The sequence below is a fragment of the Sylvia atricapilla genome, chromosome 4 (genome assembly GCF_009819655.1).
Source record: "Sylvia atricapilla isolate bSylAtr1 chromosome 4, bSylAtr1.pri, whole genome shotgun sequence".
NCBI classification, from domain to species: Eukaryota; Metazoa; Chordata; class Aves; order Passeriformes; family Sylviidae; genus Sylvia; species Sylvia atricapilla.
In genome coordinates, this window is record NC_089143.1 from 48,464,818 (window position 1) to 48,536,906 (window position 72,089).

Here is a 72,089-nt window from a genome sequence, read left to right on the forward strand (position 1 = left end):
TTTCTTTGCTTTTGTCTTCTGTTAGATTCTGCCCTTTGCAAATGTTTTGTCTTTTAAAACTTTCAGAGTCAAAGGAGGGGGAAGCAAGAATGCAAAAGGTTGCTTTTCTTTCCCAGGTTTCCCCCACCAAATCTTATTCTCCTCCCAAGAAAAAGATGAAAAAAGGCCTACAATTAACTTAATGGAACTTCCTGGTGAAGAAAAACAAAGAGACGGTAGAAAAGGAATTAAATATTGATATTTTTTGAATGAAAATACCCCAAATTTAAATAAATTTTATGCCTTTTTTTGTCAAGAATAAGTGGTATAACTGGAAAAATTCTAAAAAACTTTTGTTTGCTTAAGGCCACTCAATTCTCTCATTAAATTTATAAACAAGTTTAATTAAAAGAAACACCAAAGCATTTGTGAAATAGAAGTATGTGTTTGAACCATTTAATATTCAAACATTTTTTTCAGGGTATGAATACCTGGTTTAGAAATTAAGAGAATCTCTGTGGTGTGTCTCCTCTCCATGGGTGGAAATGAGACAAATGAAAACCCCTCCGTTTCTTACAGAAATCATGCTAGTTTAGCTCCAAAGAGATACAAATGCACATTTCTGTATTGAAGTAAATATGGTTTTTGTCATGAAAGGAGAGCTGACCACTTGTGGCCTGCTGATGCAGTTCTCAGTGTTTGCACTGGAGGTCTCACTGGCGTTTAATGAGCCTGGCCCTCTTGGCTGTCAAGCTGCTGTGCTGGGCTGTAACCAGCTCAGCCTCTCTCTCCTACTGCCTACTGGAATTCTTCAGGAAGAAACAGCAGTTAATGTGGAACATACCCTGAGGTGAGGGATAAGTCCCAAGTTTGGAGGATCCCAGGAAAATTTGTGGTTATGTATGCAATGGTGAGGAGCAGACAGTACTCAGAGAGAGATTTCTTGAGAGCTTCCCACATGTGATGTAGGATTTGCCATTGACTCTGTTTTTTTGGGGTAGTGCTGCTTCCATTATTCTATATGGTTACTTGTGAAGTGTCCTTTTGGGGACAAAATACTGAATTGCTCTGGGTGGTTGACTAACCACATACAAGGTAGGTGGGCCTTAGCTTCTCTGGAATAGGCGTCCAAATTTAGCAGAGAACTCAAAGGTGAACTGTGTTTCTGATGATCTGTAGTGTGACTACCTCGGATTAATGCACTCTGTGCACTTCGCCACAGTTTTGTGTGGCTGGTTCTCTGGTAGAGGAGCTCCATGGGGAAACACAATGTGCCCCGTGGCATTTTCATGTTTCAGAAGTTCTTGATGTTTCTCAAAACCTAAGTTGCGGTGGCACAGGCATATATCTGAAAAGCAGAGCTGCTTCTTGATATTTTTGCCTCTATGCTGTTTTATTTAAGTGGATATTGTGAAATAAGTCTGTGTACAGACTCTGAGGTACATCAGTACTGCTACAATGAGGAGCACAGGAAATTTACACATCAGTTTGGAAGCCTGTATGTGTCCGATTTGAGGTAGAAAAGGCATGGGTTGAATGCCAGTTACAAGTGGGGGGGGAAAAAAAACAAACCTCCCCATCAAACTGCCAAATAGCTTGGTTTCTTACAAGTATGCCCATGCATCACGCTTTTGTTAAGGGGAGAAAAATAAAAGCTCCTCCCCAACACAGATTTAGTGTCCTGCCCATCTACTTCTGCTTTCTGTGGTCTTGAGCATACTGTTGGTCTGGCAGCAGCTGCCCTGCAATGAAGTCGGTTGTTGCTTCCTCTGGAGAGAAATGGCTGTCACAGTAATAAAGCAAAACCTGTTCCCATTTCCTCAGAGATGCTGCAAAATATCTTCCCTTCAGAGCAGTGAGTCACAAGATAGGTCTTGCCCTGTTGGAAAGTTACCCCTTTCTATTCTCACTAAATTTAAATTAATGCCTGGAAACTTAGTTGAATACAACTGACTGATGAACTTCATATTTCACTGTATCTAGACTGATTAACAAAATGAGTTTGGGGCACCTGTTCTGAGATAGCTGAAAAGCTTTGATCATTCCTTCCCAGTTTGCTTCAAATTTCTAAATGTTATGGATATAAAAGGACTTTATTATTTACATCTAAAGACTTGCAATGTGGCTTGCATTTTCCATTTATTAATGTAAGTAAAAATTTTAATAAGACATTAACAGACATATATTTAAATAATTTAGACAGAGTCTACCTACTGTCTGATCCTTTAGGTGCTGTGTGCCTCATTTAATACCACCCACGTCCATTTATTTCAAGAAGAGCTGTATGATATTTGCATGTGGTCATTGTATTGTGTTTTTATTGTCATGAATTCTCTTTGCATGTCTCATCAAATTATTTTGCTCTCTTTGTAGTCTTCCCTTATTCCAAGAAACTCTGGTGGATAATACTCTACCACTGACTGAAAAATTTGTAAGAGAAACACAGGTGAGATGAGAATTTTCCATGACATTACCTATTAGAGCTTTTCCTGTGGGCATGGGTAGCTGTTTGCTTTTGGGTTTGGGAGGGCTGAAGCACCATGAGGGCTGGGTGTCAAAAGCCAAATCAAAAACAATTAAAAGAGACTGGCTTATATCTCTTTCCTGTGAAATTGCAAATTATTTTCTGATTTTTCAGAAATATTTCCTTTAAAATGTCTTTGAGCATTACTGAGGATGAAGTCAGAAAGGTAATTTTAGTTTATTTGAAGCTGCACAAAGATAGAAAAAAAAAGGAAATGCTGTGAAGAAATTTTTTTCATCCTTTGCTTTTTGCCAAGCTGAGTACAAAAAAAGAATCAATTCCGAACCTAAGTTTTTGAAATCAAGTCCAATAAAATTTCTTCCAGTTTCAAACCCAGTAAACACAAAATCATCCGAAGCCTGAGTCAGAGCAAGTGCCATACCCCGTAGAAGAGTTTAAAACTCAGTCTTGGCACAGACATGTCATTTCAGTTGTTACTTAAAGAAAATAGTAGTATTCCCCTAAAGTAAGAGACCATTTGATAAGGTAGATAAAAAAAAAACAAAAAAAAAAACAAAAAAAACCCAACAAAAACTGCCCCCAGGAGATGGATTTAAATCCTCTCAAAAAATTCTCAGGTTTGAGCTGTGGACAAAGACACAAATGACTCCATTCTTCACATGATGCTCTGTTTAATATAATACAATGCATGAGGTTATTCACATTGCTAGCAGCCACATGATGCTAGCTACACAACATTTGAAAAACCTTATCCAAGGTGGTGTGGTTCCTGGGGCATTCCTGCAGAGAGCTCCCAAATCCCCAGGAGGGCTTCTGCTCACTGCAAGAGAGCAGCAGCACTGGAGGCCCCAATGGTGCCTGGTTCCTTTCTGGTTTTTCTTGCCTTGGCAATTGCCATTTGCACAGCAGTTTATTTAGAATAAATGGAATTTCAAAGTGCACATTTCTTGTCGTCCCCCCCGCCCTCCTGGTATGTAAAGGGGTAGGGTAAGGGGAAGTGATTGACAGATTAGAGGGAAGACCCTCCAGAAGAGGGGAAAAGTATGAAAATTCTCTCCACTGTTCCCAGACAAGGTGATGTTCATACAAGAACACGTGGGACAGCAAGAATGCTGTTCCCCTCACCATCTTTTGTTCCCTCCACCCCGCTTTCACATGTCCAGGGGAAGGGCAAGGGCTTGTAGCTGCTCCATGGCAGTAACCGAGTGCCTCACGGTGATGTTCTCTGCTTTGTTCTAGATCGTTTGCAGGGGAAAAAGCTGTACTGTTCTGCTAATTTTATCCTCTGTGTCCCTGTATACCTTCCTGTTTCTGAAACGCACTGTTTTGGTGCTGCAGCGAGATGATGCACTGGATGGTGTGCATGTGGTTCGTAGCACTGGGGTTTTATTACAATTGGATGTGTGCTCATGCCAAGGAATTAGAGAAGGTGGATGCGAACGCGAAGAAAGTGTCTTGGGTTGATGGTGGCACTGTGGCAGTGAGAAGGGTCAGTTGTGGGAGAGGGCAGCGCAGCCTTCTCGGCTGGACGTGCCCTTAGCTCGGGCGGTGGACATCGCTGGCTCGGGCAGCAGGTTCGGCAGGATTTGCTTGCCGGCCGCACGCCCTCCCCGCTCTGCGGGAATGACGGGCTTTGCGCGTCCGAGCGTTTCGGGGCGCTGGAGCACCTCGACACGCATCCCAGAGCGGCAGCCCGGTGTCGGGGAGGGGGCACGGCCGGCCCGGGCTGACCCCGCCGGAGAGAGGGGGATCCCGGCAGGCTGGCGGGAAGGGGGAGCAGAGGGGACGGACGTCTCTGCGCGGCGTGTCACTCGCGAGGATGGGGATTGCAGGCTGCGGAGGGGTCAGCCAGAGACTTGAAGACCACCGAGTGCGAGGGGCAGCAGCGCAGGAAGCCCGACGGGGGCTCTGCCGCCCCTCCCGGGTGCCGGCGCTCCCGCCGCCAGATGCCCAGAACCCCTGGCCCCGCACCGGCCGGGCTGCAGGAGGAGGAGAAGAGAGGAGGAGGAGGAGGAGGAGGAAGAGGAGGAGGAGACCGGGCGCTTTCACTCCTGCTGACTGCAGAGGCTAAGGCAAAAGACAGAAAAAGGAGGAGGAGAATAATAAGTAAAGAGGGGGGAGAGAGAGTGAAAGAAAACTAAGCCCAGCTTTTGCCGGTGCTGCTTGGATTGGATCTGGTTTGAGTTTCCTCTCTGCTGGCTTGAGCAGCAAGAGAAGGAGGAGTGGGGGAAGTAACTCGCTCACTCTTCCTCTGAAACTTCAGCAAACGTGCCGGTGCCTGCCCTGGCGGGGAGCTGCCCGGGTGCAGTTTCCTCGCAGCTTATTGCTCTCAGTTTTTAGAGAACTGCCTGGACTTCTCGAGGACTTGGAGGAAAAAGACATCACAGACCTGACAGTTATTCACTGCCTATAGACTTGACACATTTTTTTGGTTTTGTTTTTCTTTTTTCCTAGGGGATTCTTTTTTAAAAATATTTTTCTCCCGTGTCTCAGAACAGCAGTTCCTTGAGTGGCTTTGAAATCCAATGCTTCCTTAACAACTTCGGGAGATATTTTAAAAAACTTTTCCCTCCCTCTCTTCTGTTATCATTGCCAAAAAAAAAAAAAAAAAAAAAAAAAAAAAAAAAAAAAAAAAAAAAAAAAAAAAGGAAAAAGGAGAAAAAAGATAATCCTTTTGGGGGAGGGGAAATGATCGTGCTGATGTGGAATAAGTGCTCCTACTGTCTCCTCTTACTAGCCGCGGTCCTGATCGTGGAGAGCTCCCAGCTAGACAGCTCCAGCTCCAAGGTGAACTCCATCAAGTCCACCCTGATGGGGGAGGCTCCAACTCAGGCAACCAACAGATCTGCAGGCATCCACCAGGGACTGATGCTTGCTAGCAGTAAGAAGGGCAAAATGCTAGAGCAGATGGGAAAACCTCCCAAGCACTATCACCGGCAAGGAGAGGTAGGACATCGCTTCATTGCTCCAGTGTCTGTCCATCTGTGTGCTGTATGTAAATAATTGCTTGTCCTCCCCCTCACATTGTTTTCAGAGCTTTAATGTGCCAAATTAATTTATTTACTTCATCGAGCTTGCCTGGGACAATATCATCTCATTGTGTTAAGAGCTGTGCAAGTGGGAGGTGTAAACCATTCGTTTTTCTCTGTAGAGTTAACAATGATGGAAGAAAGAGCAATCTAAAAAACTATCATCTTCAGCATTTCTTTGTTTGACTCCTTCAAAAGGCTGTCAGAAGCAAATGAAGAAATTTCTTGTTAACTCTCAAGACAGTAAATGATTTTAATTTGAATAGGTGAGGAAAATTTGAACATGGAATAAAAATTCACAGCAGTGTAACAAACTTGGGTTTAGAAATCACACTTCGCAAGCTGATCTCTGGTATCTTGATCCTTGGTAAGAAGAAAAAAGCATGCTATCCCTGTGATATAGTTTAAGGTACAGTCATTTGTTTAATAAGACAAAAAACAAATTCTAGTTTCCTTGTCCAGAATATGCTCCAGTGCTTGTGGAAGTTTTGTTTGGTTATGCGAGTTTGAATGTAAAGAAGATAGTAAAGGTTACAGAAAAAAAGACAAGGTTAAGGAAAGAAAGAAAGAAAAAAAAAAAAAGACCCTGACTTGCTTGTGCAGCCTCTCTATCCTGCCTGGAAACTTGGAAGTCTGATAGAAAATAATCTTCATTTGACTATCTTTTTCCTAAACTCTAAAGAAGCATTTAAAGCCATCAGTCCTGTTCTGCCCTCTCAAGCTTTTACTTGGATGGTATGAATGTTGCGTGTTGTGATGTTGAAAGAGGTAGACTTCTTCAGAAAATATAGATTTTATTGGGTATTTTTTGTATCTCTAAATATAGTTGCTTTTAGTAAGCACCAGTATAGCATCAAGAGAGCTGCCAACATTCACTACTAAAAAGGCAAAATACTCAATGCCTGAAGGGTCTCTATTTGCTTAAATTTTCTTTATAGCAGCAGAGAAGCTGAAAATTCAAGTAATTCACTAAATTTTCTAAAGTGTTTCACATCAGCTTCCTAATAATTGAATGTTATAATTTGGTTTTGCGTGCTGACATAGTAAACAGTAGTGGTAGTTTTGTTTTTTGTGTGTGAGAAATTTGTTTTTAAACTGCTCCAAGCTTTCTTTCCTTAGCCACTCAACTGCTTTATAATTTACCCAGAATTTAGTTGCCTCTCCTTACCTCTAAGCAAAGTTTAGCAAGAGATGCCATGGTGAAGTTTCATATTAATAAAGTGCTGTGCTCTTCTCTAGTTACTGATTACTGTTACATTACTATGTTGAATCCCCTTGAGGAGATAGAGGTGCCCATTGCACCTTCTTTTGCTTTCTCCTTGGATTTTCTTTTGTTTTCAACATATTCGCCAAATGTCAAAGTACATGTCCTATTTTCCCACTGAGTGTTATCCATCTCGTGAGTTCTGTGAGTCTGTGCTGCCCAGCCTTTGCCTTTTGGGGAAGTCTTGCCACCTTCCCCCGTGTACAACATCCTCAGCACTTCACTGTGTATTCAGCGCAATGTTCAGAATTATCGATTATAATTCACCCAGTTCCTGAAAAACAATTTGTACTGTCCACCAGTTGTGTTTGCAAGATTTGCCCCTAACTTGCCAGCCTGGACTGGGATCTCTAGGCACTTCCAGTTACTGGCATGAACTCACCTGGCACACTTCAAGCAAGAGACAGCACTGTAAGTATCTGTAGTGGTAGAAGATACGTCATGCATGTTAAAATTTCATGTTTGTAGCATAAGGAAAGATCCCCGGAGAACTGATGGATGTGACTCTCAGAGAGCGAAGCCTGACCTCCCATCAAGGGCTGTCAGCGCTGAATTTATCCTCTCTCCCTGAGATTCTGTCCCTAGATCCTTCATGGCCCCACACAGATGTATGTGAAAATGACACAGATTTGCTCCCAATAATTCTAGATGCTACTTTTGGCCATCTGCCTGAAGCAACACAGTTAATGAAGAATTTCTATAAAAAGAAAAAAAGAAGGGAAAAGACAAGGAAAAAGAAAATGAAAGAGTGGAAAAGTAAGAAGAAAAAAGAGGAAAGAAAAAAAAGGAAAATAAAAGAAAAAAAAAAGAAAAAAAACCACAAGGGAAGAAAAGATAAAAAGGAGTATCTTCTGTGAAAATGTTTTTTCTCTGGTTATACTTCCAAGCTGTAGGGCTGGTAAACTGCTCTTTTTTTTAACAGCAGTGTCAGCATATCAACCAATTAAGATACGACATTCTCATAATCTTTTTTAAAGTACTCTCTTATTAGGTTAGTGCTTAATTTGTTTTGATTATGGGACTTTGCACTTTACCATGCCACTTGCAAAAGAGCAGGCCTATGCTTTTCTTTCTAAAACAATCTGTTGAATTAGTGGAATTTGTAATGTCTCAAAAATAAGAGTATCATTTATATCTTGGCAACATTAGATGGTGAGTTGAGTGTCTTGTTTACAACTAGGAAATAGTTTTAATAAGGACCAAGGATTTGCAAGTTAAAGAAAAATTAATACAATTTTGCTGTTGTGAGGGCTCTGAGCTGTGCTTTTGGCTGTGCACATACACATGGTGGAAATCACCAAAACTGGATGAAAGGACCATCAGCCTCCAACCTATTTGCTTTTCAATTATGTTAATTCTCAGGACTAGGAGCAACTTGGGAGTGTTTAATCAGCAATAAATCAACCGATACAATAGTTCATGGCTTATCTGGAGTGTTGATGTTTTTCAGCTGGTAGTTACAGTGCTTCTGCCCAAAAAGGGAAGATCCAGCACTCTTTTGTCAGGCAAAGTTCCAGTTTAAATTAATGAAAATACTCACATGAGCAAAGCAAGCTGATCCAGCTTGAAGAGGGACTGGCGGGGCAAATGTGGATTTTAGTAAGACTTAACATTTTTATGTCTTTCTGAGGAATATTATTTATTTTCTGTTCTTATTCCCTTTACTGCCTTGGATCAGCAGAGAATGAGAAGCACTGATGTGCTAAATCAGTGAGATTTCATTCTCTTCACTGTTCTTTATTGTCACGACAGCTTTTCCTTTTCTGCGAACTGTTAATGTTTCCCCCATTTTACAGAGAATCAGAAAGTATCTACAGCATTTGCACAAGGGAAAAATATGCTCAAAATAGTGCCGTACAGTGCATGCTAATCTCGGTTACTTTAGGGGGATCAGGATTATATACTGTCAGCTATTTATTTCTTTTCAAAGCTTGATTTAGAGAAATGCTTCTAGGGACATCCAACACCTCAGTTCCCTGACCTGTCTGTGAAAGTGTTCTGGATATATCCCCTCTCCAGGTAAAATGATACAGTGAACAGGGTCATAACTGACAGTGAACACAGATTAATTTTTTCTCTGTGTTAGCTATAGCTTCCACTGTGTTTGGGCAAGGTCTCCAATGTGAGTGGGAGTGCTCTAGCTCAACTATAGAGATGCAACCTGAAAGGAAAAATAGAACATACTGTACAGTGCTTGAAAAGTATAGCCATTCCATAGATTCCTGGTTGATGACTTTGTAGCGTCTTTAAATCACTTCACCATCTTTTAGACTTCTTGCCTCTGGGTTTTAGTCCCCTCTCTCCTCTGAGGTGTGTCCCCTCCATCAATGCTAGGGTTTGCACACTTTCACACTTGACCACCTTTAACGGTCTGGTAGGCTGTGACCTACCAAGCTTTATTTCCAGCTGTTTTCCTTCTTTAGTCTATGGGTACTATTATCGTCTCCCCTTCTCACCTCTTGGCCACAAGCTGTTGCTTCAGCTCATTCCCCAGCAAGATTTATCTCTCATTCCCTTTGTCCCTTCACTGCTGCATAGCTGATTTGGTTTGTGCTTCCCATCGAAGACTGTCCCTTTCCCATGAATGTGATGGGAGCAGTAGCAATGGAGTGAAGAACTGGGGCATCGAATAGAGGGAACTGGCACATCTGTGGGGCTGACTAAGAGGTAGTGAGCTCTGGAAAAGGGAGAGAGGAGTGAAAAGCTGGGACAAGTTATAGCGCTGCAGAGGCACAACAGACAGCTATCAGATAAGCCTTAGTATTCTAAATACACTTGGTTTAATGGTAAAGATGTGGGTTTTTTTTAAATTCTATTGCAGCTTGAGCTAAGAGGTTTGAGACCACAGAAGCCAAACCAAAGAGGAATTTATTCAAATGACTAATTTGATACTGATCTCATACCTCTTAACGCATGGACATACATGTGTTTCTTGGACAGGACATAGTTACCCACAAGGACTTGCTAGAAAATGTTTGGATGATGCTTTATAGCAAGTAAAACAGCATGAGATGTAGTAATTGAATGCAGCGCCCTGACAATGTTACAATAAAATGTGCCAAAGACACCAAAAATATAACCACAATATCTTAAATAGCTAGCAATCAAGAGAATAAAAATTATTTCTTCATGGGATTAAAAATAAATTAATTAAAATAACTAAAAACTACATCCAGCAATAGCTGCCTTTTATTTTTTTAAATTTTAAAAAATACAGAATTGCTAAATCTGCAGAGGCCACCAGAGAATTAATTCTATGTTCTTGCTGTTTGGTGTTAGAAATCTGGGTGACATACTGGTTTACTGGCAGCAGTCTTACTACATAACCTACTGGCTTCTCTCTAAATTGCAAAAAATGGGGTGCAGAATATTATCTCCTTCCTGGGTCATGCTTGGTGTCTCCTTCAAATTGTTATTATTAACTGATGTCATAATATAGAGCAAAAGCTCCTGTAAAGTAACTTTACTACAAGTATTTCCTATTGGCTTTGCAACAATGTCTAGAAAAATTCTAGAACTCTGATGTGCTTCTGGGTGTGCAAGTACTTAGGAAGAGTCAGTTTCTGTATGGAAAGTCTGTCAGAGCTTAATGACAACACAGAAGATGATGAAGCATGATTACATTTTCCCTTCAGAAAAGTGAGTCTGATTAACTCATTATGTTTGATTAACTGATGCTTTGCAGATGCAAATATAGTGTGAGTTTAGTTTTGATCTTAATTATCTCAACGCCGGATGTATCTTGCAAGCACTTCATATCTCATGGCTTGTCAATAGAGCCTTTGGTCCTTTTACACTTGTACTTACAAATGCCTCACCCTGGAAATGTCGTTCAGGAGGAATTCAGCTCTGCAGAGGAGGAGCCCCATTAAGCTTCTGCTTCTGTTTGGTTTTTCAGCATGGCTTTCCTCTTCAGGTTTTGTATATCTGCTAATTTTTTAAAGTTTTATATCTATGTAAAAATGTTAATTTGGAGAACACCTTCAAAGCAGAGAGCTTCCCCTCCTGCACGTGCTTGCCAAGGTCCCTACCAAGTTCATGCTACTGCCTGCATGCACACACTGGTTGTGGCTGGCAGGAATCAGGATGTGGTGAGACACACCTGGAACCAGCAGCCCCTGCTTGGCCCATCATTGCCATGGGGCTTGTCACCATGTCCTGTCCTGATGCTGCAGATCTTTGTTCTGGTTTTGGCACTGCAGTCATGAAATGTTTATGATGGATTTAAGGAGCTGAAGTTTGTATGACACTATGGACATGATAGAGAAAGCTAGAAGTCACCCTTCTGCTTTTCCTGCACTGGTAAAATTCTGTGTTTATTAAGAATTTTATATTTATTCTTTTTTTTTAGTGAACTGAAGATAATTCTTTTGAAATCTTTGTCTTATTGCTGTGTTCTAGGCAGTGTTTTTGGTACTTTTAGGTTGAAACCTATAGGAAGCTACTATGAGCTTCATATCCATGGATGTGGAAGGCAAATACGAAAACCAAGAAGATGAGAAGATTTGCTTTGCTAATCTTTTAAAATGAATTTTGCCTGAAAAAGCTTGCATTAGAGACCATGAACTTTATCTCGTCCTTTTTTTTGCCAAGTATAAGATGTGCATTGGCAGTGTGTGTCCCCAAACCATCACTTTTCTTCAGTGTGACTTTTTTCCTTTTTGGTTGAAGGTCAGATTTATTCTAATGGAAATTGTAATGAACATCAAGGAATTTTCAAATTGTAATGAAATGTGAAAATAGATGATTTATGGTACTTCCAAGCTAATTGAAGAATCCTTTGCTCTGGAATAGGCTACAGAAAGTAGTGTTAGAGAGAGAGTGAGATGGCTTAAAAGGATACATATGTTCATACTAAAGAATAGCATAATACTAAATCACAATAATCTTCAAATAAAATAATGGGTTTTGTTCATCTTGGTTACAGTTTTTTTGGGATCGGCCTTAAATCCATCTATGATTTATACATTTGTGTTCACACAAACAGAACTTGAGTTATGAAAATAAATGGATATAAACACACTGTGGGAACATGGAGTTCACTCATTGAGCATCTATTTTGTTCTTACTAACGGAAAGAGCAGAGCAATGCTACAAAAAAGAAAAAAAAGCTTAAATGTTGTTGGATTTTCCCTGCTCAAAGCACATAAGCACACAGTTCAGCCCCTTGGGACTTTCTTAAAGCTAAGCTTTGATATGATTGAATTTTCATATGCATAGTAATGAATCTTTGAGACATGCATGTTGCACATGTGTAGTGCAAATGGTATTGGTTTAGCATTTTTAGCAGTAAGCAAAGGCAGACTGCTCTGCACATGCTTGGAAATGAGGTGTTGCTTCACTCTGCAAGCCCTCTGCCTCATTCTCTGTGCATCATGTAAGTGTGAACCAGGCTGTGCATGCTTTTAAAAGCATATTTATCGGTCCAGTGAATGAGAGGACAGGGTTCAGTTCTACGTGTTTTGGCAGCTTGCCTTGAGTAAAGCAGTGACTTGCTGTCAGCATGATCTCCTCTCTGCAATCTGAAATGACTGCAGTGGAGATCTCTTAAAGGAACTGCGAACACAATACGTTGATGTTGCAGCAGGAAACTTTTATTGTTGGAATCTCAGTCTTAACTGGAGCAGCATGAGGGAAAGTAGTGCATGTGATGGGGGAAGATCTCCTTTACTTTTCTTTTTGCATAGAGCAATGTAGCTTCTTGAATTGGGTTCATTTGTTGTTTGTTTGTTTTTTTTTTGCTATATGTTCTTACAGAAAATGGTGCACCTCTTCTTGACAGTCTGAAAGATACTAACATTCTGCTGTGGCCTGAACTGTCAGCATTAGTACATGCTGCAGTGTACTTGCCATATTTCTTTGTTTCTTTTTTTTTTTTGATTGGAAATGAGAGTGCAGAGCCCTCCTACCCAGTTTGTTGTGGACTCAGGATGCTGTTTTCTACCTCAAAAAATAAAAATCTTTGTTTCTCTCTATCTTCTGGGGTTTTAGGTTGCCCACACAGAGACTGAGCTATGAGTCTTTTGCTCTCCCTTTGGTAGGAGTACTGGATGTGTGCTTCCTTTCTTTCTTTTTCAAACATCATCTCCCTGTCATTCTTGAGGAGGGAGGGAAGACAAGACACGTCAATGGTCATGTTTTGCCAGATCTGCCTCTCTTAAATTTCAGTTTATCATCCACTCTGGTAGCAATAATGACATCATCTGGCTCACATAACCAACCACTCTGTGTGAGCTGAATGGGTGACAATGTGGGGTTGACAGCGAGACTGAAAGTTATTCTTTCAAACCAATTGCTGTTACTCCCAACAAAACTAAATTTCCATTTGCATTTTTTTCATAGCCAGTTCCTGTGGTAGGGTGAGAGAGTGGGTGTAGGTCAGAATTGAGAAATGGAAATTTTTGGAATCTAGGAGGAACCATAAAAACAGGAGGTTGCCATCCACTTGCCACACCTTCTCCATGTGGAGCCAAATGTTGATGCTGCCTCATGTCATCTTACAGGTAAAGAGAAAAATTGCTTAGGCTTAAAAGTCTACTTATAGTTTGGTGGTAGTACTAAACTGCTTAGCTGCATACAATGTTTTTGTAATTGTTAAAATAACTACAGAGTTTTTAAAATGCTCTTTAGGAATGCTTGTAAACTTCTGTGCTTGGATTTGTCCCCATTGCTATCTTCCAGACATCCCATTCCTTGCCAGGAAAATGGCTTTTTAACAAGAAGAATCCTCTGGAAATTACTTTCTGAGGGGGTCCTGGCCACAGCAGCTGCAACAAATTGCCACTGAACTTCAGTCCCAATTGTTTTTTATTGCTAAAAGGATAAGTGACCAAGTGAATACTTGTATTATAGCTTCATGACCGTTTATTAAATATCAAATTGTAGTGTGTGAAGTTGTGTAACCAGAACATCAAGGTTTTCTCTGCGATGTACCGATGCTTAAGCTGCAAGAGGGTGGGAAAGTCCTGCCAGTCCCAAACTGTTCTGTGGTTAGGCTGGCTTAGGGTTTTTCCTCTTTTGGGGCTAGTCAGTGATGTCAGCACAAGCAAAGCTATAACTGCAAGAGGAATCTGAGGAGTCATGGCACCACAATCCATGGCATGTTGGTCCACCTCCTGCTGAGGTCCGTGGGGGGCATTTCCTGAGCAAGAGGGTTTTGAGTAGCAACACAGCTTTAGCATAGCTCAGATTATGCTAACTGGGAAGCATTTTTGGCATGGTTTTTCAAATAAGCAACACAGAGCACAGGAAGGTCAATAAAAGATGGAGCAAAACCATGAGACAGTACAGGAGGTGTACTTGTATCTTTGAGCAGGATTTGCCACCTAGAAAGGGTCTGCTTGCCCTTCTCTCAGCTCTCTGCTCTAACTGGGAGGATCTCTCCTTCTCCAGACGTGCTGACCTTAATGTCACTGCTGTGGATTTGGGACTTGGGTTTGGTTTTGTCCATTACAGTTACAAGGATGATGCCTTTTCTTAAGCACTATCCTCTCAAGTTATCAGTGAAGAATAGATAAGAGAATCTTTATTTTAGGCACACATGTGCACTGCAGGTGTGAAGGGAACTCTTAAACTGTTTATGAGCGCACAAAGCCCCATGAACAAAGAGGGCAGAAAAGAACGTTGTCATTTTAACAAAAAATATGTTTTAAGGCCCTGTTAAAAAATAAAGCCAAAATAGAATAGCAAATGGGCTGCAGATTGTCTGTGTAAGAGGGATTAGCACTCTGAAAATCTCTGTTTTTTCTGAACAAGCTTGTGCCACAGGTAGTTCTGGTTAGCTGAGGTGCCATTTGACAGTGGGAGGTGTATCTACTGTCAGGCTCTTGTCTTGGAGAGTTATCCACAAAATCCTCTTCCAATAGGCACACACAGGCGAGGAGAATAGCACTGCCTTAACTCTGTTTTAAAGGTTTTAGATGACTAGGAGTCAATGGAGACATTGTGTGAAGAGGTGTGATAGCGGGGTGTGAGTACCAGATCTGGGGTGCCCTTATCACTTTTAAGTTTGGTGGGATTGAAGTCTCTTTTACTGTTAAAAAACAGTAAAAATATGTGTAAGGCCAATACAAAAGCCAAGATGATGAGAAGGTTTGCTTTGCTACTCTTTTAAAATGAATTTTGCCTGAAAAGGGTTAAGGGTCAGAATGGTCAAGGATCACTAAAATGAGAGAAAACACATTACTTTCTTTATCAACCATGTAAGAATATCTTAATTTGTTTGGAACAGCTTTCAGGTACACATCCATAGTGGTGGTGACAATTCAGTACCCAAACAAAAGTGATGTGACTCACTCTCCTCCAGCACTGTTTTCCAGCAGATACACCAAAGAAATTTGGCCATAGATGCAAGTTCATGCTGCCCAGAAATGCTACACATCAGCTCTTTGCTCTGCAAAATGTGCTGCTTTATTTCCCTTCTTATCCAAGAAGTGCCACATACTTCTGCACAAAAAGCCATCTCATCTTTGGCCCTGTTTACCGATAGGATGAAATGTCTTTATGCACCTGACTCCCTGAATGTTTTCAGTGAGAATTAAGTTCTGCATGCATTTAGTTAATGAGGTCATGCTCTTTTCCATGCACAAGAGAAATTCAGAAGAAGTCGTCTGTCTGATACTCTGTGCAAGGAATGCTCAGGGATGAGGTCCTCTCTTCCCTATCATTACCTATGTAAGGTAGTCCAAATTTAGTAATCAGAATAATTTGTTAAAATTATTATTACAGAAAAATTAAATCAGAATAATTTATGCTGTTCCCTCAGTGATGAAATAATTACATAAAAGATCAGTTACAGATCGTATCTAGTGTAGCATACATGGTTATGTTGGCCCTTCTCTCTGGGTTACAATCTTCATCCAGAGTAACTTTTTTCTTAAACCAGCATATTTTTCTTCTTTCTTTTTCTTTTTTTTTTTTCTCCTGTAAAACTGGACGAGGATGCGGAGTGCAGAGGTGTTGCAAGGAGAGCTGTAGTGCTTGTCTTTAATGAGCCTCTTCCTGACCCACCCTATGTAAAGCAGTTGACACATCATGTGTTGTGCAGCTGGGACAGCTACTCTGGCACATGTCTCTGATATGTGAACGTATTGAATCTGGCCTTTTGGAAGCACCGGTCCCATGCTGTTCTCCAGAGTTGTGTTTAAGTAATTTCCCAGATACCATGGATATGGGACTGGTAGGAGCAAAAGCTGAAATGGAATTCATGAGTTCAGATTTAGCTGATTCTGTGAAAACAGATTGCACAACACAGACTGACAGTTTCTGGATTTGATTTTCTCTCTTTCCTTGGTTTGACCTCTAGTACTCCTTCTGTCAGCTGGTCAGTATTTGGTTCTGAAGTAATAGAGTTTGTGCATTTGCGTGTGTATGTGTGAATGGGGTTTTTTTGTTTCAGTTTTTTGTGGGGTTGTTGTTTTACTTTTGCAGTGTAACCCTTTTAATTTGAATTTTACCCCTTGATAAAAACGCAGGCGAGTTTCTGTGAGACAGCAGCAGGAGTGCATGAAGGATGCTGGGGTGGCACAGGGATGAAATTCAGGCAGGGTGATCCACATTGCTGAACAGTCTGAGCAGACAAGAGCAGCCATGAACAAAGTTCATGCCCTGTCAGTGGCACAAGGCCCATCTCTGTCCCTGCCATATGAGGAGTTCAGCTGCTCCTGATATTCTTGACTTCACTGGAAGTGTTTGTTCTTGTATGCTTTGACCATTTGCAAGTAAAATTGTCACTGCTTTAACTTTTGATCCCCTTCTGCCCTAAATGACCCTATTGTTGGGAAATCAATTTTTCGAGTAGCTACTAGAGCACATTTTGTGAATGTTTGCTTCTTCTAAAGTTCATTTTAACTGTATGTTTTGCCTCAGTATTATTCAGAACAAAAGAATCTCTCATGCTCCTCTGTCCTGACAACGTGAGTCTGAAGCTTCCTTTTTCCTCCTAGCTTACCTCAGAGAACACTCTCTCAATACATTGCCTTAATTGCATTTGCGAGTACAATATCAAAGTTATTATTTCAAAAAGATTTAACTTTATTTTACCAGAAAAATGGCAGATCAAAATCAAATTACTCCATCTTTGCTCTTCAAATACTTGTGCAAATGGAGCCCTAGCTCAACTACAAAAACTTTAAAGAAATGGAACTTCCGAGGTATAACCCATTTCATAACTGATTAGAATAACTGATAATTGATAAAAAAAAAAAAAAAAGCAGGATTACTGCTGCATTTTACTATAATAGGAAAATATGATCAAAGCTTCACATAAATCTTTCTGTTCAACTTGTTGGCAAATTTTCCATTCTGGAAAATGGGCACAGAAATTTTTACAAAAATTTATTCACAACAGTAAAAACTTAAGCGGACCACTTAAAGAGTTGCAGTAAATGCCAGTATATTGACCACCTGAGAGATAAATCCCAGTGGTAAAATTCCATTTCTAATAGTGTAAAACAATATATATGGCATAATGTGATAGCAATTTGGCGCATACAGTGATAACCTGTAATTTAGAGTCAATTTAGTTATCTTTCACAGTGAAACAGCAGCAGAGAGACAAAAATTGAATACTAAAAACATATAAAAATAAAAGCCAAGTGAAATATCAGGAAGTGAAAAAAACCCCAGAGGGCCTTTTGAAACTGGTTCTAATCTCATGGTGCTGTGTAACTGTTAAAAGATATAAAACAGTCAGGATTAAGTAGAGAAGGACAGCAGGGGTGAACATAACCCAAGAACTGCTTAAACACAGGAGAAGGTAAATATAATGCAAAGACTCAGTTTGGAAAAGGCTTGCCTATAGGAGAACAGGATAGAGAGAAATAAAGTAGTGAAGAGTCATAAGAAGGTGAGTGGGGAACAATCACTCAGTGTTTGCTGTAGAAGAGGAGCAAAGAGCAGACAGTGTGAAATTATCAGACAGCTAGGAACTACTTTTTCATGTTGTGGAGCTCATTGCCACATGATGCTGTGGAAGCCATATGTGGGAACTGCTCAGATGCAGAGGAGACAGACACGGAGAGGAGAGATTGCACTGACAGGTCCTGAATTTCCAGCCTCAGATGTGTCTAAGTGACTGTTGGCTGAGACTGGGAGAATGCAACTGGAAGAAGTCCTGTGGTTGCCTATAATCTTATTCCTCTGAGTATTTGCATCTAGCTGGATGCTGGCCTGGCCACTTTTCTCTGATGGGTTAGTAAGTACTTTTATGTAATTACGCAGTTAATAACTTTAATCAACATAAAAATACCGTTTTTTTTTTGTTTTTTTTTTTTTTTTTTTTTTTTTTTTATCATTACCATAAGTAGTCCAGCTTGTTGCCTCAATTTATCAAGAAACCTAAGCATATCTGGTTCAGTGTAAGCATTTTTGTTTTGTGTACTTCTGTTAGGATGTGCAGGTACAAATATTATGCAAAAACTTAACTATTGAGCTGAACCCACTCCTTGGGTCTATGACAGTGGGCACTGATTTTCACATCCTCTCCAGTGCCCATAGACATCAGTGTGAACACTCCCATGAGTGCCAGTGTGGTTTTGTTATCCACATTTTTAGTCAAAAAAGTTGAATAATCCAAAGAGGTTGCTGCAGCAAATGGAAAACATGACTACAATAAAAAGGAAATGGAAAGAAGAAGAAAGAGGCAAAGAGGCTTAGAACAGATTTGCGAAGTATGTAGGATACACAAGTCAGGGGAGACTTTTCAAAGATTTTTGCTAAGATTTAATCAGCTACAGAAGTAAATACTTTCCAAAAAGAGTATGATTTTCAGGCTGTTAATTACTCAGAATGAAGATTTGGGCGGGGGGGGGTGGGCACAGCTTTTTTTGCTTTTTTTCATAATTTCCTCAAGGATTTTGCTAATGAGTAAATCCTTCCCTTGCAAATTATCATTATACACAGGATGAAGTATCTTCAAATTTTTGAAAAGTCCAGTGTTTCCAAAGTTCTTACAGATTTGATGAATACTCTGATGATGGGAAAGTACTGGGTTGGTTGGCTCTGTCTGCAAATACATACAAAAAGCTGAGGACAAAGAGCAACTCAGGATTAGAGTCAAACTCCAATAATCTCCTGTTTTATCTTTGAAGTCAATTTGACCATAGATTTTAGGAGCCTAAATAGAATTCACTGTGCTATGAGTGCTGGTATATGTGCGTTTGTGTGCATTCTTTCCCTGCTTTCACCAGATCCTTCTCTCCATCAGGCATAAGTTGGAGTTCACAAAATATTGTGTTCCCTCTGTTGTTTTCCCCTTGCAGCAGTCTCTGGTCACCCTCTCTGCCTTAATAAGTATTGATAGTATTAAAAAAAAATTTTTTAAACCCTCCTTTGATCTTCTCTTCCACCTGCAAACTCCCAAAAGAGTTAAAAGCCATGGTTAACACACATGTTTAAATACTTTGGCATTCAGACTTGGATTCCAACCATCCAGGTTCAGTAAAAAACTTGGCAGAGCTGCTGCCTCTCCACTGTGCTTGAGAGCAAGGTGTGACAGCTTGCGACCAGTTGATTGATGTGAAGACACTTAATGCATTTATGGCTAATGCAGTACATGAATTTTGGTAGATATGACCAAGTCCAGTCTGCTCCCTTCTTTTAAGCATATGTGGAAAGGCACTTGCTATCCTGAACTTGTCTGCTTGCTAAAATCTCTGACATCTTTTTGCTGGTGAAAAAAAGAAATCCCAGCTAATGGTGTATATTCTGCTGTTTTTGTGCATATGGAGCATTAGCTATCTGAGCAGAGCATTTTCAATGGCTGTGTGAAATAGTATTTACAAGGACCACAAATGCTTTGTTGGTTAGCCTTCAAGTGTAGTATTTGGTTAGCTCAGTCATCAGTTATGTGAAATTTCTATTTTCTATGAAATTTGGTTCCAAAAACCTGTCAGTGTATGCCATCTGAATTTCCTCATCATGTAAAATGCTCCTCTTTGAAAAAAAAATATGATATTTTAAGGAACTAAAAACGTTTGGAAGATGATAACATAGATGACCATACCAAACATTTGCACAATGGGGAATATTTTTAGAGAAGAAAAACACAGAAGAAATTAAATGTTGTAAAGTTTAATAGGAAGTGCACAAGCTGAATATGATCCTGCTTAAGTCAATATGCCTTTAAACAGTAGTTTTTCTAAACTTGCCTTGGAATATTTTTATTTTTAAAGATGAATACCTAATGTAAAAATTCTTGGAATAAAAATAATCTGCTTTTTTTTTTTTAACTTTTCAATGTAAAAAAAAAGGTGCTGTTTTCACAATTGGTAAGATTCTAAGCAGAACAATATCATAATTTATTGCAGAAAAGATTATTTGTTTTGGGAACTTGCATTTGCTCTTGAATCAGCAGGTTATGCTGCATTCATTTTGTATCCTTCTCAGCTTTCATGCTTTCTCATCCATCTTTTTCTGATATTATATTAAACTCTTGAGTGTATAGAAATTTAGGTTCCCAGGACTCTAAATTAGACTGCAACTCGATTCATCTGACAGACCTTTCAAACTGGGACTGTAATTCCCAGTTCATTTAGATACTTAATGATCATTCAGTCTTCTGTCCGTGTTTCCACTTGCTCACTCACTTTTTACGCAGTAGGAGTCAGTCAATTTTCAGATCAGAAGCATATGGTACCCCTCCAGCAGACAAACATTTTCCACCAACATTTTGAAGAGAATGAAAATCTAAATAAATTACCCCCAAGGCTGAAAGCAGCCTATTCACCAAACAGTAATTCCACAGGAAAAATAAATGTTCAGCAAAGTGATCTTTCATTTGAAAATTGGATCCAGACTCTACAAACCGAGAAGGGTGAGCAACTGTGTCATATGTGATACAATGCAGTTTGTCTGCAAAGTGTGCTGTCACAAGGTACTGATGTTCTGCTTATGGGGAAATGCAGTCTGGGCAAAAATTAAACAGTTTGTTTGTCAGCAAACTGTTGAAATTGTGGTACCATGACCATTATCCCTCATGAATTATAAATGGTTAATGCATATGGACCATCCACCAGCTGGTTCAGAATGATTCAGGACAGGTTCATCTTTCAACACTTTGTTTTGAAAATGTAGAATTCTGTTATTTGAAGAAAGATGGTAAAATCATTATGTCTGAAAGGCAAACAAAATTTAGTCTGTTAGGAACATCATACACATAGTTAGTTCCATGTTTATATTTTGCTCTAATATTGCTTCTCGGTAAATTAATCGTTGCTGCCTTGGTTTTTTGCAAGGGAAAGAATTTACTTCTGCCATGGACCATTCTGTAGTAGTAGTGGTAGTAGTATCTTATTGAGGATCAAGGGAGGAAAAAATAGTTTAAGGACTTAAGGGCCAGTTATCCTGTCAAAATGCAGCATTTTAACTCAGCTGCCTCTTCAAGCAACCATGTGAATTGGACATCCAAGGTTTCTTTTCTGAAAAGAAAAATCACTGCAACCTATTATAACTTAGAAAATATATCTTTTCATGAGTTGCACTGATTTTTGTCCACCTGTGCAAGTCATCTGAATTGAAAGGAAATTTCAACAATAGAATAATTGTAAGTTTGTGATACTTAGAAGAGCTAAATCCAGCATCTTTGTGCTTCAGGCTAAGGTGAATTTGTGCTTAAATTGATTTAGCAAGGGATCAGTCAGAAAAAGTATTTAAGAAGGTAACTAAAGCATTTCTATCTTTAAAACACTTACAAAATTTTAGCCAAGGACATAATTTTATGGGTGGTGTAGTAAAGAAAATACCTAATTTATAATATAATTTATAATTTATTTTCTGTTTTGTTTTTTTTTTTTAACCAATACTGTGATCAAAACTGTGTTTGCAATCTCTAGTGAGGAAAAGGGAAAACACCATAAAAGAAGTTCAAGAAGTGTCGATAAAGACCCAAAACCTTCAGTTCTTGTTAGGGGAAAATACCCTCTTTTTTGAAATTAGGTCCTTTAAAAATGAAATTATTAATTAATTTAAAATGAATTATTCAGTCCTATTTAATGCTCAAAGCATAGCAAATTTCCTTTTCTAAATAGTTTTGAAGATAAGTTTGGAGTTTGGAAATGAAGTAAAATTATTATAAAACAGGTTGCTTTAAAAATGGCATGAAATGCTTTCATGTGTGTTGTTTTCCAAAGTTTAAATTTAGTCCATTCACAAATAGGATGAGAATTATTTTATCTCTTGGAGATTAAATTTTTCCTGATATCAGGCTGTGCATTTTTTCTGGTTCATTCATTACCAATAGTAATAATTTTGTGATTGTCTTTTGGTCAAGGGCTCTACTGTTTATGCACATGCTAAAGAATCTTACTGTCTGGATTCAGGTTAATAGGTGTGATAAATGAGGGGGAGTATTTACTGTGTTAACGAAATTCAGAAAACAGCTGATTTTAGATGGATCTGATAGCACAATTTAACATTATCCCTTACTTCAGCAACCGGATTTCAGGTGGAAAGACTAATTAAGACATTGGTAGCACAAAGCTAGTGTTTCTTTGGTTAAAAAAGCATTGTTAAAAAATAAACTAATTTCAGCTTGAAGGAACTGCTTTGACTAAGGTCTGCCCTAAAAAACCACCACAGTAATAATAAATGTAACATTGATCTTGTGTAACTGTGCAAGAAATCTGAATTGGACAAGTACAGTCTGATTCCTTGGTACTACTTGTCACCTTCCTGTGGAAATTAGTGGGAAATTACAAATTTCTACCAACAGCAAATTTGCCCCTGCAAATAACTTTACATTCTTTTAACTCTTATCATTTAAACAACAATGGCACAAAACAAACCTGCATTAATTCTTTCCTCTTAAAAGTGTGCATCTTGGCATATCTGACATCTAACAGTAGTTAGGAATGTCAGTCAGTCTTCATGGTTTGTTTTTATAAAGTTGTATGTCAGTTGAAACTGCCCTACAAATATGTGGTCTTTGCCCTACCCCTCAGCTTCAGAGCCACATTTTAAAACACGGCTATAATGCTTGTTTGCTTGTATAGATAGCTCTGTTAGCTGGTTTTTCTGTCTTGTGTTTGTCACAAAAACTCATTGGAAATCTGTTATTTCAAATTATTTCTAAACCACTTCCTACTTGGTAAGGTAAGGATGGGATTGATAAAACAAAGAAGTGTTCATTTGATGTGTGGTTTTGTGACTCACTGGGTAAAAACTATTTGTGCTGTGTGACTCCAGTAGGTTTTCAAACAACATCAAGGAGATATTTATTGGCACCGCTGTTTTTGTGGCACTGAGAAAAGAATAAATAAGTGTAAAGGAACAGCTGTTTGAAGTTCTTCTAGCAGAATTTAAATCCCATATTTTCCAACAAATGGAATGACTCTGCATTTGAATGCTAAACCAGAAAGGTTTATAGTGCATATGGTACCTATTTGAATTTTTTAAATGTCTAATTTCTGCTGTGGAAATGGAGGCCAGCTTGAGTTATTTATTGTGGGATGCAGAAGGAAATCACGACCCTTTGCAGGGACACGTTAGAATCCCTGCACCATTCAGCCAGTTTTCTCCTGTCACACCTACTTAAATTTTCAAAAAGAAGCTTTAATGTATTGGGTGTGCTCTGGATCTTACTAGTTCTGAGCACTTATGACAGCTTTCAGAGATTGCTGGTGGCTCCCAGTAGATTGTAATTCTAGAAACAGGAGCCTGATGCTAAGCATCACCACCTGTTCCCCATTATTTTCCTTCAGAAGAAAACAATGCAAGTATAAGATTACATACTAATGGAACCCATTTTCACTAAATAGGTACATTTGGTCACATGTTATTTGGTGGCCCATAAAAGAAAAAGAGGAAAATAGTATGCTGTTTTCAAAAGGCAGAAGCAAATAAAACTTAAATTAAGAGTTTCCTAACAAGGATAGCTAAATCAAATTCTTCCACGGCAGGTATATCAATATGCAATATGTAAGTACGTACAGATTGCTTGTTGGAATCACTGTGTTTTCAGTTTGATTTGTTGACATATCCTAAAAAGCTTTGGCCTCCATTCATCTCTGTAAATCCACTATAGAGCTGGATTTGAACGTTTTTGGCATTTGCACTGATTTCCTGTTTCTATTTTGCCTAAAACAACACGGATCTCATCTCTAACCAAGGTTTCTCCACTGCCCCTCACTAGAAAAATATATAAGCAGATATTGCTCGGTTATGATACTTGCAAATTAAGTAGTTGTTTGTTATATTCTGTTATTATTTGCCATGCACCAGCATGGTCTCATGTTATGTCTCTGCTATATAGTCATGTGGCATATATCTAGGTAAGTGAAGGAATGTTTAAAATGGACTCATCATTGCTTTTCTTATTAAGTGTTAGCATGTGCATGTAGGCAGTACATATTTCAAGCACAGAAGCCTGTGTATGTCTCCTCCCTTGGAATCCTGAACACGTCAGCATTCACATAGAGCCTGTGATAGCCTGGCGTGCTTGGGGTATTCACCAGTCCTGGTTTTGGCTGCAGATCAGCCTCTAAATTGTATCTGTATATCTACTTCTTAGCGCTTCTTGTTGCTATTTTTCCTTTTGCTAATATCTTATTCCCAAGACCACTCTAAAAAAAGCAGCTTTCTTTTTTTTTTTTTTTTAAGTTTTTCCTGCTTGTGTTGCTTGGTGATTCTTCTCTGAGAATCTGTCAGACTGTTGGTAGCCTTTCAATAGTCCTGCTTCTTGCAAACTTGTCAGTAAAAAGTTTTTTGAGATAAGATGCTTTTTGAGAGGTGTTATTTCCTGATTTTTGCAAACAAGGTTCAGCAGTTAATTTAATGGCAGAAAATTAAGGGTGACTTTACTCTCGTACCTTTGGGGAGATGAGGTGTTATTAGCAGTGTTTCTTTGCTGTGTTCATGCTTGGGAGACAAGCCCTTCAATTGGCAATCCCATCAGAATGAATGGGGTCACATGTGTGGAACACTTTGTAGCTACATAAATTCATTTTCTGGAGTAGGTTTAGTGGCTTTATGAGGCAGCCTAAATGGAAGTACTGTCTAAGCTATAATCACCAGTAGAGAAAGACTTAGGATCAAGCCTTTGATCTGGTTTATTCCCTCAGATATGTTTGTTCTGTAGTATTGGACTGGAATCTTAACTCTGAAACTGGAACTGAGTTTTTGCACAGAGGAAGCAGAGGTAGATTTATGGAGTGCTCTATAGCTGCTTTTCTGAATGAAGTACTGCTCTAATGACATATATTCAGGGACTAGGTTTGTCTGCAAATCAGATTATTTGAGCTTTGTAAGAGTTTCATTTCAGATGTACCAAATGGATTTTGGTGGACATTGTCAGACCATGACATTACTCAGTACATAGATTAATGGATGTGGTATTTCAGAAAAATTGACAGACATGGTCTTAGCTTTTCTGTGATCAAAACAAAGCATTTCTATACCTCTTTTCAAAAGTGTGTCCAAGTTGCTTTAAAATAACTGAAAGTGAATGCTTCCAACCAGCAGAGAATTTACATTCCATGATTTTTCTTCTATCATGTATTGATGACTGGCTCTTCAAATCCTTTCTCATGAGCTAAGTCTGTAATGAGTAAATCTATTGTGAGGCTCAGTGAAACCATGTGATCACTGTGAGGACTACTCACATTAGGGAGAGATTACAAGATCATTGCTTTTTAGCCTTTTGATTTACCAAATAACTTTAAAACTTCACTCTGATTTGGACTGGGAAAGCCCCTTTGTCGGCCAGACACAAAATTTCCATGTGTTTACATCAGGTTTTTTCTCACAGAGCAGATAACAGCAGTGCTGGTTTAAACATCTGAAAGCTCTTTAGTAGGATGGGTTCCTGCACCCAGCCTGGTGAGCTCTGTATGAATAGCTTTAATTTTATTCATGTAGCTTACTAATAAAAACAGTGATCTGGGAGAGTCATGGGCAGAGTTCTGCCTAATGGAGTCTCATTTAAACCACAGCTTGCTGCATTTTGTTTGAACTTCTCAAAAGTCTTTCTTGAGTTACACTCGATAGGAATGATAAGGGTACTACTGCACGTTCCTCAGCAAATCTGTAACACACAGGGTGTTTTTCCACTTAGATGTGTGTGTATTTACATGGAAGTTGGGCCTAAGACAGAGTCTTGTTTCCAGACCAGATGTACTTTGACTCGAAGACTCTAAGATCATTAACTTTGGGTTTTGGTGTATTGTAAACAACTGTGGCTTAGCCATGAGTAAAAAGCAGCTGACACTGAAAAGAAATGAGGGAAGAAAGTCAGCAAATGTTTGTATAAATAGCTGAAAGAGGTGCTGGGAAGGATATAGGCATTTGTATTTTGCTCTTAGCATGCACTCCCTACTGGCCATCACTCTACAAATGGCTGAGTCTTAGTGGTGTGCCAAATTGTTTCCCTGCTGCTAATGCTGATATTTGTCAGTGCCTTCCATCTCACTTCAGTAAGTTTTTTAATGGAGACTTAAAACTACAGCAGAGGAATAGGTCAGTGATTGCAAGGGTGTATGTGTAGATCAACTTTGTTCTCTGTTAAAAAAAAAAATCCTAACTGCACTAGGATGTTCTTCTTGCTTTTTTTTTCCAGGTCTCACGATCAAGCATGGTAAGTCTTGTTAATACAAGATAAGGAAAAATATGAAAATATTTGAAAAGGAATGTTTTGGAGGAGAATGATTATGTTCTCTCAGAATGTGTTAAAAAACATCAAAATAGCAATGTAGTTGTATGTTATGTTCAAAAGATATTCTGGAATATACATAGGCCTAACTGATGGGCAGTACACTTATGTCATGTTTTACTGAGGGACTTCTCGGTATCCATGTTCATGCTCTTTCACACAGCCTGCCTGTAGGCTTCAGCCTCATTGCATTGCTTTGACTGAGGAAAAAGGTCTTATTGAATAAACCTGGACAAATATACTTACATTAGATTAAATCTTTGCAAGTACACTATGTGCTATCTAAAGCTTGAGCTAAGCATTGAGTAATTAATATACATTATTGTTGCTGAAGATAGCCTGACACCTTCCAACCAAGAATTTTGACTGATAATTTATTTATACTGACAAAATTTATCTCTCTAAAATATATTATCTCCAGGCTGTTAACCCTTTAAGTTAAGCACTGATGTGCCTTCAGGCCAAGTCCTGAATTGACATGTTTAAGTGAGGCTCTTTTGATTAAAATGAGAACAGTGGGCCAAAATGACCAATTATGTGTTTTCAGGCAGAAAGTAGCAGCAAGGCTGTGCCCCAATACCTCAGTTTAGAGAGATCTTCTGAGTAGGGAAAGTGGTGGTTGCTCCCATCTCATATGAACCTTTGAGTTGGTTTTAAGGAAAAGCCACTCTATCTGGAAAACACTTCAACATTTAAACAGTGGTACTTAGTTACTTTATGGGCTGATTTTCCTACTTGGGAGGGACTTCTTAAGACAATGGGAATTGTGCCTGTTTTGAGATGAGTAGTCTCTGGAAAAGGTGATTTTCTGTTTTGTTTTGGGTTTTTTTTTATCCATGCTTTTTCACAAAACATGCAAAGACTCAGGTAAATGTAGTCACTTGGGTATGCAAAGAGCTGCCTAGTGGGTTTTGCAGCTCTTTCAGCAGAGCAGGTGTGTAACCACCACTGATGTAAGAGTTGGTTCAGTGCAGGTGGAAAGAGATCCTCAGGGCTAAGAGATCATCAGAGCTAAAAACGTGGCCCAAAGGGAAATATGCTGTCTTGTTTTAATTCCAATGTATTTTGAGCAGTCCTGTCTCCTGGAGGTTTAGAAGAGCAGGAAACTGCAAGGCAATTGCTTGACTTGGGAAATACCCTTCTCATGACTAAGAAAAACCACCTAGTGTTCATTACTTTTCTGTGATGAAGTACTTTTAATTTATGTCAGTCTAGTTTTTTTCTGCCTTCTTGTCATGTAGGAAAATAATCTGTTGCTCAGTAGGTGAATCACACTTTGTGTATAGTAAACAAATGTGCATACATTATCAGAAATAGAAACATGTAAATAACATCATCTTCACTACTGCTTGTTGAACTATCCAAGACTTAGTTATAAAAAACTTTTATCTAAATAAAATTGTTTTATTTTTCCCATTAGTGTCATGTGGAGTATAGGGAAAAAATAAGTCATATTTCCATATCTTCCAGCAAACATTGTAGGAAAAAGTAGGAAGGAAATCTTTTGTCATAATCACATAGTCATGGTCAATGTTTGGTTTCAGCATGAAGTTTAAGGAGAACTCTGCACATAGCCATGCTCTAAAAGTTTTTTGCCAGTTATTAAATATACTAAGTTTGTCTGTATAATATGCTTTTAAAAATCAAGTTATTCCTCTAAAATATGCTTCCATGGGTATCACTCAAAAGTAGGATACATTTTTTCCTACTTGGCTGGTAAATGTGGCCATCTTGATTTGTATTTGCCTTTGTTAGGAGATAATTGTTACAGTCACTATTGCTTATATTTTGCACATCTGAAAAAAAGGGTACAAATTCAGAAAAAAAGAAATAATCATTCAGTTTAATGAATTATTTTTAGTGTAGCTACTGTGTACTTCTTACATGGCCTTTGCACAGCAAGCTGTTTATACCTCACTAGCTTGGGTCCATCTGCTAAAAAGAAAGAAAAAGAAAAGGCAGACAAAACTAAAGAAGTAAAACACTTGAAGTCTTTTCTGCCCCTGTTGGTTTTGTTGTGTAGGCTATCTAGCAGGTAAAGAACTGATCAGGTACAATTTTAAGAAAGTATAACACCTAGATGCTGCCTCTGGGCAAGGTTACAATGCCAACAAGAGGAGTTCAGATAAAGGATGACTCTATGTTTGGACTCCAGGGCATATAAATGTGAAAAATGCCTGCTAACGAAGTGTGCAGTACCCTGGGGAATGCAGCTCATGCAGAATAGAAGTTGTCAAGAAGGTGGTGCAATATTACCATGGTTCCTGCTTCTTTGCCTTTCCTAACAAGAATCAGATATACACGAAAGTTTTCACTACAGTAAAGTTGCGAGAACTAAAAAGTAGTATCAGGTTGCTGCATCTGGCTTAGCTTTAGAAGTGGAAATATAGTAATGGGATAAAAGAAAGGGCCACCCACTATAAAGTGTGGGTGACCAGTATAAGGAAAAAGCACCCCCCCTTTAATGCTTATTTATTCCAAAGGCTGTTACAAAGAAATTGCTCTCAGTCTGATGTAGTGCCAAACACAGGGGATTAAACTTTTTAATGACTTTTTGTTGACCAACATCCAAGACATCTAGGAACAAGAGAGATTCTGTAACTCCACATAAAGAATATTATTTTCAGACAAGAAGAGGGTACTTGAAAACGTAAGTTCGGAAGATAGGATAAAAGGTAGCAGGGAAGAGGATAAATGCATGTCTCAGCAGCAGAACAGTTTAATTTGAGGGTGGAGAACAGATTTAGAGCTAATTCCATGTTAAATGCCAGAATTCTAGGTAATTGCTTGCTGACAATGACTGGAATAGGACAGTGTCCATTTTGGCTTGATTCAGAAATTGTGTAGCATTCTTCTTTCTTTCTTTCCCCTCTCTTTTTTCTTTCATTTCTCTCAGATTAGGTGTGGCTTCTTTTCCCTACAAATTAGATATTTCCTGAAATCCCACTGTTCTGTCTCTTTTGTGTTATGGTCCCTAGCACTGAAGGAAGTCTTGCTTGAAAATGGAAAGGGGCCCATAAGATTGAGAAGAGGGTGTAGTCAGAGTACAGTGTCTGGAATGAGAGATGGTCCCCCAGAGATTATCGCAGACTGAAACTAAGAGCAGTCTCTCCTAACTCAGGGGCTGCAGACATAAATGTAGTCTGAAGCCACCCTGTTCTTGCCTCCTGGACTGCATGTGCTCGCTCTCTCTTCTGAGAATTGGGGTCTGGGTTTGTTTGAATTAATAGTGAAGTCATTACACTATGTAAATACGTTAGTCTTCATCTGGTTTTACTCACAAACTATTCTTGCCTTTCTGTGCTGTTCCTGTTTTCTTGTTTGTGCAAAATTAATCAGGAGCATTTTAAAAGAAAAGGGGGAAAGGGTGAATAGTGTTGAAACCTTGATTGGTACGTTATTTACCACAGGCTGAAGTTTGGTAGGCAGTTCCAACTTAATCATATAATAAGAGTACAATGGCATTTTTAATGAAGCTTTTAGGAATCCTTTCCCTTTGTCATCTTTGGCCTTCTTTGAGTAAACTGTGATAATTTGGCTTAATAGCCTAGTATTACAATTTTTCATTTTACTCTTACTGAGGAGTCAGATGAGCAGCAGTATGAGCCACTTCACAGAGGTTGCCTGTGCCCTCAGGGGGCTGTGACGTGTTTTCCTGGGACAGTTGGTTTTTTGCAGGTAGTCCCACTGCATGAGGAATACTGGCTCCTCATGGAAGCACAACTGCTCCTAGAATGAGTCAGGATGAGGAGTTGACTCTCATACTCTGATTCTTCCTGTTGCTATGAAAAGGAAAGCCCCAAGCTGCATTATTGACTTGTCTTGTTTCTCAGTCTCACTCGTGCAGACCAATTGCAAAAACTGAAGAAATACTGACTTTATTTGCTTCTTTCTTTTTCCTTAAAACTCATGGACTTCTGTGGCAATGCCTCTGAGTCATCTGTGGTACAAGAGACTGGAAAGTGGGAGCTGGTGCAGGTGCCCCAAAGTTAGTTGGTTATCCTGATATTAAAGCTGGACTGATGGGTTTCTGATGCCTTATTTCAAATCTCTGTAGGTGCTTCGGCATTCTCAGCTCTCCCTGCAATGGAGCAGTCACAGCCATCATGTTGCAGAGGAGCTCACGTAGAACAGAAAGAGAGAGAAGGTGTTTGGAATATCAGATGACAATGGTGATTTCTGGCACAGAGAGAAAGAACTGGGGATTGAAAGAGGCATATGAACCAGGTGCTCTCACATAAATGACCATCAGGGAAGGAGACAATAATGCTGACATTTGGTAATGATGTTAGCTTGTGGCCAGCAGTCTGCTGAAGTGGAGACTTCATTTCATCCTTCTCAGACATATGGCACCTGGCTGTCTCTCCAGCTGCCACAAATTCATGTTTTCAGGGATGTCCTTTTAAATATGAGAACCATAGAAAGTGCAGTTTGAAAAATGGTGTCTTAAATGCTTTGTATTCTGCAATGTAAAGTATATTCTGTAAGGAATACTAAAGAGCCATTTCCAGGGTGAGGATTGCAGATGCTGCACAAATGTTTATAACCTGAAAGCATTCTCTCTCCAGGCAATGTAGCAGAAAAAGGAGAGTTTTTGCAGTTACTTCAATAAGACAGGTTTTCCCCCTGGTTTTTCTAGAATTTGTGAATGTTTGAGAGCAAAGGCAGTTTACTCACTTAGCAAGAATTCTACAGAAGGTAAAGCTGTCATCTTATTTTTCTTGCTCTGTATACATGCTCGCAGAGATGGCTCCAAATAAAAGCTCCACCTTGACAGTGTGCCATGATTTGTGGATGTTCAGGCCCAGGTGTTGAACAGTAACTTGCTGCCAGTTCCCAGCAGTGTTATTCTACACTCAGCCAGATCATCTGAGTATTTTCCTCTGGTTTAATGCCTGGTACTTTAGGAACCATAGGGTCTGCTAGCTGTTTTTATCAGGACAGTATTCTTAGTATTTCAGCTGCTCATCCGTTGCAGTAAACATCTTGATCAAAAAGCCAGAAGAGTCTTGTGCTGAAATGGATGATTAATAGCCAATTAGAGACAAAACTAAAAAGCAAAACCGTCAGAAAAGAGGTGGGGGAAAGGCAGAGATAAAAGGGCAAGAACAGTCTGCTGAAAAGACTGGACATAGAACAAAGCACATGCTAACAAACCTTCATTCTTTGAGCAGCCTATGAAAATGACATAAAATCTGAGAGACCTGAAGAAAGACCTGAAGGCCTCCTGACAGGTTGATTTAGAACTACACTGTTGACTTCCAGTGTAAGTCAACATTGTTGATGCTCTGTTGTGATGCTGCTGTTGGTATTTCACTACACAATACCTAACATTGTTTTGATGCTCTGTTGTGATGCTGCTGCTGGTATTTCACTACACAATATGGATCCGATGTATTGAGACAGAGTTTGTAAGATTTGGGGTCAAATTGAATGTTCCCCAAATCTTTGTACCTTCTTAATTCACATCTTCTGTAAGGTCTCAGTTCTACAGAGTAGGAAGCCGCCTTCAAAATCAGGAAGAGTAAGTGGCTCGTGATCTCTCCAAATGTTGAGGAGGAAACACTACTATGAAATATCATGGTCACAATATGATGTAGACAGGGAAAACCTGAGCACACTGTGCATGAGGCAAGGAACATGGTTTGCTTCCTTTGAGAAGACAGGATTCAGCAGAGTGCCAATATTGACCTAAGGGTGGTAATTTGTCTTAAAGATCAGATAGAATAAGAAGACTCATAGCTGTGCAGCCTCAGGGACAGCAATGTATATGCTAGATTCTGGAGCAAGTTTGATGGTGTTCTGGCATAAAAAATGTGCATCTGGGCATATTTTGGGCATACTGTGCTGCCCTTTAAAGTTACTTGGTAATGTAATTAATTTCTGGTTTTACCTAGATGAGGAATTGAAAGTGAATTAAGTAGAATAAAATTTTAAGCTGGATTATCCTAAGTGCGTTAAACATTTGGGTTTATACTTCTGTGACACGTGTAAAATACACTAAATTAAGGTGGATTTAACTGAGATAATAGTATCCTCCCAGAAATTTTGCTGAGCCACTTGCAGTCTTTCAGATTACCTTCTTCGATGTGTCCTTCTGAAGCCAAGGCCAACTCTAAACAGATACTACCTTCTCCCAGTAGGACACAAAATGTAGGGAAGGAAACTTCTGTAAGAGAAGGTGTAGATTTATAAGTTGTGGAATAACAGGTTGCAATGATCTAGATAGTCTACACCTAAAATGCATGTTGAAATTCATAATGTTGGCTGAGAGACTCATAGGGTCACAGTGGGAGTGAGATCTCATTCAGAAAGAGTCCTTGGCGGTTTCTTTTCTGTCTGCACTGGGGGAGTCACCACTCACTAGTGCTGTGTGAAACAGGGCAACACAGCTCCCTTGTTTATTTGGAGGTGTTTGACTCTCTTTCCTCCATATGCAGCTACACACTCCCCCTGAGCACAGCTCCCTGAACAACTGCCTAGTGCTTGCAGAACAGGATGTTGTTTTCCATGGCATTATTGTTTGGACAAGGAAAACTTATGAGAGGACCCCTGTGAGTCTTGCCTGTTGGTTCAGAGGGACCTCAGTGAAGTTTGTTTTCTGGTTGTTAAGATCTGCGTTTTCTTTGGCTCTAGAAAATCATGAGAGCTGGACTACTGCCTGTCGTAGAAATGTTCTTTCCCTGATGGTCTAGCAGGATTGATAGCTCCTTTGAAGCATGAATATTTATTGTTTAATAATGCAGGCTTCTGGGACCATTATCCACACATTTTCAAGGAATGATCTTTGGAAGCTGCAGCATATTTATCCATGATGTAGGACTCTGTGAATCAGACCTCATGTAACAGCAGGATTATGTTAAATTGAAGAGTTAAAAATAAATTATCTCTAGAAGAAAGTGCTTGTACTTAATCTAGAGGCTGAAGATGGTGCTTTTCTCTTTAGGTCTGGCAGAGAAATGGGTGAGAGTTATTTTAACAAGAAGGAGGTTTTAGTAAGAAAAATTGAATCATTAAGCTTGCTATGGCAACTGAAAGAAGTAAATCTGTTTCATTGCAACTACTGTAAGATTTTCTTTTAGGAAGGATCTGTGCCACAGCAGTCACTGAGAGTTGAGAGTTTCTGGTTTCTCAGTCTGAGACAGGATCCATGTCTGGAGCTGTCTGAGAGCACAGCATGATTTCCTCTGTGGGATAAATTAACCATGGCTTTGTGCTTGCACACAGTGAGATCCCTCGCTATCATCTATGCCTCTGCTGAGCTAAGAATAGAAAAAAGCAACATCAGCAGTGCTGTGGGAAAACTACATCAGTCCAGATGGCTGTTGATAAACTCTTTTCTTGTTTGGGATTAATAATAAAATAGTATTAAATAATGATAATTTCTCATCTGCATCTTAACCTTAGTCTGCTTAGCAGCTAGGAGAAAGTTAGGCTGTAGTCTGTCAAAGGTGGATTTTTCTGGATATACCCGAGAAGCTATCAGTAAGTAGTTTAGTTGCCTTGCAGGGAAAAAGGCAACCCACAAAGAGCTGGGAGTTTGCTTTGTTTGTTGGTTATTAAAAACCTTTGAATTCCCCTTTTACCCCCTCCATTCTGCTTTATCACATTCATATGGTGCTGAATAAAGAGCTTTTATTTCCATTGTTAGTAAGGTTTGTATCCTGTGAGATCATGTTAGGATTTCTCTCCGACTTCTTAGAGAGGATCTCCATTCTGTCTCCAAAGAGGCGAGGGGGACGAATCCCACATGTGATGTATTCATTTAGCTCTACAGGCCACATGTTGCATACAACTGTCCCACCAATGTTGATCTGTTAAAAGCCAAAACAAATTTGAGATCCCAACTCAGAATCAGGCCCAACTGGGGAGCCAAACAATGACTTGCATTCTTTGTAGTTAGTCTTGACAGCAGGCTATTTGGTTAAAGCATATGTTTGCATTTCCTAATTTATTGGCATGCTTTTAATTTGGATTACTAATTCTTCAGAGAAAGAGAAAAGAAAAAGAAAACATGGCACCCCTGTGGCTATTTCATATGTTTGCTCCATGGGGATCAAGTCCTTGCTCTGAAAGATAGTTCTGTCCTGTCCAAAGCAGGATGGGAAGGAGGGACTCTCACCATGATTGAACCAGTTGGTTGCTTCATTGTGCCTGATGACTTTGGAATATTATGCAATATGCCCAAGACTAAAGGCAAATAAGCACTTTTCTTCATCTCTGAAGTGGAGGTTGGAAACTCTGTCCTCTTGCCTGTAGTTCAGGACAGTTTTGATCATCTAGTCAGCATATTGGCTATAGAGAGGTCAGCTTCCACCTCCCTCACAGTCATTATTTTAAAATTATTTTTAAAGAAGTATGATTAATTGAAATACAGAAAATAACCTTTTATGCTTAAGTAACAAGTGAGTAATAAACTGAGTTGCAGTACCAATTCATTTGTGGTAACCTGTCTCACAGACATTGTATGAATATAAAAGATTGTGTAGATGTGATATAGAAGAGATTTTGACAGTAGAAGAAGAGGTCTGTAGTATGTGGTAGCACAGCCTAGTGGCACAGGTATTTGCACATGATAGTAATAAATAGGGATAGTATGTACAAGACTAAGAGCCTAAATTTGTTTTGTGACATATGGGTACTTAGAAAGCAAGGGCATTCCTGGGATAATGTGTGTGTCCATTTCCTTAAGTCTGTTATCTCACCTTTGCAATATAGCTACTGCCTCTTTGCCAAGTGAGGGAGGATGATGAAGGACTGACCTGGTAGCTCTGGAGGGCCCTCACTTTCTGGCTGTACAACAGGTTGTAGCTTTTCTCCCTTCATCCACTCAGTCCCCACTATCATCAGGGGATGATTGTATAGACCAAATCTGGCAGAGTGTGCAGAACAATAAGTGCAGTGGTACTGTCATTTCTGTGGTACATGAAACTTCATATGTCTTACTGAGTGCTGCTTGGCATCTGCAGTGAAAGGTTAATGGACAACCTCTTTGCTGTTTCTCCTGCTGGGAGTGGTAGTAGCCATGATTTTCTGCCAGGACTGACTCTGCACTTGGACTTTATGATGTGTTTAAAAAAAAACTTAATTGCTTCTGGGGGAGTCATTACTGATATGTGTTCCATCAAAACACCTATTTAGGCACAGCTCCTCTCAGCATTGAAGGTGGGTCTGAAGTCAGCAGTGTCTCGGCTGCTTGTGCTGGATAAGTGATGACACAGCCTAGGTAAAAATGCCAGTGACTCTTCTTGCCTTTCACTGACTTGGTTAGCTAGTAGCATGGGCTACTTCAGCATAAAAACAAATGAGACATCATAATATGAACAGATGAGAGCCTGGTGACTAAGACACTGGCTGGGAATATTGTCTTCAAATATTTGCTGGAGGCCATGCTGAAATTCAAGACCTTATCTCCCAAAGCTCAATAAAGTATGTTTGCCATCAGTCTCCTCACCCTTCAGCACATTACAGTGTCTGTCTTACTCTCCCCCTGGAGTGCTTCTCCATTACGTTTTATAGTGCCAGACAAAGAGACTCAAACTCTTAGCACAACAGTCTCACCACTTAATATTGCTACATTGAATATTGAAACAATATTGAAACTCTGTGGTGCCTATAAAATATGTGTGATAGCAAATGACTCCAGCAAAAAATATCAAGAAAGTATTGCACTGAGAAAAGGGGCTAAGAGCTCCTCTGTCAAAAGGGAAAGACAAAGGTAAACATAAACCTCAGTGCTGCATAATTCTCGAATCATGAGAATGACATTACCCACTTAGTCACAAAATGTGGACAGTCAGTTCCTTATGCAGCCTTCCTGGGAAGTTAATTAAAAAAAGAAGATCTTCAGTGCTTGGAAGGATTTGTTCTTAATCCCAAATTTTCTCCTCTATCCTCTGCATAATTTTCTTTGGATATTTCTATCATGCATTCATGGAATTTTGAATATAAATTCAGAAGGGAAAGGAATATTCTCTCTCTCCAAGAGAAAAGTTTAATATCTCTGTGTTTTTGTGACCTGACTGGTAAAGGTTAGTCTTGGTGGTGATGCAGGTGACATTTTGGCAGAGCACAGGCAACACCAATTTCAACATCTAGCCTGAATCCTCCAACATTCAAAAATCCCTTTGCTGTACAATTTTGGACAAGTACTCAACAGTGTTTTTTATACAAGTATAAAAAAACTATTTGGAATGGCTGAGGAAAAAACATGTCAGCAAACAATGCTCTTAATCAGACAACACATTCTGAAAATGTGACTCATTATCACAGGCAAATCTAGTTTATGTCATGCTACGGGTGACTTGATTGCCTGTAACTGGGATAAAAAATAAGATTGTTTAAATGCAGCTTCAGGGAGTGCTACATATTTTATCTCAGTTTCATCTGGTTTCCCATGATATCAAAGCAGTGTTTAGTGGATGGAGATTTACAACCAGAAAATGATATGTATAGCTGAAGAATGTGAAGGGATGATGTAGAATAGAATAGAATTAGTTATCATTGCTGGGGAAGTAGAGCTGGTTTACAGCTTGCTTCTTCCCTCTCCATCTGGGACTGATCTGTGTCTTTGTGTTGCATATAGGAAATGTTCTCTACAATTCTCTGAACGTAAAGACTCTGTCCAGGCATTGTAGTGTAGGAGATTTTGAAATCTTTGACTTATGTATAGGTAATAGTTAACATGCACATTTTTACAAGTATGTTTCCTTTGCCCTGTATTTTAAAAAAGAAGTATACCTAGATTGACTCAACTGACAACAAAGGAGTAATTATCGATGCATTTCCCTCCTGCTAGCCAAGGCTAAGTACACAATATATTATTTTCTTTTATTTATATGTTTCTCTAATGAATGCTACAGAGCAATAGAAATTACTCAGCTGAGAGCAAGAATTATGTCTATTCTAATGAATGTCTAGTGACTAGGAAACAGATACAAGGCTATATAAGCATTTTTGTTTCAAGGTTTGTGTGATTGATAGGCAGGACATAAATGGACAGTGATTTTGGCAGATCAAACCAGTTTATGGCAGCAGGCATTTGCAAGAGGCTTTCTTGTATGGCTGGCTGGTAGTTGGTCTTTTGAGTGCACCTGCTAGTTATTGTCTAAGCCACATGTAACAGACTTATTTTTTGATATGCTACTGTCATTTGCCTTAGGTAGGTCAGTTTGGGCCTCTTGTAATTCAAAAGTATAATTTTTATTTCAAAATGGGCTCCAGATTGGGAAGAAAGGCTGGGTTTTTTGATTTCCCTGGCAATTTTTGAAGTTGTCTTTTGTTACTTTTACCATTCTCAAGGATGGAGCTCAGAGCTGACAATTGGATGTGTATCTTAAGATATCTTTTCCATGTCACTCAGCTTAAAAGCCAAAAGTAAAACAATCACTAGATATGGTATGTGAGAGCATTCATTAGCACTATTCAGGATGAGGGAACTTTTTTTTAAAGAAGCTCTTTGAGGAAACAAAATAAAACTGCAAGTAGGCTTCTTGCTGACAAGTTGCAGGTGTATGCCACATGCCCATATTGGAAAAAAGATGTGGTTATGAAGGTCTTGATGACAGACAAGGGTCTAAAATGCCTTCATCTCCAGGTTTTAGCCAGTCCATCTGTTTTTTATCTGCATTTCCTCCAGCTAGCAGAGTTAGTGTTTTCCGAACTCGGTATAGCCAGGCACAAGTCTATATAAAATAGCTTTTTTTTTTTTTTTTTTTATTCTAAGATCCTTAGGTTAGTAAGATATCATTTAAATCAGGGAAGTCTTACTTTTAGGGTAGCTATATAATAATTTTAAAGTTAGTTTTATTTATTATTTTTGGAAAAATGAGGGACAGGGGTGATGAGATTGGGGAAAGAGCACTTTAGCTCCTCTTTGATAGAATAAGTAGAATCTGCTTATGCCTTTAAAGTACCAAAAAGGTATTTCTATTTTTCTCTTATTGGTACTTCTAGCTTAAAAGTCCCAGCCTTCTTTGATTTCATCCTCTTGAGGAAATGTTCATTCTTAAGGTTAACAGACTTCCACATACTTCAGATTACTCCAAACAGCTGCACCCTGGAAAAATTCTCAAAGCCACGTATTCAGAGGGCAGAAGTAATGGGGCAACAGCACTTGGGAAATATCCAGCCAGCACTTTTGGTACTGTGAAGTAAATTTTGACAAAGAAAACAACTCATGAAGTCACATGAGAAATGGCATCGTTTCCCCTCCCACTACTGACGTGAGAGAAATTTGTTTGGTTTTCTTAGAAGACCTCTTGTTTCTTATGTGATTCTCAACAGAATGGCATGAAGATAGGTAAGAGTTTTTCCATCTAAAGAAACAATTTTCAAAGTGAATTCTCGAAGGCCTCAAAGTTTTTCTTTTCTGAGAGCAATATAAATCTTGATTTCAAATATGATTACAGAAAACTAATCATTCTACAATGGAAATTAGTCAGTTGAGCTTTTTGTTTGAGGTAAATGACTAATTGCAAAATTGTTTTGAAAAGCAATAGTTTTATTTATTTGAAATATTGGAGAAAATTAGTTGAGGAAGTGTAAATGTAATTTCCCAGAAAGTGCACAAAATTTATTGTCATCTTTTTTTTATTTAAACAAATTTCTCAAGAATCATTTTGAGGAATGGAAAAAAATATCTGTAATTAATTTACTAGGCCGTAAAATTAGAATCAAACAGATAGCATCGTTGTAGCTGTGTGGGAGTCAGCAAAAAGCATCCTGGAATGTGCCAGTGTATTTTATTATGTCTCTTTCACGAATCCTCTCTTTTGCTTTAGTAGGAACAAAGTTTTCTATATCTTTATAGGAGGGTGCAGTGCTTTTTCTTTTTTCTTTTTTTTTTTTTTTTAAGTCTGCTTTCCTGTGAGGTAATGCTGGTTTTGATGAATATAGAAGAATTGTATACCCATGTATCTGCTTGCAGGGAATTGTATGTGCAAGATATTTTGTGCTCTATAATATATTCCATGCTGCATACCATAGCGTGTTGTTTAGGAGGTGGCAAGTTTTAGGAGTATACTAAGACCATTAAGTCTAATAAAAGGTTATCAAAGTGAAATTCTGGCCAGTGAGGTTTGTTCACTCCAAGGAGTCCCACCAGTCTGGGCCAGGAATGAGTGGTGCAGTTACACACATTTGAATGAGTGTGATGCAGATACTCGCTGTGACAACACGGAGCTTATTGATAATAAATTAGTGTCTGACAACTCTCAAAGTAAAAATGTCTCATCAGAGTTTGAAATGAAATGTTATTATTGAAGGATGTGTTTCAGTAGTTTTACTGGCTTTCATGGCTGTGTTGATTGTTCATTGTGGAGTTTTAAGCTCTTGCCAATGAATCAGATCCCTGAATCCACAAAAATATGAAATCACTTGTGCCCACATACATTTGAGGTAAGGAAAGATGAAACCATGAGCGAGCAAGTTCTATCCTTTTTTTTTTACACAATGACCAGTAGCTGTGAGCTTAATGACTGCTGTGTGGCTGCAGTGGAGCATCCCTAGTTGCATCTCCTAGCCCTGCGAGTTGTTACCTCAGCTATTGTTTTATTTTGGAGGTTTTGGTCATAGTTTGTTTTCCTGGCGTTTGTTTGTTTGTTTGGGGTTGGATGGTTGGTTTTTTTCTATGGGCTGCATCCATTCCTTGTGCAAAGGAGTGTCTCACAGTAAAGCTTTCTCTTCCCCTCCAGGCCTATCCTTGCAGTAACGACAAGGAGTGCGAGGTTGGGCGGTACTGCCACAGCCCTCACCAGGCCACGTCTGCGTGCATGCTGTGCCGCAGGAAGAAGAAGCGCTGCCACCGGGACGGGATGTGCTGCCCCGGGAACCGCTGCAACAACGGTACGGCTGCAGCTCCGGGCTGTTCTGCAGAAAATCAGCCTGTTCACATTGTCTGCTTCTATGAGTGTGCCCAGCAACAGTATTTTTTCCTCTGGGCGGTAGCACTTCTTATTCTAAACCAAGAAAAAATTGTCTACTTCATTCCATTCTGCCTAATTTTCTCTAATAGTATTTCTATGTTTAGGGCTCAGGTACTGCCAGTCTTTTCTTATGGTTTGTCATGGAGAAACACAGAAATGCTGCTGCTTAAAACCGCAGCTCTACATTCAGTGGGGTTTGATTCACTGCACAGAAGTCATATTTTAAGGAAGCAAGAGAGACTTAATAAATCCTGAATCTACTCTCCCTGGGGAGGGTTGTAACCATACTGTTTGCATTCCCATGGGTACTGGAGAGAGATGTCTGTAAGGAGTTCTCCAGGGGCTCAGACTGTAAAGCCAGAGTGACACAGAGACTGTCTGACAGTGAGTGAAGCAGAGCTGTGGTGAGGCTAAGTGCCAGGAACCAGAGGTGTGTGATTAGAGCTGAGCATCATTGAGGCCAAACCCTTGTGCATTTGTTGTCCTGACCTAGTTAGTGAATGTCTCTCAGCTGCTTTTCCTTTTATTCGTGGTTGTCTTTTCCTTGCAGGTATTTGCATACCAGTAACTGAAAGCATCCTTACTCCTCACATCCCTGCTCTAGAAGGGCCACGCAACAAGAAGAATGGTCATTATGCAAGCAAGGATTTGGGATGGCACAACATGGGGAGGTCCCGATCCAAGCTGTCACACATAAAAGGTAAGGTCACATTTAGACTGGGCTGCTCTGTTCCTTCATGTCATGAATCATGTTAGTGCTGTTAAGATACAGCAGTGGAAACCAGAAACAGGCAGTAATTTCACAGGGAGTGAATGTCTATTGTGAGAGTTCACAGCATGACTCAGAAAGTGATGTAATGTCAACTGACAGTTCCTATGATTGCAACAGCATCTGCTTTCTTCTCTGTATCAGATGTGGACTGACAATCATTTTATCAGTTGTGCAAGACTGCAGACATCCTCATCTTGTAACAGCCATGCAATTGAACACTTGTCATTCTGCTTACAATCCTGTAGCAGAAGTTCTCCTCACTAAGTCTTATGGCAACTCTCATGCATTACCCCTTTCAACCTTCCTAATTAGCATCTTCTCTTGTGTTTATGTCCTTCAAATAGCCACAGGTGGAAATATCACTTCTTGTTTTTCTCAGTTTCATTTGCATAAGTCTGCACTGAATCTGCCCTTTCATGTTTTCCCATGAGATAAAATAATTTGGTTGCTCTTTTTAGGGCACGAAGGCGACCCCTGCCTACGGTCATCAGACTGTATTGAGGGACACTGCTGTGCTCGCCATTTCTGGACCAAAATTTGCAAGCCTGTGTTGCATCAGGGGGAGGTGTGCACCAAACAGCGCAAGAAAGGGTCTCATGGACTGGAGATTTTCCAACGATGTGACTGTGCCAAGGGTTTGTCTTGTAAAGTATGGAAAGATGCGACCTCCTCTTCTAAATCAAGACTTCATGTGTGCCAGAAGATCTGAATGAGAATTGGGAAGATACTATTAAGTGACTGTGGCTTTACGTGTTTAATGCATTATGGCATGCTGGAAAAAGGGAACTGCAAATGAAAGTGGAATGGCTAAAGTAACAGTTAGAGTATGAGTAGAAGTCACACCAAATGCATTTTTTTTGAGCTGCTGGTAAACAAAAGTGTAGCTGGAGTTCACCTACTGCGCAGTTCTCCTGTAAATAATTCTACAGTTTGTGGCAAATGCTAGTATGCAAACAAGTAGAGTGGAAATGAATGTCACTTACCTTGCTGTGTTGTACCATGATATTTCAGGGCTTCAGTGTTAGGGCTACAGTGGGTCTGCAGCATGGTAAGGATTTTCTACAGAAATTGTACACATTGTACTCCTATAGGAAGCAGTGCATGCCAGGAAGACTCATCTGTCAACGCATTATTGGCCACATTGCAGGTGTGAGAAATGGAAATAAAGTTACTGTGAATGTCCATATGCCCTCGTTATTCAGGGCTGACACTTCAGCAAGGAAGCACTCCTGCAGGACAAGAGTGCTATGTTTTGCAGGCCCCTATGAAGAAGGTGAAAACTGTCCATCTCTAAATTTCAAGAGAGCAACAGTTTATCTAAGAGGAGGCATTTAAACAAGGTTTTGTTTCCTATACATGGGTAAATTGAAATGCTTTATGTAGTTCAATGTCATAGTAAGGCACTTAATCACTTGTATTTGCCTCAGTTTACTGCTAAGATATGTTGGGTTGAACAGATGAAGCAAATATGTGTGCATGCTGAATCCAGAATTATATACAGGCAGTTCCTCATTAGTCTTAAATATACTTTCCTTGCCTAAGCATTCTTGCATTATAGAAATTTCCAAAAGAAATAGCAGAGTGTTGAGTGCTTAACATGAAGAGCTTTGCAGTTGTTTCTCTGTGCTGTTATAATATAATATATATAGCACCTCAGCATTTGTTGAGGTGTTTCAAACATACTGCTACAAACTCAAATTTTTTTACATTTTATGGCACTCTGCAGCAGTATAATGGATTTGTTCTCGAGACAGCAAAGAATAAGGAGTTGGGTCTTGTGAGCACCTCATCTCCGACAGAAGAGGATGTAAGAAGATAGCATGACTACAAATGACTTGTTAAACATCATGTGATGTCACAGCATACCAGCCTCCAGCATGTATTCAGCCTGAAACTGATGTCCTCTCACTCTGAAGTGTTCTGCCAGGAATGACAGAAATATATAGACTGTGGAAATAGCTGCCACCCCTATGTTGTTTGTGTACTGGCAAAAAAAAAGTACAGCCTCTCTCCCTTGACTTGTCTCACAAGTCTTTCCAAACCTTTTAAATTTTACTTCTTTGCAAATATTCCTTTGTATAAACTTTGGGAAAGAGACTGATATTACTTTAAAGAAGTCTGATTCTATAATTGACCTACTGCTAAGTTGTAATTACCCAAATACTCATTTTCCTGTTCTATAATACAAGAGACGTTTCTGTTCTGCACAACATGGGTAGGCCAGTACATATTTTAACTTCAAAGGCCACATCACCATTACCTGACACATTTTTCCACCAATGGGATGCTTTAAAGCTTTAGCTTACCTACACCACTTGACTCAGCTTTCCTAAATAGAACACAGACCTCAGCTTCATTGCCCTTATCTTTCACTAGAGTCTAAAGCAGAAGAGTATTTCACACACCTCTTTCCCTACTGGAAACAACTCATCTTACTCCAGCATTTTTCAATGTCACTGGAACAGGAATAATGCTCAGAAATTTCAAGATACTAAAAAAGACCAGGAACCAATTTTTCAAGTTTTATTTACACTGACACAGCACATATTCAGAAGAAGAACTCAAGTGCTCTCATTTTCATTACATATAAAAGAAAACTATAACCAACATGAGGAGGGGGGTTGCAGAAATGGAGTCCCGGGATTTTTTAGCTCTTATTGGCCTACCCACCATTTTGCTCTTGCAAAACACAGTTATTTGGGATAATTTATTTACAGGAAATGTTTAATGAGATGTATTTTCTTATAGAGATATTTCTTACACAAAACTTTGTAGCAAAATATATTTGCAGCCTGTTGACTTTAATGTAGAAAAATGTATAATAAGATTAAATATATTAAATTTCCTTTCACATTCCTCCCCAAATATTTTACCGATATTCTTTTCCTTACCTGCTGCTGAAGAGTAGTTCTTTACAGACAAACATGCAAATCAGTTGAAAAAAAATTCTTGTATCTTAGTTATGCAAGTGAAAACATCTGATTGTACTTGTGTCTGTGTTTAGGCTGAGTTTTGGTAAAAAGCACAAAGGTCATCTAAAAATCCCCATACATCATTTCTACAAAACTGGTTTAAGTCACAACTACCCGTATGCTTCTCTTGGGTTGGCTTGTACCTAACCACTCTAGAATACCTTTTGAAAATAATGCACCTGTTGTGTAATGTAAATCAACCAGGTTAAGTAGGAAAGGTATCTAGACATATTTCCTGGATAGTGACACATACCAGAGGGACTCATGATGGATAAAGGTGGTATTCAAATCACACAGCATTTTTTCAGAGGCATCAGCATGCAAATGCACTCCTGCAAAATCTATAACTAGCAATTCTGAAATGGCAACTTACATCATCAACTCTAATAACATGGAACAACCCATGTGGCATAACTGCGAATACTGTTAATAAAACTAGCCAAGTTTTGAGCCCAGGAAAACTCCTGCAGAGCACAATGAATATTGCAAAATAATGGTTGTGGTTATTGAGCAATGGTCTTAATACCCCTGTTAGTTGTTTCTGGCAAACCTTTGCTCCAACAGATGTACATTTGAGGGATGGAATGGTCTCTAAGTCACACAAGTGGTTGTATAAAATGAAAAGGTTTAGCTACTGCCATTTGCAATATTTGGTTGGTAGACCTTTGAAAATTCCAACGCTTTAAACATCAACATAATAAAGTTGTGAGCATTTTCAGAGCCCAATGACTTCAACAGAGACTGCCAAAGCCTTCAGAGCTTTGGGAACAAAATCTGGGAACAAAAACAATAGGCACAGGCAGTTCCTTGCACACCACAAATACTGAGCCACATAGCTGAACAGAATAGCATGCAAGCAGTTTCATAAGACTGAACTTTGGTTGCTTAGAAGACAGTCAGACAGTGTTTTGTGGAAATATACATCAGTTTGAGAATAAAAGAACAGCTAAATTTGGGGATAATTGCTCTCACTCACTGTGTCACTCATCATGGGAATTAAGAATGAGTTTGGTTCAGTAACGAGAATGAGTTTGGTTTCAGAAATCTGCTGTCACGACACAAGTACACAAGATGTTATTGCTGAACAATTCCAATAATTTTCCTATTAGCCTAGAAGAGCCTCAACAATGCAACATCTCTTTGGAAGTACTTATTAACTTTTCTAAAAATAATGGATTTCTACTCTATAACTACGTGTATTTGATTTACAGTATAAATGTGGGTGTGTATCTATTACTGTACTATTTGCTTTGTGTCATTGTTTGCAACCTATAGTATTTATGATTTTAAACATTTTTAATGAAAACAATTAAAATAGATTTATCCACTTCTATAACAACACTTTCAACAGCATACATCCAGCATCTGACACCTAAGCCCAGAATTCACTGAAATTTAAGCTGTCTTCTGCATATTCTGACTTTCCAGCTCATTGTCTCAGCAACAGCAAAAAAGTCCTCACCAAACACCATAAAAGATCTTGGGCAGAGGCTGAAAAGAGACATTCCTAAACTATTCCTTGTCACCAGTCCACTCTGCTTTCACTTTAGAGCTCTGCATCATCACCTTGACTAGCAAAAGTAAGTGCTATCAAAGAAAATTTGTATTTTTCATCCCTTGCAGTTTGCTTTCCTTCTAGGAAAGCTATTTAAGAAAGAGATCCTGGAGGTCAAACCAGGAGAAACTCATACAACAGAGGGTCTAAGCTCTGGCTTTTAGGAATTTTGAGATCTATCCTCTATCCTCAAAACCTTAATTGCTAAGAAAATTGTGTAATATCAAGACCATGTTTCTAAAAAATAAAATAAAAAAAAAACAAACCCTTGTTCTTTGGATAGTCAGTCACATGTTCTGAAAATAACTTCCCACAGTGAGGGAGAAAAAAAAATACTTCCTCCTCACCCAGGCACCCTTGCCTGTAGTCTGTGATAAAGGGAAAGCAGTTGTTTTGGATTTCTTTTGCTCTGGGCACAGTGTACACAAAGGAATCATTAATTTTGTTTTTAAATCACAGTAATAATAAAGTTTTTGTTTCTTACCTTTCTCACCAGTCTGAGGTATGATATCTCTCTTTTGCTGCATTAGACAGGAGTGAAGAAACAGAGTTAGCTTCAAGGCCTATTCTCCCTCATTTAAATCCTAGAGTTTCACTGACATAAAGACTTTCAGCTCAAGTGCCTGATCAGCTAATACAGTTTTTCACATGCTCACCACTACCAAAAAGTCCTTATAATACAATGCAGACCCTGTGTCCATTCTTACCAATTGTTTAGGTTCAACTTTACACGACTTCTGTGAGTTACTGAGAAGCCCCAGATGTCAGCTGCAGCCCCGTTATGGCTTTGCCAGCTTTACACAGCCTTGCTTGTGGCAAAAATGCAGGAGATAAGGAGAAAGCACCGAAAAAGCTGAAGGTGGCAAGGATGGGAACCAGCCCAAAGCTTGAAATGGTGGGTATAGGAGGCAAGCTACCTTGAAATGTAGTTAGATGCTATTGCAAACACTGTGAATATTAATGGTAACCCACAAAATAATTAAGAGCAGGGGAAGGGCAAATGCCCACTCTTTGCTCCTGAGCCACAACCCAACAATACTGACCCAAAGAGGGAGGCATGTTTTAGTGACCCAGGTCCTTCAAAAGCTGAAGTGCTGAGTCCATTTCCCCTGGAAGTAGTATGCCTCTCACCTTGGGCCTCTGTGTATCCAAATCCCAGTAATTCCAGAGGCTTTGGACTCAGGCACATTGTTTGGATAACACTGCTATAACTCAGAGCTTGATTGTGCTTAGGGATCCCACTGAAAGCCTGTGCAGAAGGAAGGAAGAGGCAAAAGCAGGAGACGGCTGCTCTTTACAGAATTCCAGCTGGTCCCAGAGCTGTTATTTTGACCACCACTGATGGGACTGACCCTAGTGGATATAGCATTGGATAGAGCCCGTTGCAAATTTGTTTGTTCTGGCAGCTCCCTGGTTTTTTTTGGAGTTGCTTATTGTTATAGCATGAGTGTCAATTACTTATTTACAGATGTCTGGTACCAATAAAATCTGCTTTTTGTAGTACCAGCTTGCAGCTTGATTTAGAAGTGGTTTGCTGCCTGTCAGCTTCCTGAAGCAGAGGAAATAATCTTTTAGAGGATACTAAGATTTTAATAAGCACAGGGGTTAGGTGGTTTTTTTTTTTTTTTTTAGTTTTCTTTCCTTTTTAGGAAAAAAAGAAGTATTTAGGAAAAAAAAAAAAAGAAGAAAACACCATTAACACACAAAGATTTCTTGACACAAATTGTAATTTTAGGGTCTTTGGCAAAGTTTTCACTGTAATTCTCCACTGCTGTTATCAAAGTTGGCCAAAGAGCAGTTAACAAATCAGAAAGGCGTATCAGTGTGGTTGCTGTGGTATGGTTGTTCCAATTTTCTATTCTTCATAAGCTATTTATTTCTGAGACTGTCTTATTCAGCAATATTCACCCAAACATGCATTTTTTTAAATCAAGTTTTAAACATTCAATTATTTAGCACAGTTTTAATTATAGGGCTCACAAGTATTGTTTCTTTCCTTAGTGAGCATAATTTTTTATGGAGCCATCGAAGTATATAAATACATTGAAAATACTGAATGACACAAAGGGTTCTGGAAGAAATTTACCAGGAATTTTGGAATGCAGCACAATAACGAATCCAATGACCACCCAAAGCTTTAGAAAAATCCACCTCAAAGTTACTTGGGCAATATCTTTTTCTCAATATCTGAGCAGTTTCAGATATTGCAACAGTGCTTAAAAGAAAATCCTAATGTATGTGCTCTCAAAGGGCAGTTAACTTCTGTTTCAAAAAACATTTAACTCTTCTGTGAAGTTCAAAAGAGGGGGATAACTATCCTTGCAAATGCAGCACACTGCTAGCTGGTAATACTGTAAATTTGGAGTCCTATTGGATTAAGTTATCAAAACTTTTAAATTACTTTAAAGTCAGAGCTCTTTTTCCTGGAGCTTCCTTCCAACCTGTGTAGAGATCAATGGTTATGAAGGGAACATTCTGCAGGTCATAGCTGGTCTCCATTGGAAATTCATCGGGATGGCCATAAAAAACTCTGAGCAAGAGGCCTTCCCTCTGCTACCACAGCTTCCAGTGAGAACTCAAAATGTATCAAAACCTGTGAATTCATCAGATTAATTTTGATTTCTCTGCATCTCTGTATTTTTCGTTTTAGCAGTCAGATGTGAAAATACCAAAATACAATTCTCATGCTGTCTCCAGCCTGACAACAATTAGAATCTCACAATAGTAAGTGCCATTGCAGAACTTGTTTCCATGATATTTGCAACTCAAAACGTAAATCCAAAATGTTCAGGAGCTTTGAAGCAGATTACAGAATTCCTTATATTTATTCAATTACCAACTCTGTAATATATTGAGATTAAAAGCTCTTGTAGAAATGCATCCTTATGTCATTGCAATTGAACACCATGTTGTGCAATGCACAAAGTACATACTCAAAAAGCAAAGAAATATCAAAGAAATTTTCTTTCCAAATTTGATGCTGAAAAGTGAAAATCACCCATGACAGAGTGAAATTATTTAGCACTCAGCTTGTATTGTACAGAGACTATATTAATAATTCAAACCAAAAATAGAGAAGGGTGTTCGTACATCTCATCTGAATGCTAGAGTGATTACAAGACTGTAATATTGTATGTAATATAACATAAAAATATAGAAATATAAATATATAACTATATATGCAGTTACTAATCATCATGTCCCCCTCACTAACTTTTCATTGCACTGCTATATATCTGTCAGCATTTACAGCAATAGGATTTCACCCATGTCAAAATTACCTACTAAAAATATTTGATTGTAAACAGGCAATTCTCATCATGGTGCCATAAACGTGTACATGCAATTTGTGTGTTGACAGTCATTACCATCATTAGTGACAATCTCTTTAATTAGGTAAACAGGAAGACATATTGCTGTGCATACATTCATTTTAACATAAGATGGAATTACTTACCTGTAATAAGGGTCAACTTCCCTGGCATTGCCTTTCCCATCCAGACAAAGAGGTTCATTTTTGCATGACCAAACATATTTAATGAGCTTCTCAGCTGGGCTATCAGAACAATTTTACATGTCCTAAAAAACAACACAGGAAATTAGTTTTCATCTATGAGTTCAAATCAGGTTTTATTTTTGATTATTAATTCACATATCTGGATTTTTAAAAAAAGATAAACTGTTATAATTTTCAGACTGTTTCAGGTTTTTTCCACTTCTAACCCAGTTTCAGAATTTAAATCAAAGTAATTGCATGGAATGTAGAAGTAAGCAGAACTGAATGATCATTTCTAATTTCTACTGAGCACTGAAAAATCATGTAGACAATCTGTTAGGGAAATGTGAGATGAAGCCTGCAAGAGCTTGAAATAGGCACTAGAATTCCTGTTTATTCCAGTACCTTCTATGTGTTTCCTTAAATACTTCTGCGATGTGCAAACATTTTGAGTATTTAGAGACTTATTTAGCAATTATCCAGTAGGCAAAAAGTCCTGAGGAGGTCAGTTGCAGCAGCTGAGGTGCAGCAATTCAGTAATGTTAACAAGTGTCCTTGTTTCACAGGTCACCTTTCCTGTGAAAAATAAAAGCAAACACAACAAAATTCAATGCAGAACTGAAAAGACTTCAGTGATCAGAAGTAACAACATTACAGGAAAATATTTGCAGGAAAAGATTCATGGAGGCTTACTGGAGGTTCATGTAGGATAGAGTTTATTGACTTTTTACAAAGGAATTACTGTGAAAATGATGATGAAGTGCTATAAAGTAATGAGAGGTTGAAAGAAGGTGACCTTACACAATAATTAAAAATTCTTCATGTTAGGAAGAAGCAGTAGGTCATCATAATATTCATGTGCATAACGAGCTACTGCATTTTACCTCCTTAGTCCATTTGAACAGTCAAGCATACTGTCCTAAAACACAGCTCGCACATGATAGCAAATAATATTTCACTCAAAGTCATTTCACTTTGAAATCACTAAGATAGAAGGTGGCTTGTTTCATGTTTAGATACATCTGTCTTGTCCCCATTTGGTTTAATTGGATTTCTTTTTCTGTCTAGATGAAGAAGACATGTAACCACTCTCATTCCAGTGCATCTAGGGAAATTGTTGAGACTGAAACATTCACAGAAACTGCTGAAGTGATCAACAGCTCAAATCAGCTTCATTGACACTTAAATTAGTAAATGTGGAGACACTCAAATACTATAGTTTAAAGCTCATCAGAACTAGAACTGGTGGCAAAATCTATGGAAAACTCCTTTACTACTTTTACTGCTTCCATTTGAGGCTAGAAAGTAGGTTTTTATCACTGATTTTAATTTTTGGACAGCTCTAGATAAAAATTCTTTCTGAGTACTCTGTCCAGCTCTGTCTCCTCGACATAAGAAGCCCATGGACCTCTTGGAATGAGTCCAGTGGAGACCATGAAGATGCTCAGAGGGCTGGAACACCTCTCCTCTGCAGACAGGCTGGGAGAGCTGGACTGTTTAGTTTGAAAAAGAGAACACTCTGAGGAAACCTTACAGCACCTTCCAGTACCTAAAGGGAGCCTACAAGAAAGGTGGAGAGGGACTTTCTTCAAGGACATGTAGTGATAAGACGAGGGAGAATGGCTTTAAACTGAAAGAGAACAGGTTTAGTTTAGATATTAGGAAGAAAGTCCTTCTTGTGAGGTGATGAAGCACTGGAACAGGTTGCCCATGGAAGCTGTGGATGTCCCATCCCTGGAGGTGTTCAAGGCCAGTTTGGATGGGGCTTTGAGCAAGCAGGATTCATGGAAGTGTCCCTTGACACTTGTCCTCCCCTGTGGCAGGGGAGTTGGAACTAGATGATGTTTAAAGCCCCTTCCAAGCCAAACAATATTTTTTATTTTATCCTTAACCAAGTGTTCAATATTGGTGTTGTATCTTTCTTGCAAAAACAAACAAACAAACAAACAAAAAACCCACTGCAACACTGCCGTTTAGAAAATTCCTTACCTGATAGCAAAACATGTAGACTTCATGCCTCACTGTCTAAGTCACAGGAATGGTTTCCAGTTCTTAGCAGGAAAATGTTAGCAATGAGGAATGGATTGTAACTTCCATTAAACTGGATTACAAGGATTGAAAAACATATTTTCTCTAGAAAAAGTAGTTGGAATTATCCATGGGAACTTTACTGAAAAAAAGTCTACTAGAAAACTTTTATTATTATGTATTAACAATAACAATAATCACAAAAAATAACAACAACAACATAATAATAATAACAGTAATAGTTTTCTGGAAAAAACTACCACTTTTTAAAATTTGGGGTTTTTAAGGCTTAAAAATATACAGGACTTAATAAAGAATTTAGTCAAAGAGGACTTGGCACAGGATTCATTCTAGCAAATTTTAGCTCTCTGAAGGTTAAGTGTCATGACAAGATTGTACAGACAAGAGATACTGAAAAAATAATTCACCTACCCCATGTCAAAGCCTGCTTCTGTAAAAGACTGCCTGGTGCTTGGTACTTGCCTCTGTTTCTCCACCGAGCAGAGTTCATACCACACCTGAACTCAGTTCAACACTGAGTTCATACCACACCTGTAGCTTTCAGATGAGAAAAGAACAGAGAATATGAATTGTATGCTTTGTGCACAGGAGAGAAAGGTATAAGCACTGTATGCACAGCAGGAAGAATGGGTCAAATACTGCCTAAGATCAGTATTTGAAGATCTGTCACCATCCATATTTTAACCTTCTTGCTATCATGGTGCAGTTTTTGCACCCACCTAATGAACATTTTATAAACTGCCTTGCCTGATGATGCCCCCTTCACTAATCATTAAATTTTCAGCCAGAATTTTGACTCTCATTAACCCTTTGTGTTTGGAGAGACTCCCTGTAGACAGCCAGGACACCCACAAGCACCTTTGACATCAGCTGAACCACCAGTATGGCCCCGTTGTGTTGTTTTACTTATTACCCTATTTACTTACTTATGCAGCCACATCTTTGAAGTCTAAACCCTTTGGTGCTGGGACTGAATTTTTCTTCTGTATTTGTACTGTATATGAGCATGCTAATCCACAGCTAATGGTTTGTTATCATTCCTGTTTTTATTACCATATGTGATTGGAAAAGCAAATTTCGAATGGGATTATTCTATTAGCAATTCCTAAAGCCAAATAATACACAGCATTGTCCTGCCTCACGCTAGAACAGTTTTCAAGTTGTAGTCCCCATGTTCAGAGACCTTAATCTAGGGAGTAGGGAGTATGTTGTCAGTAAGCTGGAAAAGAATGAGGAGTTTCCAATTCAAAAAAGGCTAGAAAAGCTAGAAAAGCACAACAACAACAACCACAACAAGGAAAACTTCATACTCTGCATAAAGGTGATCCTGTTACAGGCTCTGGGAAGCTATTTCATCTTCTCAGTGAAAATATGAATCAAGTTGTGAGTATCATGGAAGACACTGCAAACACAAGCAAGCTGACAGCAGTTCCTCAGTGTGTTCTCCCAGGGAGGTAGAACTGCTCGTTCTGCGACTGAACATTTCCATTTTCAACAAAAATACTTTGAAGAATCTTGCCATCACACTTGATATCATGCTAGCTGCAGAAACTCTTACTATCTGCTGTTCCCATCCCATGAAAGACATGACTTCACTATACTGGGATTACAAACTGCTCCTAAAGCAATGTGGTAATTTAAACTCCATTTCCCATATGGACAAGGCAAACAAGCTGTAGATGGACCTTCCAGCTATTCTTTCTTTTTAATAACTGAGGCATGATGGTCATATGCTAAACTCATTCGTCAATCTTATTTTTTTTATCTATTGCCTGGAAAATGCAGCAATGTAACCCTGGACGGGTAGATGGGAGACTTCAGGGCTGTGAATTAAAAACAGCCTTCTTGGAGAAGTGAGGACAGGTGCCGGCTTTGGCCAGCTAAGCAGGTGGAGGAGTTGATTGTGAGAAGGAAGGTTCCAGACAGATTCACTAATTAGGAGGGTGATAAGAACAGGATGCTTTGTGTAGCCAGTTTCAAACCTCATAACCTTTCACCTGAAGCACCCTGGTCCCAGTCCAGCCATGACCAGGGGACCATGACCTTGTCCTGATGATGTGCTGGTAAAGGGCTCTGCACACCCGGGGGTTGGGGGTCTTGGACATATTCCAAGAGAAGTCGAGTTCTCAGCTTCAGTCCAACTGGCAGTCTTAGTTTTGCTATAACGAGACCCAAGGTGGAAATAAGCTGGAGAGGTGCATTGCTTCTTTTCTCCTGACAAGTGCTTCTCAAAGGAGCTGCTCGTACGCTGGTGTGGCCGTGGGAGCTGAGCCATCAGCTCCAGCCACCCTGGGATGAGAAAAGTGACACAACCCAGCCATCACACAGCACATGGGGAGGGGTCTCCTCAGGAAAGGAAGAAGCCATGTGCACCTGTGGTTTTAAGGAACACATTTCTATATAATTAAAAATTTCAACCTCTTTTAAATATTTTTAAACACGGACATCATGTTTCGAACAAAAAAAGTATAGTTCTATTGGTATTAATTTGTACCTCAGAGACCTTTTTGTTATATATCAAACACATCTGAGCCAGGAAAACCAAGGACAAATTTTAAGACATCTGTATTTAGAGACACAAATTGGGAAAACAGTATTTTGGAAATGTTTTTGATTGGTGAAAGGAAAGACAGTCACTTTAACACAGAATGTAAAAATGGTTTTGGAATATAGTAGACCATAAACAGGGTGAAGAAAACACTACTTAGCTGTTCTAAAGCAAAGCATGTTCTTAGCCAGGGTTTAAAACCACTGATCCAACAATTTAATATATGTATTTTGAGCTTAATAAAAAAGGCTTAAGCTTTTCAATTACTTTAATCTTATAAAAAAAAAAATCAAGGGCTAGATTTCTACCGTGTTTTTTTCCTGTATATGCAGTAAATTGAACTAATCTTGTCTTTGAAAAAGATCACATTTTAAATGGTTATAATGATTTGATTGAATTTACAATTTCAGGAAAACAAACCTTCCAGTACTTTTTTCTACAAGGTAAGTGTTTGGCAGAGACAAAGCACTTATTTAGTATTCATAAGTCCTAAGATACCAGTCCTGAAATGCAGGGCATTTTTGATTTGTCTAAGATATCTGATGATGTTGAATTAAGTGAGACTTTTCAGAAACATTACCTTTAGTAATTCTCTTGGCTTTTAATTTTCCAAGAATTTCCATTAAATACATTTTTTTAATGACTCCTGTAGCTGTTACATTGTTTTTCAACTCTTGTACCTGTCGTATCATTAGCAGATATACCTTTAGAATTACAACTTGAATTTAAATCCTATTGATAAACTTCTAACAACCTGGGTATAAAAAGAGGCCATTTACTTTTGTAACACTTATAAATCCTGCATATCACACCACACTTCTTACTCAAGTGCAAGATACACTCTGCATGCTTAAAAGCCTGACTCAGGTTGGGAGAGCAGCTTCTCAAGGGCTCAGTCAGGAGGAGATTGGGGGAGTCCTGGTGGCACAGCCCATTCCCCACCTGCAGCACACCATGCCAGGGGCTTGGACACCTTCTGTCAATTGTCACCCTTGAAGGCAATGTGCTCCCCTCAGACAGGATTTGCTCTGACTCAAGCCACAGAAGCTTTGCCAAAGAAACTGCATGGAGTCAACAGCCAGCCACTGACAGGAGCAGACAAGGTGTAGAAAAAGCTAAAGCAGGAAATGAAAGTGTCCTCTCTATTCAGACTGGGCTTAAGCCATTCTTGATGCTTGATCCAAGCTTGTTCCAATCTCACGTCAGTCTCCCCATCTCTGCAGTGCTCCACAACTCTTCTTATCTTCTTTTCTCTATTTACTGCAAATTTCTGCTGTTCCTTGCCTTTCTAATTCTTAAACAATATTCTTCTGCCAAAAGGAGAGAATTAGCGTGCCATTTACCATCACAATATTAATAGCTATGTATTAACACTCTCCTTTCCCCTTTTGTCCATTCCTACACTGCTCTTCAAGGCAGGAAGATTGCGTCTTTGTATGGTGTCTAGCAAACTCTACCTGGTTTTGGTTGGTCCCTCATAAATAACACAATCAGTAAAATCTCTGCAAGAAGAAAAGCAAGGAAACTTCCTCATCAGGATTTTTGATGGTGATGAGATATTTTCTCAAGCTGTACTCTGACAGAAAGCACCATGGTCTCACTAAGTAGAAAATTATATTTTTAGTCATTTGTCTTAAATGGGAGAGTTGTCTGTACTCTCAGCACAGGCTATAATTCTTTGCTCATGGCCTAATAAAATGCTTCAGTTTCTGAAGCTTACACCTTTTCTCCTTGAATTTCTTTTCACCACTTAGATAGTACAGCTACAATACTTTGTTTCTTGAAAACCTAAAAACTAAACCAACCCAGACTTCCATTTGTCCCAAACTCCTGCATGTCATTTTTCTACGATGTTTTCAAACAGAATAATTACACCAAGACCCAGATAATCTATGTAACATAATGAGAAATCAGACAGCATGAGAAGAATGCAGCATTTTGGAAACCTGTGAAACTTGTTTTGACAAAGCTATAAAAATAAACTGCCAGCAATGTTTGCCAGGTTTCCTAATGTTCTTACCCGTCAGCTTTCTCAACAGGCACTTGGGGCTCTTCAGAGCTTCCATTTGCCCCGGGCATCGCTCCCGTGCAGGGTCCTGTGCAGCGGGGATGGGGACATCCCTGTGGGCACGTCTCACTGCAGATCCATTGCTCAGCCAGTGTGCCTTCCTCAAGCCAGGGCTGAAATGTGCAGCAGGGACCATCTGACTTCTCAGCCTTCTGCCTTCTTGACTTGCCCTTCCCTGAACCGTCTCTCCTACCCTTGTATGGACACTGTCCCTTTGTTATTACCTGCAATAGCCACAAGCCCTGTGGGTTTTATGCTCTTGGCCAGGCTTCAAGTTCCAGCGCTTCCCTTGCTTCTCACCCTCCACACACTAATCAGAGGTTCCCTAGTGAGGTCTGGGATGTAGATGCCTGTTTAACTTCTGTCCTCAGCATTTCAAAACCATTAGTCAGGGCCTGGACTGTGGCCATCAGAATACAAATACTGTAAGGTAAACAGTAACTCCCATATTTTCCTCACCCCCTGCATCTGGAAGACAAATAATGAGTCCCAGAGTGTATTGTTTATTCTCATCCCATATTAATTTTAGTTATAATGGTCAGCTAATAGCCATTTCCTGAGTATTAGGTGGTGCACAGCAAGGTACCACAAAGCATGGAGATGCGTACCCTGAGATGGGAGGATGGCCGACTTGTGCCTTCACACACTTCACCATATTCTGAACTTTATCTCCAATTGGCAATCCTGGTCATTGTCACTGTTATGAGTTACTTGTGACAGTCTGTGTTACCTGCAAAACAAACACTTGATCCAGATCAACCTGTGGTCAGAGCAACCTTCTCTGAGTTAAACCCCATGAAATCCCCAGGTGATCATGCCTCTACCTGCATTGCTATAAATAACATCCATGCAGTGAAGTAGCCCAACTGTTAAACTCATCTGCAAGCCCTGAGCCTTCAGCTCATCACTGTTAATTCATTCAGGCTCCCCTCTTGTTAATTTTAGGTAATGTCAGGTTGCTTCTCCCTTGGGGAACATAATACTGTGCTTACTAATTCCCAGCTTGTGGGAAGGACAGAAGGCATGGGAGCTTCTAGAAGACAGAGACAGTCAGAGAAAACCTGATGACAATCTGCAGTTCTCCTGTTAGTCTCAGGCTTGAGACTATTGGGGTCTATTGGTTTGCTCAAATTTTCCTTTGGCAACAGCCCTTTCCTAAAATGTCCTTCATTTCTATGATCATTTACCAAACCACTTCACTTCTATATGTGCAAGCTACAATGTTTTTCTTCATTTTAACATGTCCCTTTGCTTACCAGTATTAACTATTATTGAAGATCAGCTTTTAAAATGTGCTTATACTTATAGTACATAACTTGCATAAAACATACTTCAGTTTAACAAACTGTGTTAAAATATAGACTGGTCAAATGACATAAATCTTAATAAATAACCGAACCAAAATTTTAGCGTCTCTTGCACTCACATCTGTTAACCTAACAGACCCGCCCCCTGTCTTTATCATCGTAATAAATCCTGGTCCTCAACAAGTGCCAGTGAGACCTATGTACATGCAAATTGATTTATTTTCATCAATGCCATACCTAATCAAATTCTGGTAAACATTAATGGTGGTCTTCACCATGAAAAAAAAAAAAAAAAAAAAACCAACACAAAAAAAAACCCCAAAAAACCAAAAAAAAACAAAAACAACCAAAAAAAAGTAAACATGTGAAAATGGAAACAGATGTTTTCCTAACTACCATAATCAAGAAGACCAATTTACAGAGTAGAAATAGTTATTTACATGGTCAACAATGATGTAACAGATCATGTATCTCCTGCTACATGTTATAACAAATACACCATTTTTTGCCTTAGGATAAAGGAAAAGGCTTCTACCCAAATAGGCTGGGGAAAGACCAGTGAAGGAATTGTACAAAAGCATATTTTTTTCAGTTTTATGCTTACATTGTTTTCAATATTGCAATTTTTGTCATTTACTGGTAAAGAAAAAGAAAATAAAAATGTTATAAAGAATGAAATGGGACTTTTGACACAATCTATTGCTATTAAAAAGGTATAAATCATAAAACCACTGGATCTTGATTTGTGCCCATACTACATGCAAAAAGTTGGCTTTGAATGCAATGGAAATCAATCCTTTCTTGGAATAATAGTTTTTATAGACTGTGTTCATTTGAATCATGATTTGACACTTGAGAGTATGAAATTTTATGGAAAATCAAAGAAACAAGAATTAAAAATAGCTGAGAATTGTAACTGCACCTAATATTTCAACAAGAAGCAAGATAAAGACTTATGCTTCAAGACCCTATGGTCTAAACTACTGTCACATCTCACTCACTAGATAAAACATGTAATCTCTCCCTGTTCCCAAAGAAGTAGAAACATAAGACCACAGACAAAACCAGTTCTACTAAGAGAGGTTTACACAGAGAAAAGTTCCAAAGAGAGGCTTGAATGACATCAAGAGAGATCCTTGGTGCTTGACAAATGGAAAGTGGGACAGCATCATAAAGATGTTAAAGTATGACAGAGAGAATATAATCAGAAATAAGTTACTGGCAGTCAGCAGGGAAGAGCAAGTAAGTGCTCTCTGGGGATGTGCACCCCAAGCCCCTAGAAGTTAACAGGAGATTAAATTCATCTTTGTGTAACTGGAATATAGACTGAAGCCAAATAATTTTGCCCTTTAGCTTCAGCGCTGTCAGGATTTCCACTTACTTCAATGCATCACAAACATAAGAACACATTCAGCCTTGGTGCTAAACTGCAGTCTGCACGAGGAGATGTCATCCAGAATCAAACTTGATACTGAGCTACGCTGATTTATGGCATGTGTAGATCCAAAATTTTCAGAAACTAACTGTCAGCTCAGAAATCATAGAGGAACACGTAGTTCCTGTAAAGCATCTAAATCAAGTGCTTACACGAGGAAGCTGGGCTCCTGACAGCCCTGGGGGAGGCCAAGTCCTTAATTCAGGTGGTCTGAATCATCACCTGGCAGGTCCCCTCCAGTCTGCAGGAAGCACCAACCCTGAGGCTTGGCAGCCCTTCTGCCACATCTTTGGAATGTCCTTCGTCCATATAAAGAGGTAGCAGAGCATTGCACAGATCTTCAGGTTTTACTGAATGCTTTGCTTTTCCTATGAAGATTACTTTCTCACTCTCACACAATGAAGTTTGAACATGTTAATGAAGAACCCTAAATAACTTAATATGAATAGAACAGCAGTCAGCTCTCAATTACACAGTTTGAGGGTTACATAGTTTGTGCACGGAGCACAGAGCAGCTGTGGCACAAGCATTTCACTGGATTTGCTTTCCTAAGGAGCAGATTCACTCTCTCTCTCTGCTCCCCACAAACGGATGTAGTAATGAAATAAGCTATCCCAGGCCAGAAAATGCAGATGTGCTGCTCTGCGTGCTATTGACACCCAATGCCGTGTCCAGCGAGAATGTAGCCAGAAATGTCCACCACACCCAAACCGTTTCTGAAGAATCAGACACGTATTCCCTAAGAATTATAGGTTTTATTAACTGCTTTCTCCATTTTTTTCCTTCTTGTCCATCAGCCCATTCATCTGAAGGAAGGGCCCACTGAACAATGTTTCTAACAAAAACCTTCTTCTCAGAGACATTTTACATTTTTTCAAAGAATCACACTTGGGCTACTACATGGTCCATCTTCTATTTCGCACACTGCTCATCTTAGAGTACAGCAAAAAGCTTTAATAATAGTGGGGAAAGGAATGCTAGAAGAACAATAGAAGAAGTGATTTTCAAAAAGTAAAATAAGCAATTTCTAGAAGTACAAGTCCTGCCGCTCCTCTTCACTGACTCTCCCTACCTGCTTGTATCTCATGCACAAATACTGACTGTACTTTGGATAAATTACAAAGTTTTGCACAGAATGAAGAGCAGTTATTCTTACTGACAGTACTATATGAAGCCAGTAACTAGGAGTAACTGGGGCCAGGTCCTTTGGGGGAAAGGTCAGCAGAATTCCAAGGTATTTTTTCTGTCAGCACTAAGCAATCCACAGGGAGTCAAAATTTATCATTATACTGGACTCATGCTTGAACCTATCAACTTTTTCTTCCAGGAACTTTGGTCCATATATAAATATAGACTAAATATATTCTTACATGCTGAAATGCTTGGCTTTTGTTTTTGCCACAGGCATTCAAATATAGTTATAAAACAATGAACATGAGGAAGTATATATGGACAAATCAGAAAGAGTGCTTAAGACGTAAATCTATAGTCTAAGTAAAACAAGTTTTTCTTTAACCATGTGTAACAGATTATGAACCTGATTTTACTGAGATTTGTATTTACTCATTTCACATTTGCATGCAGTATTATAAAATTAATCTAAGTTTCTTTATAAAGTAAATATAATTTTTCAATCATATGATTCTGTGAAAACAGACTTTATGGAAACACATGGAACAAAAAAAAAAATCAACTTTGTGTATAACTGCACACGGTCAAAAACCTACAAATCGCATATGGGGTTTCATTGCTAATAAAATAATATGACAATAATGCTAGCCTGTGCTTCCCTTCCCACAGAAGAGCAGCAGAAGAGGCAAATCTGAACTTTTGCCGAAACATTCAAAAAACCACCTCTACAGCCCTGTGCTGGGCTAATTTTCTTCACAGTGGCTGGTATGGGGCTGTGTTTTGGATTTGTGCTGAACACAGAGTTGATAACATAAAGATGTTTTTGTCGTTGCAGAGCAGGGCTTACACAGAGCCAAGGCCTTTTTGTACAGCCACGCTGGCAAGAGGACTGAGGGTGCAGGGGAGTCTGGCAGGGGACACAGCCAGGACATGTGACCCCAGCTGACCAAAGGGATATTCCAGACTACATGACATCACTGTGTAATGTGGGAGGAAGAAATAAAAAGGGAGGGGCGTTTGGAATGATGGCGTTTGTCTTCCCAAGTAACGGCTGCACGGGATGGGGCCCTGCTCTCCTGGAGATGGCTGAACATCTGCCCGCCCATGGGAAGCATTGATTTAATTCCTTATTTTGCTTTGCTTGTGTGTGAGGCTTTTGCTTTCCCTAATAAACTGTCTTTATCTCAACCCACGAGGTTTTGACCTTTTACCCTTCCAAGTCTCTCCACTGGTGGGGAATGAGCAAGCGGCTGTGTGGGGCTTGGCTGCTGGCTGGGGTTAAACCATGACAAATACGGACATTCCCATGGCATAAGGCAACCACTTCCCCTGTGTACAACTTCCCCTCAAGTTCACTCCGTAATTCTTTTTTCCCCAAATATGATAAAAACTTCAGCCTAGAGCAGAGGAGGCTCATTTTTGTTTTTCATAAGGGGAAATAGGCCCTGATATTTTCACTCTTGTGACCAGTGACAGGACCTGAGGGGATGGCATGAAGCTGAGTCAGGGGAGGTTTAAGCTGGATAGCAGGAATCCACTGGAACAGACCCCCCAGGGCTGGTCACAAAATCAACCCGAGAGAGTTCAAGAAGTTTGGACAATTTCAGGGACATGGTGTGATTCTTGGGGTGTACTGTGTAGGGCCAGGAGTTAGATTCAACGAGCCTCGTGGGTCCCTTCCAACTCAGCTTATTCTGTGATTCTATGACTAAGTAGCTAGAAACACAGAAACTCAAGGATAGCTAATACATCCTATTCCATTTTAAAACCAAATCAATGGCCACAAGCTTTCTCAGGTTCTCAAGTACTTACTCTAAGCCACAGGCCAGTCATGTACTTTTAGTTCGGCATCAGTCCAGCAAAGCACTTACACCTGCTCTTAACTTTGAGCCCATGAACAGTCCCATGGATTTCAGTGGGACTTCTCACAAATTTGATGTTAAGTGAGGGCAAAAGTGACTTACCTGGACCAGTGCCATAAACTGGAAAGCCTGTACTGGTGAGACCGAATATTTTCATGCATGAAATGGCTATCCTATTTTGTGGGAATGGATAGTTAAAGATAATGCTACTAATCACAAGAACCTCTCTTATTTCTGGTACAGGAAGGAATGGAAGATTTTTTTCTTTTGAAAGAAAAGAAAACAAACATTCATCCAAACTGGTACAACCGCCACTATCAGGTATTGCGCCTGTGTTTCCTAGGACAACGAAAATAATATTATTGTGTTTCCACAGCAACACAAATGTATATGCCATGATACAAAATACATTCACATATGCAAAGGAAAAAAGTGTCTTATATGTAGTAACATAATAGATGAAAGATCTGTATCCAGCTCAAGGACAGTTTTTCCTCATAGTAACCTGCATAAAATAAAATCAACCTAGAATTTACATTTTCCCATTTCTGTGCTGTGCACCAACACAGATCTACTGTGCAATCATGAAGCAACCCACATTTTGGGGGGTTTTGAGCACAGTAGGTGCTCAAGTATGGTTGATCAAAGATATCAGCCACAAACTGTCTTCTTCCTCTGTTTCCAGATGTAGATTGGAAATGCTTTTCTGACCCATTCATTATTTTTAATTTGCTAAGTGTGGAACACTACATAGTGGACAAATAAATAGCTCTAGAGGCAAAAGAATGAAGCTTGAAACTGTAGGCACAGTGGTGATTGACTCAGACTTGGCTGTCATACTCAGCCCTAGAGGATTTAGCACTGCTCAGGTAAGACCAGCACTGTGATTCACACACAACCAACCAGCAGGGTGTGAGGGCTGCAGCACTCAGCAGGTTTTCCAAGAATCAACTCCCTGTGGCGTGCAATAGACTCAGTCCTGGGTTGGATTTGTTTGCCTCATTAGAGCAACCTAACAGGAAAGATTTACCTGCACAAAGGCATATGCAATAAGTCCCAAACACCTCATATACACAAAGGTTGCTGTTCATATTCCGTGTGCCACAGGAACCCACATTTCTCTTCAGGATGAGTCCAGCACATATACAAAATCTTTATCCATCACCTATGAAAAATCACAACCAAAGCTGTCACTTAGTCCTTAGCAGAGATACCAGTAACTGAAGGGCATGGAGATGAAAGAAATTGTTTTCCCTACAAAAACATCTTTCTGGTGGTGCATGATGATTCACTGTTACTCTAAAAGCTGTAAAGAAAACGAGAAATTGTTTTCATTACTACCAGACTACCCACAGTTGAACCTGTGCACCTACAGGATCTTATCAAGTGTGACTGGGATATAGCTGAACCAAATTTATTTCTGCTTTCAAAAAGTCATAGCTAGCATCTTCTAGGAGTTAATTCCTCATAGCTCTGTTCCTCATTTTACTATGAAATGTCAGCCTCAGGTTACAGCAAAACCAAAACAGAACTCTGGGACAATGTAGCAAAGGTTGGCTGGCTGAACTATTTGTGAAATATAATTATTTCATTTTTGATGAGAAAAGAGTGATCAGGGTCACAGATACAAGTATTTACAAGTGCAAACTATTATCCTAAGAACTCTAGGATTTACCTAGGGAAAAATACATTTACTGGAATGAACATTGACAAGTAAAATATTTAATCCCTAAAGTTTTATTTCCCCCTAACATAAAATAATATTACTTTGAATGGTCCATAAATAACATTAATGGGGAGATTTTGAATGGTAAATCTCTAATGATATACGAGAGAGGACTTAAATAGGTTTAACCGGGCTCTTTCTCAAACTTGGCAACAAATGATTTTAGGATTTTTTTAAGCAGCATTATAATATGTTATCTTTTTGGATCAAATCCTAAGAAAGGTTTTTGTTCCAAATTTGCAAACACCACCAATTCAGAAGCAACTAGAGGAAAAGCATTTTTTAGTGCCCCTACCAAGTTCAGAGAAAACATCACTTTAGTGCTCTGTGGCATGATGGGAGCTGTCTACAGATGCCGATGAGTGGTCACGCAAAGCTTCAACTGGGCTTCAGCATTGAGTATATGAAGGGAAGCTTTACAGAAAAGTTCTGCCAACAGAGCTGCTACCTGAGTCCACATCTAGAGCCCAAATGGGTTTAATGCTGCTTTTTAAAAATTAGTGTTCCAATACAGCATTACTCAAAAATAAAGAGATAGTCAAGGGTTATTGATCATATTTTTGTAAGTTAAATAAGAGAAGCAGAAAGATGGAGAAGAGTTTCTCCAAATTAGCATAGAAATGGTTTCTCACCCTCGGCTGAGGCCCTTCTAGTCCTCAACTCTTTGCCTCAAGCAAAAGTAGTAACACTGGGACATAAACCACAGGTCAGAATTTAGGGTCATGTGAATTGACAATATTCCCCCCACACAATAATTTTAAGCAAAATAAAAATTCCATCAATAGTGAGTCATCAACAGAGGTTCAGCCTAAGATCAGAAACAGGACTAAAACTGTGGCTGGAGCAGGAATCAGCCCAGAGCGCTGTCTTAGAGAGCGTGCAATGAATTTATGCGAAAAGGCTTCAGCCACACGCATTCGCAGCAAAATTGTGCATTAATCTATAACCTTCTCTGGTTCACAAGCTGAACAATTTTGGATGCAATAAAATAAGAGTTAAATTTACTGAACTGATGATATATGTATGCCACAGTTCACCCCTCTGAAAATATGAAAATGTACCGAATATGATTTAGACAAACAATTCCAAAAAAGCATGTTGCACATTAATAACAAGTCAAAATCCCCCTAACTAGAAAGCATTTAAGCATATAGAAGAAAAGAATTGTTCAAGAGTATAATTACAGAGAGAAGTTTAATTTTTATTTTTGCTTTGATATTTGTTTTGATTTTGGGTATGTGTCACGAAAAATATGAAAAAATATTAAAATTTGTATTTAGCATTCATTACCTTGGGTAAAATACCATACAGAGGATTTTACTAAGCCTAAGATACCTTAATTTCAGCATTAGTAAGAAACACTATTTAAAAATACAAGATTGCTTCTCTGCTGTAAAATTTCTGAGCTACATAGATGTTATGCTTTACAAATATTTCTACCGTGGATACAAATTAAGAAAAAAATCTCCATGTGCAGAAATTCCACCTTTCCCCCTTCCTATAACATACACTTCCAGAGTAGCTTTCTTCATCTTTATCAACATTTGTACCCAAATATTTTTTCCAAAAGACTTCCACTGTATGACTCCCTAAATTGTGCATTAATCTCCTACACATCACATTTTCAGTGAGATATTGAAATAAAAGCATTTTTGGCTACTTAAAATTATAGTCAAGTGAAGTCCATGGTTTTAGTGCCAATAAGGATAAGTATTACATTAAGAAAAATTTATGCCTTTGAAAATTCAAGGATAGAGGTATATATTCAGAATTTAAATTGCACATTCACAAAATCAGAATTTCTATACAAATTGAACTCCTGCCTCTAAGGTACTCTAAAACGACAACAATAATAATAGTCAGCTCAAACGAGATCAACTTGTACTTTCTGTATCTCAATCAATAGGATTTATTCCTTTTTTTATTTCTGAGTAATTAATCATCTAGATAAACTAAACTCTGTCATCAATGAAATCAGCTCTAGCAAAGTCAAAATATTATTCAGTGGAATTTTTTTCTCCAGTTTTCTTGTAAAAAAATTAGGAATTTCTCCCCTGAATAGACTTACCTGGGTACATAGTCAGCAAGAAAAAAGAATTCAAAGCCAGTGGCTGAACAGACATTTTGCAAACACGCAATCACATCTGTTTATTTTTTTCACATCATGAAATGAAATTTGCAAGGCTTGTTTTTCTCTAACGACCATCATAGAATAGAATACCTTCAGCATCATATTTTTTTTCCTTGTATTTAAGTGCACTATGGAAGAAAAACAGTACTAAGGATGAATTACATCTGTTAGTGATCATATAATTTCATATTCATATATAATGTTCGCTACACAAGATGTCATCAGTGGCTGTGCTTCATATATTAAGGACAACCAAGAGAGTTTAACACTCCTCCCAAAATCAAAAACCCCTTCCAAAAGCCAAATTAGATATATTGGGAAAAATGCTTGCTACAAATCTTTTACCAAAAAGAAAGAACTTTTAACATAAGTCTTCTTATAGCTTCTCTATCTATTTTTCACTTTAGTTTTCACTTTTGTGTTTTCTGTGCTTTTACCAAAATTCTCCCGCTGATCTTGCAGCCTCTAATGGCTGCTTTGGTTTCAGATAAGGAAAAGAATTCAGTATTTTTAGCAAATTTAGGTGCTAAATAAAATAAACCAAAAATGCAGGCATGTGTCCAATCACTCAAGGAAAAAAAGATATATGAAAAGCCACTCAAGTAAAAGAGAGGGAGTCATGTATGGTAACACTGAATGGAGTATTTGCATCTTTTAGACAAGGTATGAAGAATGCAGACAGGAAAAGACAGCAGACAGCACACTATGTTGAATGAAAGACTCGTAGAACTACAGAAAAAAAAAGTCACCTTCCATATTTCTCCTTCAGTTGAGGAAACTATGCATCCTATATTTAAGGTTATCGGTTTTGCATCAAAGGTCAATCTTTTAAACAAATATTCTCTCCTACTTAGAAGAACTTGTATTTTTTACTTACTCAAAAGAAATGAAATTGCTAAAATTAATGTGTCTTGATACAGATGCTCATCTTCCGACACTTTCATCTTCAGCATCTTTAGTGGAAAATATAGATACTTTGTTCGGCTATTCAAGGCAGTGACCTTAAATATAGCACATTATTTTTTGTTTCTGTTTCAATTAAAACACTTCAGCAGAAAGAAACTCTGAAAAAAACAGCTGTACCCAAATTCTGCCATTTCAGCCTTTTTGAACCACACCAAGTTATTACCCCACAAGTTCCCTGCATTATGTTTGCATGACTCCCTGCAAAAATAATTGGTATGATCGAAGCAGTTCAAAGCCATTTAGTAGAACAATTATTGTCTTGGATTTAATGCTAAGAAAAAAACCAACCAAACAAACAACAAAAAAGCAACACTCCCAATAAAACAAACAAACAAAACAAACAAACCCCCAACCAAACAAAAAATTAAACAAACAAACAAACCCATTTTTTCACATGTAATTTTTGATTGATTTTGTAAGACACTGCTATGATCTTGATGTTAATACCTCTCTCTATTGAAAATCCCAGTGAAGTAACTTTTCATGGAATAAAGAAAATTGTTCTGCCAGACAAAAAATACCAGAATATAACTTTTTCCCCCCAGTTCAAAATCATTATTCAGTGTTTGCTGAAGGTTCAATTTTGCAACACCTTGAGCCTGAGTGAGTTGGTGCCAAATTCCATGGAACTGTACCTTTTCCTTCAGTATTGGATCATATCCCATCACAAGACTCACTATTCCTTATGATTAACACTTGGGAAACACAGCACTCTCAGTGCCACAAAACATTTGTAGAAAGGATTGAAATGCTTTCAAGATGTGAGAAATAAAATTAAAAAATGAAGCTTCAAACAGGACATGGCTACTTTTAATCGAATACATCATGCAGATAAAACCTTATTTTTATGTATTTGTTTTGTTTAATCAGAAATACTGGTCTGGTATTCCAGAAGATTAAAGTTTCCTTACATCTAACTACAGCAATAAATCATACGTATTTTTAACACATTTGAAAGTGTTGAGTTCCCTGTGCCTCGGTCACACAAGTTCAGAATTTTCCTACATTTAAATTAAGATCTTTGTCATTTCCAGATTCTTCAGGAATCTTTTCTCATAGGTCCGATTAAGATGTTTCTAGTGTGCCAGAATCATCCTTTTTTCTGTTTGTTTGTTTAAATGAGGATTCCTGTAGGAATTCTGTAAAATATTAGCATAAAAATACCCTTATTTCTGTCTTTTGACTGGAGTAGGGAAGCTTGAAAATTCCTAAATTCAACCGCAACTAGCACTTCTCGTCCTGCAGGGATTCCTGCAGTTCCTGTATTCCTGCTTTCACTTCATTTTTAAGCTGTTACAGATACCTTTTTATGTACTGATATGTCTTCACAACTACTTTACAGGCATTTTGTGTTTCAGAATATTTTGCAGACTGAGACTTCAACCTTCACTCAAGCTAAAACGTTTATCAATCTCCTTGCATGTCTCTTTGTATAGTTTCCCAAATATATTTTTGTACTATTTAACTGCAAAAAAAACCCCAAACACCACACCTCACAATGACCAGAGTGTGACCTAACTCACACGATACAGATCATTGACTGTGATACCAAAAACCCAATATAAATTCAATTAGATAAAAATGGACTCTCTTCGTATACTTAAATGTAGTAATTCTCTTTGTTTTTCCAAGGCTTGCCTGTTAGCTGATGCTTCAAATCTTAGTTTGCTGCTGCCTTATCTTTCAAGAAGTCCTCCTTTACTTGCTTTCCCCCCCTCTATTTTTATTCCTCAGGCAGCCTGTGAAGCACACTGCAATTATTGGTGTCGCTTGAGTGTGCTGATGAAGCAAAGCCTGGAGCCCACACTATGTGGGAGAAGCAGAGCTGATAATCCTAAACTGAGGGAGCCACATTGAAAGTGGTCTGCTTGACCTGATGATTTTTGATATTGGTCCCAAACATCAAATATTACAGCATAAGTGGTATACTTTATTCCAAATAAGAACTTTTTCTCCCAGCTCAGATCTGAGGACTTTGCATCTGGTCTGGAACAGTGATAAAAAAGAGAAAAGAAAGAAGAAAGGGAAAAAGAGAAGAGGAAAAAATGGAAGCCAGGAAAAAAGAGAAGGAAAGAGGAAAACAAAAAGAAATGAGAAAAGGAAAAAAGGAAAAAAAATTGGAAAGAAAGCAAAAAAGGAAAACAATAGAAAATGCAGATGCTCCTGGAGTGTCGCTCTCCCTGTTTCATCACCACACCTCAGATAACCACTGGCATTTAAGGGAATGAATCTCCCTTTGCAAAGCCATAATAATCTTTCCAATCACACCAACAGGATCCCAGCCAGCATCTTTATGGGTAAAACTACTAGAATTGCTAAAAACATCCTAAATTCCATCTCTAAACAAAAGTACTCTAAATTAACGCACTTTTGCTGCCTTGCAAAAGACTTGCTCAAACTTGTGTAAATCAGCACAGTCCTTGGCTCATACAATTTTAATAAGACCCATGTGTATTAAACCAGATTATATGACACATGTTAAGGTTCATGTTTGATATCAAATTAAGTATATGGATGATTTATGGAAAAGAGTTCACCTCCCATTCCCCCACATGAGGTTTAAAGACTAATCTTCAACCAGATCTTCCAACACTTTCAGCATTTAGGCCTTTCCCACTTGAAACCTTCAATGTTGTTTTTATTATCACAGGAGACAGATACCCAGCCTAGCATCTGTTATTATTCCCTTACCTTCTCTCCCTGGGAGAATTCATGAACCTAGCATATATCACTGTGGTTACTGGATGCTGCTAAATTCCTAGAAAAAGAGCAGCACTGCTTTCCTTGTAGAAGGACTTGATTGCACTATTACTTTGTGCACTAATGTGCTGCTTGGCTGTAAAGGGAATTGTTGAGTAGTTTCTTTTTAAAAAATCCAACATACCAATAAAACAAGTTCCATAAAATAAATGAACACCCACCATTAGCTCTCATCCACAAGGATCAGCATGACAGATGTATTGATAACGACAGACATTTGGCTGGAACAACTTTGGGAGGCAAAAATGTGAGTTAACACCTTTCTCTCTCCAACAAGAAGCTGTGTTTTAGCATCTGCTATCAAAAGCAGACAGGTGATGTTATATGTCATTCACCCCCTCTTGTCATTTCCACTGACAGAGAAACTTCACAGGTCACCAGGGACATTAACCAAAATTATCTCCTCAGACTGAAACACGAATTCACTGCTTCACCAGATAACTCTTGGGCTTTCACTTCTACTCTTCCCAGGGAAATTAGTGCCATGCTTTGAAGTGCACTTGGTCGTTGTGACCCTAAAAACTAATTTCCATTTGTTCCTTTTTTTTTTTAATACTACAGGAATTTAATAAAATCTGATTTTGTTTTTATAACATATGCTTTTTTTCCTGTACTGCTACCAACTTTCTTCAGAAGGGAAACTAACCTGGTGAGGACTGTGATGCAAAAATTTCCTTCTTCTTTAGAGCACTATGTAAATGGGTATAGTTGGGTGTGTTGCAAAGTCCTATAGGCAGTGATGGTATTCTGAGAAAAAGTTTCAAAACAGTAAATACTTCTGAATACAATACAGATGTATTCATGTTTATATATGATCTCACATGATTAATTTGAATCAATGCATAGACCTGGAATTAATTAACTCTGTGTTGTTACTTTCAACAGACCCTGCAATGGACAGCAGTCTCTAGTTTTACTTATGATCTAAGATAGTACAGGCCAGAAAAGATGTCCCTGTAAGATATACTGCCTGAATAGTCAGGCTGCACCAAAACTTTGGTATTTACACAGGATTTCAGTATATACATATCACAAGGCTCATATGCCTCTTTTACAGATGGCTCTTCCAAAATAATCTGACAAGGGTTAAGTTCCTTGCATGCTGAGACCACTTGCTGCCCTGTAGGCAAATATACTTTTATTACTTTCCTCTACTGTGTACATAGGATTTCTCTGCAAAGATGATATATTTGTAGGGTCATAGATTATCTTTTTGTGCTGCATTTTGCTGCACTTCAAGCAATCGGAACACACTGAATAATAAGAATGAACAGACTAACCAAATTAGTAATGAATAGAAAATTCAAATTACTTGACAAAAAAACCCATAGAAAAACCTAGTGAAAATTCTGTGACAGAAAAAGACCTTTATCTGTGTATATATACATAAACTGCTTCTTTCTGCCATGCACCTCAGAAATGTGTATCCTCTGTTCATAACCTTAAAATGAATTGGTCACAGACTGATTATATAGAAATTGTTTACTCCATAAGATATTAGTAGTGTTTCAACCTATGCGACCACTTAAGTGGAATCCTGAACCTTTAGGTTTATCTACTCTACAATGTCTATAAATTCGTTGGCTTAAGAAAAGTTAGGAACAGCCCAACAACATTTTAGGAACATTCATTATGTGAGTTTTGCTCACGTATCTCTATTAAAAGCAGATGCACAGTTAAATACCTTTTCTGGTCCTGACTTTCATTTGACAAATAAAGCCATTTTAGAACAATACTTGGTTAGTGATAGAAATTTTATTCTATAAGCTTTACTGATAAGACCTTAAACTGAGTATGACAGTGCATATATCCAAAGAATCACAGATGACGTTTTATCTGTTCACAGAATGCTGTGCACATTTCTTTAAACTATCTCTGAGAATCTAGTGGTCATCATCCAAGTATTTTTCAAAATCTTATTTTAATGAAACACATTTAGAATCTTGTTTTAATGAAACACATTTTACCTTCTCATACGCTGAAATGAAGCAAGCGTTCTCCATACTGCCTGCTCCCCTTTAAGGAATCAAAGGCACAAGACAGTTTCATCACAAAACCAGTAGAACCACCTGCAATTCCAGTTGTCTGTCTCATCCCTCTTTCATTTCCTCTGCCTGACAGCAGGCCACTTGATATGCCCCCAGGTGAAAAATAAAGGTAAACTGTTTTCATCCTTAAAAATCAAGACTTGATTTTGCCCTCACTCCCACGAACTGAACTTTCAAAGCCTGGTCAGCTAGCTGAAGTTTGCCTTTTGCACTGCTGCCCTTCTAGCAAACAAAGTAGCTGTAGGAGTTTAAACATTTTAAATCATAGTCACAGCCATGATGAAGACATCTGTCTCCCTCTGTCATGGTTTAGGAATGGCATTCCCTCATTTAGTGTTCCCATTGAAGCACTCCAAGCCACATGCCGCTTGCTCACTTCCTCCTGCAGTGGGCTGGAAAGGAGAATTGGAAGCACAAAAGGTAAAGAGGACAGGTTGAGATAAGACCAATTTACTGGAAACAGCACTGAAGTAAGAAAGCCATCAGCGACAGCAATAGTGTTAGTAATAAAATCTACAAGGGAGGGGAGTGATCCACACACGATTTGCTCACCACAGAAGAGCCCTACAACACCCAATTGCTTGCTTCCCACTAAGTGACTGGAGGGCTACTCTTTCCCCACCTCCAGAAAATAACTTCAGCTGCTATGGAATAACCTCCATGTCCTAACCATCCTGACTACTGCAAAAATTAACCCTGTTCTGGCCAGAACCAGGACACCTTCCCAACCTGTCAACCATAGAAGAGCTGCCAAGTGTGTCTCCTCTATGAAAGGTGTGATGGGAGGAAGGTGGCTGTCCTTGTCATTTGTGGACCCCACACTTACACTCTCAAGCCACACACAAGTTCAAGAAAGACAAGCGTGACAGCAGGTTCTAACTCTGCAAATGCTTTAGCACTTCTCTAGCTAAACAAAAGCAGCTCTAGTTTTTGCAAAGC

At 38.8% G+C, this 72,089-nt stretch overlaps 1 protein-coding gene across 1 annotated transcript; it reads left to right on the top strand.

Annotated features, from left to right (window-relative positions):
- Positions 1–5,080: 5,080 nt before the first annotated feature.
- DKK2 (dickkopf WNT signaling pathway inhibitor 2) lies at positions 5,081–44,244 on the top strand. The gene is made up of 4 exons (XM_066317832.1): positions 5,081–5,410; positions 40,094–40,244; positions 40,875–41,024; positions 41,555–44,244. The coding sequence occupies exons 1-4, from the start codon at positions 5,153–5,155 to the stop codon at positions 41,803–41,805; spliced, it is 810 nt and encodes a 269-aa protein (XP_066173929.1). The 5' UTR covers positions 5,081–5,152; the 3' UTR covers positions 41,806–44,244.
- The last annotated feature ends 27,845 nt before the right edge of the window (positions 44,245–72,089 follow it).

Coding starts and splice junctions, on each gene's coding strand:
- DKK2 (XM_066317832.1), top strand. CDS start 5,153: ATGATCGTGCTGATGTGGAATAAGTGCTCCTACTGTCTCCTCTTACTA. Junction 5,411..40,093: donor ACTATCACCGGCAAGGAGAG/GTAGGACATCGC, acceptor CTTCCCCTCCAG/GCCTATCCTTGCAGTAACGA. Junction 40,245..40,874: donor CGGGAACCGCTGCAACAACG/GTACGGCTGCAG, acceptor TTTTCCTTGCAG/GTATTTGCATACCAGTAACT.